Below are 72,089 nucleotides of genomic sequence, written 5' to 3' on the forward strand. Positions count from 1 at the left end.
GGAACATTGCTGGATAGTGCAGAGATAAGAAGGTAATCTTCACTTTGTTCAACAACTTCATTTAAATTGGCTTCCCTTTCCTTTGGGTCATTCTGACAATCTTTGGCACAGTGACCATACTTATCACATCCGAAGCAACGAATGTGAGAGGAATCTTTTGACTTTTTCCTTGGATCATAGGAGGAGGATCTAAAATATTTGCTTCTCTTCTCTTTCTTCCAATGACCACCTTTCCTAGATTTAGTTAAGAGAACATGATTATCTTTGAAAGAGTTCTTGAGTTTTCCTCTTACCTCAATTCGAGATTCCTCTTCGATGCAATCAGATTGAAGACGCTCAAAGTTGGGCTGATCGGCTCTTCCACCAATGGTACGAATGAATGGTTCCCATTCATCAAGTAGACCATTTAATGCAATCATAACAAGATCTTTATCTGAGATTTGGCAATCAAGAGTGCTTAGCTTGTCCTTTAGTTCATTGATCTTCATGAAGTAGGCTATGATTGAGTCGTCTTCTTTCATTTTCATGTGAAGAAGTTGCTATCTTAGAGCAAGGGCCATGCTAAGATTGTTGACTTCATACATCCCTTCCAAGTATTTGATCATTTCTCTAGGAGATAAAAACTTTGATATGAGAGTGACAAGATGATTCTTGATGGACTCAATTATGATCCTTCTAGCCTTGAGGGAATATTTCTTGAATAGTTTCAGCTCTTTAGCATCTTCTGGAGGAGACAACCTTTCTTCTTCTAAAAATTTCAGTAGATCATTCTCTTCAATGATCAATAGAACATGAACTTTCCAAGCAGCAAAATCAATGGCTCCCTCAAGTCTATCATCAGCCTTCAAACCTAACATTTTTAATCTGAAAACAAACAACAACTATATGCAGCAATTAATTTGGTAAAATCAGAAGTTAGTGACACCTTAGCTCTGATACCATGTAATTTTATACCCTAGGTACGTTAATCAAATTTATATGATTGATTATGCCCTAGATTGTAATCAGATTTGTAGTATTTTAATAAGCCAACATTCAGTAAAATCAGAAATAAAAAATAGGAGACAAACACGCATACCCTAGGAAAACCTCCAAGGAGGAAAAACCCAGCATGAAAGACCCATAGGTCAGATTATATATTCTCCTCTAAATCATAAGTACAATACTTAGCTTGAATCTGATCTTCACATATCAGATCTATCCCTTTGCATGCTTCAAAACTGCATCAAAATACACTATGTCCTCTTGGACAATTTCGCACAAGTCTGGATAAGTTCACACCCTTCCTTGAGAATTCGCACCTTAGCATCAGAGCTCATTCACTTTTACTTGAGATTGAATTGATGCATTTGACTTGTGAAATGCCCTTTATTTATATGTGCTTTTAACCTTTATTTCCAAGTCAACCTCCTTTAGGTTTTGGCGCCAATATTATTATGGCGTGAGTATTTAGAATAACATGAGAGATAGGGCTGGGCCTAGACTTGGGGTCACGTTACCCTTTAGGGCCCAGACCTAAAAGGGTTCGGATGTTTCCTTAAGATAATCCAAACCCTATATATCCCTAGTTACAAACAACACAACCAACCTATTAGAGTCATATCTCAATAAGTTGATTGGATCTTGGATGCAACCAACCACTCTAATATATGTAAAGTTTTTGAAATGAATAAAATAACTCCTAAATCTTTGAATCTCAACTGTTACACTAGGTGAAAATCTCTTTGGAAAATCACCTTCTAATTACTCAATTTATTGTAAATGTGAACCTATCATTGATAACCTTGTATAATTTCTTACTCTTCTGAAGAGTTAGCCAAGGATAATAATTGTGAACTCTCATTCTTGGATCACTGAATGAGCATTATCTCCTTAGGTGGGGGAAATTAACCTGTGCTACAAAAAAACAAACCAAGTAGGAAATCATATATAATTTAGGGTCATTTTTTACCTTTAACATTTGATCATGCGTACAATCACATAATGTTTCCCAAATCTGTGTGCTCCTTCTAGTAGATAATTGTTTTGATGAACAAGGGCATCCATGGATGGAATTCATTAGAATTAGATAACCCTACCACTCTACTCAAGAGGGTGGATTGATCTCCTACATCCATATGTCATATGCTTCCATGAACTAGGTTCAAGATCTTTTGTTGTCTTTTCTACAGCTTTTCTAGTAAATGGTTATTAATGTAGTTCGCAGGGTCTACAAAATTCTTGTAATATTCATCTCTAGAAGCTATACTACTTGCATAGTCATCATGTGGAGGAATACCAAATACTATTTCAAAGATTATATCACCTAGAGACCCATATATCTTTCTTTCAACACATTATAGTGATTGACACACATGCCAACACTAGGCTTGAGGATTAGAGAAAAATTGGTAAATTTGTTGCATGTACTAGTTTAGATTTTACCAAAGATGTTGCATGGTAGCTCCTACTACTTTAATTATTCATTCTCTTCAGTAACTCATCTAGGTCAATATGACCTAGATCTATATCCATTATTTTTTTATCAGGAGACGCTATCTTGGATGGAGGGAAGTAATAAAAAGAAATGTAATTAATTGGAGACACCCTTTACTCTAAGATCAATTCTTTTGGAAAAAGAAAAAGATTAAGTCAAGAAAATATATGATGTAAGTCAAAATTTATCAATATCATTAACATTACTCTTTAAACTCATTATAACATTATTTTCTATTGAATAAAAACCAATGTTGCATAAACCAGGAGCATATAATATTGGGTTTAGGGTTTTAGTAGGGATCGGGCCTAAGCTATCCCTAAGAGGTCTTTAGGACTTATGATTGTTGATTTTCAAAGCCCAAACTATAAAAAAAAAATTTGAATATGGGAAAACAAGTTTTCATGGGCCCGTGAAACCCATTACAACCAAAAGATCAAAAGATTTACATTAAGGCATAGCAAAACACAAAAGACAACACCAAAGAAAAAGACAACTAATGAGAAAAAATGCCAGCAAACTAGAGATTGCTAGTCAAAAACCAAAAGGACCTACAAAAGGAGCCCAAATTTAGGTTAATTTCTGAAGCATTTCAACAGCTTCCATCTCCAGATGTTCCATATTATCAGTTGCCTGCTTGATTTCCTCAATTTCTTTGCTATGGATTTGCATCTTTTTGGTGCTCGTCCATGTTCTTCTAGGTACCTGCAAGAAGTTGTGTCCACTTTTTGGCCAAAAAGTGGAAGTTTTTTCCCATTTTTTTCAATTTTATCATGTTTGACCTAAATATTTGAGGCACTAAAAAGTGAATCTTGAAAAAATTTAGTAATAGAAAATGTAGTGCTCGAAGTCTACTTTCCAAATATGTAATTTATTTTAATACCTAGATCTTAAAAATGAATTTTGAATAGGAATTACTAAAACCTATAGTTTAAAAGTCACTTTTCATGACCATACCATTCCCGTGTACGGCAAGCATAATTTGACCTAAATGAAATTATTTTTATAAATCCTTTTGGGAAAAGATCTATAACTCACTCACCTTTGATGAGAATATTTTTTTTAATTTTTTTTTGCATTTTTTTTTTTGCTAATTTTTTATTGGGCATAATCATTGTTTTGAAAAATTCTTGTGTACGACAAGCATAATTTGACCTAAACTTAACATTTTTTGGTTTTTTTTTTAAACTGTATAGAATTGTCTCTAGTTTGATGACAAAAAAGTTATTAAAAAACTAAAAAACCATGTTATTTCGAGTTTATAGACCTTTTTCATTAGTAATTATTTTAAAGATAAAAATATTGATCAATTTTTTAAAAAAATTACATATTTCGAATCTAGACAGTCTCTACTATAATGGGTTTTCGTTGTTTAAAAAACTTCTAAAAATTTGGTGTTCAAATATATTTTTGAAGTCATTATTTTATATGAAGATTGATTTGGCCTTCAAGTTGCAGGTCAAACCAGGTCCAAGCCAAAGGGTCGGCTCTCCAAGCCATTTCCCAAGCCAAAACCGAAGCTACAACCGAACCAAAGTTTGAAATTTTTAAAAATGGAATCCCGTTTCATTTTTTAAAATAATTAAAAAAGCATTTAGCAAACAGGACCCCGTTTCAAAAACAAAATGGGATCCCATTTCCCTTTTTTTTTAATTTTTTGTTTTTTAAAATAAACTATATATAAATTTTTTTAAAAAAAATTTTAATTTTTTTTTTTTTAAAGCAAACTATATATACATGAAATATAACATTTAAGTTTAAGTCACATTTCCCTTTGTCTTTATCCTTTCTTATACTTTAAGTTATATTTCATATATATATTGGCAGGATGTTTGAGAGTGGTTTCAAATCTCTAGGAGTTATAATACAGATTCTAGAATTTAGAAGATCTTATAAATTGTGATGTAATAGGACCTATAATGTCATAATACAACCTATTATGTCATAATAAGTCCCATTTTGACATAATAGGTCCTAATGTGTCATAATAGGTCCTATTATGACATAATACGACCTATTAAGTCATAATAGGTCTTATTATGTCATAAGACCCCTCCAAAGGACCTATTATGACATTATACCTCTTAATTGGAACTATTATGACTTAAGACCCCTTAGTAGGACCTATTATGTAATGTCATAAGACCCCTTAAGAGGACATGTCATGTCATAATAGGTCCTATTATGTCATAAGACCCCTTAAGAGGACGTATTATGACATTATACCCCTTAGTAGGACCTATTGAAGGGTATTATGTCATAATAGGATTGATTATGACATAATAGGACCTATGATGACATAATAGGTCATATTATGTCATCATAGGTCCTATTATGACATCATAGGTCATATTATGTCATAAAATCCCTTAAGAGGACCTATTATGACTTTATACCCCTTAGTAGGACTTGTTAAGGGGTATTATGTCACAACAAGACCTATTGTGACATAATAGGACCTATAATGTCATAATATAACCTATTATGTCATAATAGGTCTCATTGTGACATAATAGGTCCTTTTGTATCATAATAGGTCCTTTTATGTCATAATACCCCTTAAGAGGACCTATTATGACATTATACCTCTTACTAGGACCTATTATGACATAAGACCCCTTAGTAGGACCTATTATGACATAATAGGATCGATTATCATATAATAGGACCTTTTATGTCATATAGGTCCTATAATGTCATAAGACCCCTTAAGAGAGCCTGTCATGTCATATTTGGGCCTATTATGTTATAAGACCCCTTAAGAGGACCTGTTATAACATTATTTCCCTTAGTAGGACCTATTAAAGGGTATTATGTCATAAAAGGACCAATTATGACATAATATGATCTATGATGATGTAATAGGTCCTATTATGTCATCGTAGGTCCTATTATGACATCATAGGTCATATTATGTCATAAAACCCTTTAAGAGGACCTATTATGACTTTATACCCCTTACTAGGACATGTTAAGGGGTATTATGTCATAATAGGACCTATTGCGACATAATAGGACCTATAATGTCATAATATGGTCTATTATGTCATAATAGGTCCCATTGTGACATAATAGGTCATACTATGACATAATAGGTCATATTATGTGACATAATAGGTCCTATTATGACATAATATGACTTATTATGTCATATTATGACCTATTATGTCATAATATGACCTATTATGTCATAAGACCCCTTAAGAGGACCTATTATGACATAATACCCCTTAGTAGGACCTATTATGACATATGTAGAGAAAGATAAGTTGGTTGGAGGAGAGAGAGATGGTATGTTTAGAGAGAGTTGAGGGGTATTATGTCATCACGGGACCTATTGTGACATAATAGGACCTATAATGTCATAATATGACCTATTATATCATAATACGTCCTATTATGTCATAATAGGTCCTATTATGTCATAAGACCCCTTAAGAGGACCTATTATGGCATTATACCTCTTACTAGGACCTATTATGACATAAGACCCCTTATTAGGACCTATTATGACATAATATGATCGATTATCACATAATAGGACCTATTATGTCATAAGACCCCTTAAGAGGACCTATTATGACATTATACCTCTTACTAGGACCTATTATGATATAATACAAACCTTAGTAGGAAGAGGACCTATCATGTCATAATAGGTCCTATCATGTCATAAAACCCTTTAAGAGGACCTATTATGATATTATTCCCCTTACTACGACCTGTTAAAGGGTATTATGTCATAATAGGACTAATAATGACATAATAGGATGTATGATGATGTAATAGGTCCTATTACATCATCATAGGTCCTATTATGACATCATAGGTCATATTATGTCATAAAACCCCTTAAGAGGACCTATTATGACTTTATACCCCTTCCTAGGACTTGTTAGGACCTATTGTGAGATAATAGGACCTTTTATGTCACAATAGGTCCCATTGTGACATAATAGGTCCTATTATGACATAATAGGTCCTATTATGACATAATATGACCTATTATGTCATAATATGACCTATTATGTCATAATACGACCTATTATGTCATAAGACCCCTTCAGAGGACCTATTATGACATTATACCTCTTACTAGTACCTATTATGACATAAGACCCCTTAGTAGGACCTATTATGACATATGTAGAGAATGATAAGTTGTTTGAGAGAGAGAGTTAAGGGGTATTATGTCATAACAGGACCTATTGTGACATAATAAGACCTATAATGTCATAATACGACCTATTATGTCATAATAGGTCACATTGTGATATAATAGGACCTACAATGTCATAATACAACCTATTATGTCATAATACAACCTATTATGTCATAATAGGTCACATTGTGACATAATAGGACCTATTGTGACATAATAGGTCCTATTATGTCATAATAGGTCCTATTGTGACATTATATGACCTATTATGTCATAATAGTGTCTTATTATGTCATAAGACCCCTTAAAATGACCTATTATGACATAAGACCCCTTAGTAGGATCTATTATGGCACAATAAGATCGATTATCACATAATAGGTCCTATAATACTATAAGACCCCTTAAGAGGACCTATTATGACATTATACCCCTTAGTAGGACCTGTTAAAGAGTATTATGTCATAATAGGACTAATACTGACATAATAAGATCTATGATGATGTAATAGGTCCTATTATGTCATCATAGGTCCTATTATGATATCATAGGTCATATTATGTCATAAAACCCCTTAAGAATACCTATTATGACTCTATACCCCTTACTAGGACATGTTAAGGGGTATTATGTCATAATAGGACCTATTGTGACATAATAAGACCTATAATGTCATAATGCGACCTATTATGTCATAATAGGTGCCATTGTGACATAATAGGTCCTATTATGACATAATACGACCTCTTATGACATAATAGGTCGCATTATGTCATAAGACCCCTTAAGAGGATCTATTAAGACATTATACCTCTTACTAGGACCTTTTATGACATAAGACCCCTTAGTAGGACCTATTATGACATCTGTAGAGAAAGATAAGTTGATTGGAAGAGACAGAGATGGTGCGTTAAGAGGGAGGTGGAGATGTATATATAGAGAAATATAGGTAGGTAGGGGGTAAGGGGAGATGTATAGAGATAGCGAAGATAAAGAGTAAAGAGTTAAGGATGTGAGAGAGAGGTAGAGACATAGTTTTAGATTTTGGGAGAGAGGGGATAAAATGAGATAGAAAGGAAAAAAAATACAAAGAGAAATGTGACTTATATATAATTTATATATTTCATGTATATATAGCTTGTATTTTTTATTAAAAAAAATAAAAAATAAAAAAATAAAAAATAAAAATTTTGTTTTTAAAAAAAAAAATTAAAAAAGGAAACGAGATCTTGTTTTGTTTTTGAGAACGGGATCCCATTTTGTTTTTGAAATGGGATCCCATTTCTTAGATCTAGGCTCGGGATCCCGAAGCTAAACGGGATCCTGTTTCAAATTTTGGCTTGGGATCCCAACGTGAAACGGGATTCTGTTTCGTTTCTCATGCACTCTGTGAGATTTGCCATTTTTTTCTAAGTGTAAAACTTCCACACTAATTGGACACAACTTTGTGCACTTACCCTTCTCCCAAGCCCTGTCTCCTTATCTTCTGGGGTATCTTCCTTCACTTCAATAATACCTGCCAAAGCCTTATCCCCATGGTCATTCTCAATCTTACTGATAAGAGCCCTCATACTAGTCGAGGGAACCTTAAGAATCTTATGACTTGTCTCACCTATTTTTTGGAGTGTGTTCTCAACTCCATCAAGTCTTTTTTTAGTGGCCCCTACTCTGTTCTCTAGGCTAAGAAAGCTATTTCGATTAGCATTGATGATCTCCTCTGCATTACCAATAGCTTTGGTAAGCTCGCTGAGATAATCAAGGAGGGAATGGAATTCAATTGAGCCTAAAGCTTGTAAACTCTCAATTTTTCCTACTTCTTGGGCTTGCTTGGTTTTAATGCCAGTAATTTCCTTTTGCATCCAGAGGAGCACCTGTTTGAAGCTATCCATGCTATTATTGATAGAATGGTTAATATCTAGGTGATGCTCTTCCTAGGTCTTATCACCCACAGTCTCAAGATTCACTTCTAGTCCCACCTCCCTGACATCAAAGCTCTGAGCTTCATTCATAGTCATATCCTCCCCTAGCAGGCCCTTATCCTTAGAATTAGTCATGAGAGGTGACTGATTCTTGGTTCCCACATCATTAGTTTTAGGAGTCTTCATTTTCTGCTTCTAGCTCACAAGGGTTTAGACCTCCTCACTTTCAATATCCATGTCATTATCAGTCTCATTAACCTCCTCATACCAACTATCCTCATCCTCTCCTCTCTGCTTCTTTTTGGCTGACCCTTTATTCCATTTCCCATGCTCTATTTTTCTATTTTTCCTGCTCGACCCAACAATTTGGGGGTCATCCGTTGTCTCAACTTTCGTGTCATAGCCTTCGCCTTCCTCATCATCAGAGTCATTAAGATCCTCTTCCAACTTGGAGACCTCAGCTATATTCAGATGGATGGTAGTGTTCTTGATGTGATTATATAGAATCACCATCAAACCTTCATGCATTGCTGGGTTGATATTGGGATTGGATATTGCATCCTTGATCCCAACATTAAGGGCGCATAAAAGATAGTATGGAATAGAAATTTTATCTTTATACCTAAAGTGATTAAGTAAGACAAAATGGTAGTTGTAAACCCTAGTATATTAACCATCGAGAGTGGTAAATTCCATTATAGCAAGAAAAACCCTTCGCCAAATTAATTTAATTACCTTTGGTGAGAAGTAGGTATGGCTACCCTTCACCAGTCTAGCTTTCTCCTCCTCATCCTTCGTAAATTTCGTCACGGCAATCTTTTTGTCCCTTTAGAACTTGATGTCGTCCATCGGAAGACCCGTTGCCTCAACGATCATAATTTTAGTCACCTTGACCTTCCTATTGCCTATGGTTAATGTGCCTTAATTCTAGCCCTTCTTGAAGATTTTCATAATTTCAGGTCTTTTCTCTTGTATGCGCTCCATAAAATCAATCATCTTGGCAGCTTGAAGTACCACTCATACTTGCAGACGATTCCTCCATTTATCAATGGTGGTAGCCTCCGTTCTCTTGCATTTTCCACCCATAATGTTATTGATATCTATCGTCTGTAACTTCCAGTAGATACCTTTCTTTGCAATAAACTTTATGTGAGAAACCACTAGAATTTTGTGGGAATTTCTAATGCTTGTGCTCAAGAGGGAGAGAAACACCCATAAAGTATGCAAAGTGATCCTGCAATGATTACTGTACCTCCTTCTCGGGTGCATACAAAACCAACTCCTACTGCCATGACCTCTCCTTACACCTCGGGAAATGATTTCAAATCTGACGTAAGGGTAATAGGATAATGATTTCAAATTTCTTAGAGTAATAGGATAATGATGATTAAGTGTTGGACCTGACCACAAACTTTAATTATTTGGACTTAGACAACCCAAAGTCTAAAATACAAGATATATTTGTTACAAGTATGGTTGTCGTTGCACCAAAAGATTGACCTATTAATGCCCGATACAACCACTAGACTTATAGAATCCACAGGAGGTGGTTAAGCCATGTCACAAACTTGAGCACTGCGTTGCACAACACAAGGAGACCAAGGGCGCATGCCATATAAAAATCACCCCAAGTGCAAGAGAGGGGTTTGAACCTGTGACCAAGCTTTGATACCACTTGTTACAAGCGTGGTTGCCTTTGCACCAAAAGATCGACCTGTTAATGCTCGATACAACCACTAGACTTATAGAATCCACAGGTAGTGGTTAAGCCATGTCACAAACCTGAGCATTACACTGGATAGCACAAGGAGACCAAGGGCGCACACCTTGCAACAATATTTAAATATTATTACATTCCTGATCACACATAAAAATTTAGAATTTCTCAAGTGTAAAAGTCACCCATTATCCTTGATGTCTGTTATTTATTGGACCTAGGATCAAATCAACAATAGGGGTTATGGATTTGGGGCACCATTGTTAGCTTTAGGAAAACTTCAAGGGCTACACCCAATCACCGAGGTCCGCTATGATACTTTTTTCTTTTCTTGTGGGGTTTGAGGCTTCGAACTTCCAAATCATAGAAACATATGTCATTCACACTTTCAACACTAAAGACCACCCTCTGATGAATCTCTTCAATGCTAGATTCATTATCATTGGTACATAGACTATCTCACTAAATAAAATGAAATTAAACCTAAAAATAAGTGTACTACTTATAGTGTTGTGAAATTTGTCAACCAAAACATACTTACCAAATTTGGATATCTAGTCAACATAGCTAATGATCAAGAAATGCATTTTGTCAATAAAATTATAAAGGAGTTGTTATCTAGTTTCATGATCACTTGTAATTGAATTACACCATATGATCTAGAAGAAAATGGAGACAATTATGCATTGAATAAGAACATTGGAACCATCCTAAGAAAGATGTGTTAAACAAATATAATAAATTAGAACATCAAAATACTTGCGGTGCTCTGTGCCTCATCCACAACATACAAATGAACAACAAAACACACTCCTTTTGACCTATTATATTAAATCAAGGCCACTTTAATTTTAAGTTTTATAGCCCATGATCTCCACACAACAATAACATTAAGAAAATCTAGAGGAAGCAAGAAAGTTAGAAAAAACTCACATTTACGTAGAATGGAGAACATAGAAAGCATTAAAAATGACTAGAACCTCAAGTTAAAATAATTTTAATTTGATGATACGATCCTTGTGTATGATATAAAATTAAAAAAAATAAAGGAAAACAAATAGTTTAGTGGTTAGGAGCCCATCATATCAATAACATTTTTTTATTTAAGAGCATTTTGGTTAAGTACATCAGATGACAACACAGTACCATGCTACATGAAAGGATCTTAACTTAAGCATTATCATTAGAATCTAAAATAAATTTTACTTAAAAAAAAAGTCAAGGTTTTGAAAGGAGGTTGATGTTGGTAGGAAACATAAGTAGTTAGACACAATTCAAGAGATCTTACAACATCTTTTTATATCATGTTTGTGGTTTATGAAATTAGGAAGATAACATCTAGAATATGGATACTATATATGGGCCACATTCTATCCTTTAGATAGACGAATATCAAAAGATGCCTATTGAGGTATGTAGAAGGAGATAAATATGAATAGACATTACATGAATATAAGATTTTAGAAGCAAATATACCATGTATAATGAGATGTAAGGATGTATATAACATATTGAATTGATAAAAATTATACAAATATTTTAGAGTTCTATATATGATATGTTATATGATGTTTTTATGTTTTATTTAGTACATTAATCTCCTATATGGATCCAATCCTTGTCCCCTTGATATGGTCGTGTTTGGTATATAAACTGAAACATTAAGAAAGTCCTTGGGGCTCAAACTTTGATCTCTGTTCGCCATATTTCTCTCTCACAAAAACAAAATTATTTTCTTATATGATGTAACTAAATATGTTACTACCATATATAGATATATTAATTTATATAAAACTATATCATGTGATTCCCTTCACATACATAACTTTAATAGGCATATTGAGAAAGATAGCTCTAATCATATTTTATATAGATTAGTTATTATATAATCATTTTATACTTTTTCAAAGATTAAGATAGTAAATATTAAGGTGAATAACAAAAAGAATGAAAAAATAACTTAGTATTATCAGATACTAATGGATAGAAAATATTATAGTAAAAAATTATTTAAAAAAAAAAACATAAAAAATGACCCAAATTTAATTTTTTATATTAATAACAAACACAAAATGTTCAAGTTGTAAATTAAAACTAGCATATATACCTTAAATTTTAATTTAATCTATATAAAATACACCGAGAGATATCCTTCTCGAGGCACCTATTTTTAATCAATTTTATACCCTAAATTGAAATAGGCGCCTCAAGAAGGATATCTCTTGGCCTATTTTATATAGATTAAATTAAAATTTAAGGTATATATGCTAGTGGCAGTCGTACAACATGACATGGAAAACATAAAATAAAGCAATATATAATTATATTGTGTCTTTTTATTAAAATGAATTATATTATAATACTATTATATTATTACATAGAGATATATGAAATACTAAAATCTAAGATATATTAAACTTTATTTAATGATAATAGAAAACTTTATTTAATTGCGAGTATTATGGTTATGTTTAGCATTAGGGTTAAGGTTTACATCATGGTTTGGATTAGGTTTATGATTAGGGTTAGGGTTTATCGTTAGGGTTATGATAATGCTTAGGTTTTATATCATGGTTAGGGTTAGCATCAACATTAGGGTTTTGTTTTGGTTTAGGATTATGGTTAACATTAGGGTTTAGGATTACAGTTAGGATTACGGTTAGGGTTAGGGTTAAGGTTATGTAGTTTAATATTAGGGTTAAATTTATGGTCGGATTTATGGTTTAGTGTTAGGATTACAATTATGTTTAGGGTTTACATCAAAGTTAGGGTTAGAGTAAGCATAATTACAATTAGCGTTAGGGTTAGAATTAGAATTGGGGGTATGGTTAGGATTAGGATTTGGTTTATAGTTATGTTTTGGATCAGGGTTAGGGTTAGTACTATGTTCAGGATTAAGGTTTATAACATGGTTAGGGTTATAATTAGGGTTAGGGTTTAGGATTATGATTACGATAATGGTTAGGGTTAGGGTTTATGATTATAATTAGGATTATGGTTAGGGTTAAGGTTTAGTGTTAAGGAACTTAAGTTTATGGTTAGGGTTTAGTGTCAGGATTACAATTATTATGTTTAGGGTTTACATCAAAGAGGGTTAGAATTAGGGTTATGGTTCAATTGCATTAAGGTTAGGGTTAAATTAGTATTAAAGTTCAATTAGGATTAGGGTTTGGGATGGATTAAGGTTAGAAATAGATTTGAATAAAAGTTCAATTTGGGTTAGGGTTAAGTTTAGGGCAGGATTATTGTTAGGGTTAAGGTTTATGATTATACTTAGGTTAGAGTTAGGATTAGGGTTAGGGTTAGGATTATGATAAAGGTTATTCTTAATTTTATTATTTACATCATAGTTTGCATTAAGGTTAGGTTTAAGATTATGGTTAGGCTTAGGGTTAGGGTCATAGTAAGGATTATGGCTAGGGTTAGGGTTTACATCTAGCTAGGATCAGGGTTAAGGTTAGGGTTCGGATTTGGGTTAAGGTCATTATTAACATCATGGTTAGAGTTAGGTTTAGGCTTAGGGTTAGGGTGGGGATTATGGTTAGGGTTTAAGATTAAGGATATAGTTAGGGTTATGGTTTGGGTTAGGGTTTAGAGCTAGGATTAGGATTATGAATAAGATTTACTCTTAGGATTAGGTATAGGTTTAGGGTTAGGGTTAGGGTTTGAATTAGGTTTTAGGGTTAGGGCTAAGTATTTTTGTTAGGGTTAGGGTTTAGGGTTATGGTTAGGTTAGGGTTAGGGTTTAGTGTTATGGTCAGGATTATGGTTAGGGTTGGGATGGGGGTTAGGGTTAGAATTAGGGTTAGTGTTAGGGTTACACTTATAATTAGGGTTAGGGTTAAAGATTATAATTAAAATTAGGGTTAGGGTTAGGATTATAATTATAATTAGGGTTAGGCTTATGGTTATCATTCTAATTAAGGTTTGGATTAGGATTGGGGCTAGTCTTAGTGATTATAATTAGGGTTAGTATTAAAGATTATAATTAGTGATTTTAATTAAAATTAGGGTTAGGGTTAGTATTGGGGTTAGTCTTAGTGATTATAATTAGGGTTACGGTTAGAGTTAGAATTATGGTTAGGGTTAGAATAAGAGATAGGTTTAAAATTAGGGTTAGGGTTGGGGTTATAATTATAATTAGGGTTAGGGTTAAAGTTGTAATTATAATTAGGGTTAGGGTTATGGTTAGGATTATAATTAAGATTAGCTGTAGGGTTAGGGTTAGGGTTAGGATTGGGGTTAGTCTTACTGATTACAATTAGGGTTATGGTTAAATATTATAATCAGTGATTATAATCAAAATTAAGGTTAGTGTTAGGGTTAGAATTATAATTAGGAATAGGGTTAGAGTTAGGGATAAGATTAAAGATAGTATGTGATGATAGCTATAAGACTTAGGGTTTGGGTTAGGATTAATGTTAGGTTTATAATAGGATTAGGGTTAAAATAGGGTTCAATTACGTTCATATTAGGGTTCAAATCTACAAATAGAGTTGAGTTTGGGGTTAACATTCAATTAGAAGGATTGGGGTTAAGGGTTAAGGTTATAGTTAATTAGACTCAGGGTTTGATTATGGAAGGGGTTTAATTATATTTAGGGTTAGGAATAGAGGTCAATTTGGGCTAGGATTCAATTACATTAGGGCCAGGTTTAAATTAGGATCAGGGCTAGTGTCTAATTATGGTTAGATTAGGGTTCAAGTTGTAGAGGGCTTAACTATAGGTTATTAATTAAGCTTAGGGTTATTTTATTGTTAGCTTTCAATAATGGCAAGATTAGGTCATTGGTAGGGTTCAATTAGGTATAGATTACCTAGATTTTGTCAAGGTTAAGGATTGATTATGATATGGGTTTAATTATAGTTAGGATAAGTATTATATTTCACTTTAGGTTAGAATTAGGGTTAAATTATGATTAGAGTTCAATCAGGTTATGGCTTTGGGGTAAAATTCAATTAGGATTACGTTTCAAACCAATATATGTATATTATTTGGTTTGCTAATGGAGTTCCAGATTAGGTTTTTGGTTAGAGATATAGTTAGATTTAAGGTTATTATTAGGTTAGGCTTAAGGTTAGGGTTAGGGCTAATATTGCAATTAGAGATAGAATAAAAATTATGACATTTTATTCAAGATTGAGGTTAGGGTTACTATTATAGTTAGGTTTATGGTTTAGGGTTATGGTTAGAATTATTGGTAGGGTTAGGGTTTATATCATGGTTCGAGTTAGGGTTAGGGATAGGGGTATGGTTAGGGTTATGGTTTAGTGTTAGGGTTAACATTATGGTTAGAGTTTATATCAAGGTTACGATTAGGGGTGGATTGTGATTAGGGTTTAAATCATTATTAGGGTTAGCATAAGGATTTTAGTGAGTATTATTGTGAGGTTTAGGGTTTACATGATGGGTAGGATTAGGGGTAGGGTTATAATAATGATTAGGGTTTAGATTTATGGTTAGGAAAATAGTTAAGGTTAGGGTTTAATATTATGGCTAGGGTTAGGTTTTTTGTTAGGGTTAGGGTTTAGTGTTAGGGGTAGGATTATCATTATGATTTACATGATTTGGTCTTATTATTTTGGTCCAATAATGATCTTAAAATTATAGTGATTAACATATCATAAATTAGCTTTAAATTTATTTGTATCCAATAACAAGCTTTAAGGTTTACATGATTTGATCTTATTATTTTGATCCAAGCTTATATTTAACATATCATTAACTCTAACCCTATTTAGTTTTCAGTTTACTAATTTAAAAGTATTTCTTTTGGAATTTGATTTGTGGCACATCATTGAAGTTTTAATTCAACCCTACAAAAGGAAACCATGGTTCTAGCTTAATTAATGAAAGTGATGACCTTTAGATTATAAATGGTAATGAATTGTATTAGGCTTTCTTATGATTTAGCATTAGTATGCTAATTTGAGTTGGATTCATATTCAATTAGGTTTACTATTTCAATTTTTTGTCATTTATAGTTAATTTTAAAGTTCATTTTGGTTTATCTTGAGGGGTACGATTTCATTTAATAATGTATACAACATATATATTATATAAAGACCATGTTAACACAACCATGTGCTAAATGTCTTGTGGCATAAAACAAATGTAATTATTAAATGTAAGTTAAAAAGGATTATTTTTTTTAATTTTTGGAATTCAAATACAAATAATGTTAAAAATTTATTAAAATATAATAAAATAGTATAAAATTAACTAAGAGATAAATAAAATATCAATAGAAAAATGACATTTATATGAAAAATTATATAATCTATAAAGAGAGAAAATGTGAAATAAAATACTAAATTGTTTTGAAATATTTGTTTATGAAATTTTAATTTTTTAAAATTTAGAAAAATTATATTTTATTTATTATAAAAATATATAAATAATTTATTGTTTGACTAAATTAGAAATAAAAAATTATATATTATTTTTAAAATATTTGTGCATGCATGTTTTGATTTTTTGAATTTAGAAACATTATATATCTACATGTATGCATATAACTTTGATTTTTTTGAATTTAGAAACATTATATTTTATGTTTAAAATTATCAAACATAGAATTTGATGCTCTGCAAAAAGGATTAGAAAATCTGTTTGATGGCAACACACACAAGAGCACAAGAAACAAACGTTAGTGTTAGCAACAAAAGATTATCCTAAACAGGCATATCAAGAGAGATATTAAGCATGAAATAGAAAGCATATAAACATGAATAAAATAGCTAATCAAGATGCTCATAGTTGCTCCTCCCTTGTTCCTCTCCTCTCCAAGTCCCAAATGAGTGTAGCTCTCAGCTTTTAGCACTATCCATGGATGCCATATGGAGATTCAAGATAGTTGAATATGATAAGCAAATGCTATGCAAGTGTAGATAGTGATGCTATGAGAAAGCTCTATGCTAATGCCAGTATAACAACAATACTCTAATGCTTCTCTGCTTTTGCTTGAGGAGAAGGGTTCTATTTATAGAAGAAATGGGGAAATGAAGGGTTAAGATTGAATGGTTTAATCAAGGGCCAAGTTTGAAAGTTGGGGATCCATGTGCACAATTGGCACCAATAAAATGGTGACAAGTGTCAACATAGGATTGGGTTGAGAGAAGAGGTTGGAGGCATTAAAGGCCTGAGAAGACCTCATGGCTATCTAGAGGCTAAGGGTCAAGTCCAAATTAAGATTACCCACTGGATTAAGAGTTAATCCAAGGATAAACCTTTGTGCAAATGTTTAAGAGATAATCATGGTCAAAGCATTAATGGCCTGATGAGACCTTTGGGCTGGGTAGAGGTTGACTCAAAACAAATGTTTTAACCATGTGGGAGGGTTTGAGGTAACCATTAATGGTTATTGGAGACTTTGGGGATTAAGTGGTTGAAGGTTGAAAGCCTTCAATGGTTATCAAAGGCTTTGAGCCATTTAGTGGTTGAAGGTTGAAAGCCTTTAATGGTTATCAAAGACTTTGAGGGTTTGAGAAGTGACTTCCCTTTTGCTTAGGAATGTGACAAAGTTTAGAGAAGGGGTTAGGTTATTTAGAAGTGATTAGAAAATTCTAGAAGGGGTTTAGGCATGCAAGTGGATTTTGTAGGAAAATGCAAGTGGGAGAAATTTTGGTATTTTTAATTAAAATAAAATCATTTATTTCAATTAAATGGTGTAATTTGCATTTGGATAAATATTCAAATAAATATTAATTTATTTAAATGAGAAAAATGAAGATAAAGCATTAAAATGCTTGAAGACTTTGAGGGAAACCATTAAAGGCTTGAAGACTTTAAGGAAAACCATTAAAGTCTTAAGAAGACTTTAGAAGGAAGCCATCAAGTTTGAAGACTTTAAAGCCATCAAGTTTGAATACTTTAAGGGAAACCATTAAAGGTTTCAAGTGGGTGAGGATAAATGGGATTTTAAATAAATAATTTATTTAAAATAGTTGTGCAACTTGCTTTTGTAGGAAAATACAAGTGGGTGGAGGATAAAGGTGATTTAAATAAATTATTTATTTAAAATAATTGTTCAACTTGCATTTGTAGGAAAATACAAGTGGGTAGAGGATAAAGGTGATTTAAATAAATGTTAATTTATTTAAATGTGAGAGGTGGGATTTTGGGGGATTTAAATAAATATTAATTTATTTAAATGTGAGAGAAGATTTAATTAAACAAATATGATTTATTTATTTAATTAATGGTCTGAATTTGGTTAAGTGAATTAAATCAAATAAATTGAATAATTTATTTAATTAATAGGAGAAGAGGGTTAAGATGAATTAATTAAATATTAATTTAATTAATTCATTAATTGATGGTTAAATAATCAAATAAATACTAAGTATTCATTTAATTAAGTGGACAGATTTATGTGACTACAAAATTTATTTTTAATTTTTCTAAATTGAAAATTAAGATTCTTTATTTATTTTTTATCAAAGCAATGGTGTCAATCAATTTCCTATAGACACCATTCCAAGATGAAAACTGTTGTTCAAAAGCATGTTTATGTTTGTAGAAGTAAATAACTCATAGACTATAGAAAGTTGCATTTTTAATTGTAGAATAAAATTAACTTGAACTCCTTATAATTGCTAATATCTATTTCAATGTATTGTAGCTTTAAATATTTTCTATTGATAAATATTTCCAAAATAAAAAATCTTATTTGAAAATACTGATCTACTTTATTTACAATTTTTTTGCCAACATAATCAAAAATATTTTGAAGTCTTCAATAAGATGTGAATTTAATAATATCTTTTATATATTTGATAACAATAACTTAAATCCAAGACAAATTTTTTTTCTTCTAAAAATGTTGACTTCCATTAGATTTATATGAATTCAATGCATTTTAAAAAATGCATGAAATTTTACAATAGAGAGCATTTTAAAGAGTAGCAGTACGGTTTATTTAAAACCTTCCTCTATCAACTAGATGTGAAAGGACATGAACTATTTCTCCATGTAATATTATTTTATGTAAAATGACATGAACTATTTCTCCATGTAATATCATCATTAAAATTCTGCATAATGTGTGGATTAGTAGAATTTGTGTTACAGATAAAATTACTAAGTATATAGGTAACCTTGGGTGAATATCAGCTAATCTCATTGTAATAAATAAAAAAATGAATTGGCTGAGATGATTTAGTTGTATAAAGCAATAATTTTTTCTTACAGAATTATTAAGTAATAAAATAATACATATATAGAATCGTATATCTAACAAATATCCTTTGTGCTAAAATTCTTGCCTAAGAAGATATCTTGCCCCAATTTTGATAGAATTACAAGATAAGAAAAGGAAGTAATGATGGCAAGCAGTATATTTGGTTTTCCTATTCATTTGCCCTGGTGTTGCCTAGATCCATATGGAGATGAAGGAATTCAATAAACTTGACTTCATGTGAGAAGAATGTAGAGTGAAAACAAAATATTAAACTGTAGAAACAATGATAAATAGATTCATGATTTGAACAATGAAACAATAAATGAGATTAGAGAAATAAAGCTCATAAATTATGCATTTTATTCCCCTCTCCACAATCAAACAATAGATAAACCAAGTAAACAAACAAAATTAAAAAAAAATGGTGATAAAAGCATACAATGGTGTTTATCTAAAGAGAATTGCATCTAAATACTTGTATTTACCAAAAAAAAAAATCTATATCATAATCCTGACATAGTAATTCTCAGTATCTAGTTCTCTCAGATTCAAGCTATAATTTTAATTTGTTCATATATGCCCTTCTATCTCCTACTGAAACCCGCAAGTGTAAATACAAAAGTACAGGAAAATAATGACTTTGCTTTACTCTTGCCAAAAAAATAAAGAAAAACATGAAATCCCTAAATCGAAGGGAGGAGGTTAATCTTATCCAAGGGATGAGATTGATCCCTCTCGGAATAAAAAAGAAGTTAGACCTAAAAAAATCAGACTTAAATTAGAGGGATGAGATTAAAAAAATCAGACCACAATCTATGTATTCTCAATTTGAATCTTATCCATGAGATGAGATTGATCCCTCTCGGAGGTTAATCTCTATATTGATTGCCCATGGGCCTACTCTTCTTTTGTAATTTTTTATTCATTTTTTTATTGATGTATATTCTAGATTTTTTCTGTTGAATATACTTGTGAAGTAGGCAATTCAACATGTTTGGATTGGACATTTTTCTGTGTAAATAGATGTAACTGAGATCAAAGGAAGCATACTCGATTATGCATGAAAAAGGTAGAGTAAATAAAGAATAAGAAACCCCGATAGTGATGCACTTGAACCTCCTAATGAATACACTGCTCAATTCCAATAGATTTAATAAAAATAATGAAATCCTTGTCACCAATAATGTGATGACTATAATATGTATTTGGATCTTCATCCAGGTTGCAAACAAATCAATTGCAGAATAATAGAGATAGGAGCAATTATTCTAACAGAGATAGCAGCTATTATTGTAACAGAGATAGGATCAATTCACCAATTCAATTTTGGTGCAATTCACACTGCTCGAACCAAAAATAGAAAAACTATATAGAGAATTCAATATTAATATATGATAAAATGCATAATTTCTATAAAACATTGAGATAAATGCATTTTCTATCCATAACAAAGAAAGTGGAAATACAACTTGATCGGAGACTATATTATCTCCCACCAAGGCAGAAACTACATGAATTTCTTCTTATTGCAACTGCATGCAACCCAATGCCAATCGATTATGCTATCATTGAGGCAATAATAATAAAATTATAGGAATATGGATCAACAAATGAATCACAACTATTTCTAAACGTATAAAAATATTTAATAAGATTGGTTAAACCTTCTAGAAAAGAATGCTACAAAAATCTATTCGAACTTAGACAGATAAATCAAATCGCAAAGCAAAATTCTAGCTATGGAACAGTAACTGCGTGCATTGAGGGCCTGGTTGTGGAACGTGCTTTTCGCCAGGATGGGTTAATGTTGTTGTGACCTTTGGATTTAGCATGTAATGTCCACACTTCCTGCCCTACTTTAACTACAGTCCCGCATAATGCTCTCATTATTATTATAATTTATCTTGCACATTGGCACGACTCATTCTTTTCCTGACTTTTCGAATATCCTGACTCTTTGAATATCCCGACTCTTCAAATATTTTGTAACTGTCAGAATGTGAGTTCCTCCCACCTCGGAAATAATTCCAATGCTTGTTATTTCCATGCATGACTGATGGGAATAAAGAAAGTTTCTTTTTTCTTACACCGTTACTCATGGTGAGCCCTATATGGTATTTAATATGATGCCATTGTAGGTTATGCCTCTCAGCATAACTATGAAAAAAATAATAACCTAAGTTTGAGTTTTTATATTGGTAATGGAATGTTTTAAACTCCAATCATACCAATCAATTGGCAAATTAATAAAATTTAAAAGAACTACTTTAAATTAGAAGTAAAATTTCAATATTCTTTCTTAAACTCATACATCTGATTTTGATTTTTTTATTGCTTCATCCTTTTGTAATTCATGAATTTTCCACTAATTTGTTGTCATTACTATTTTTTTAACTCTTTATGATTATTATTATTATAAATGTTGGCTATTTAATTATTAAGTATTATAGTACCTCCAAAATTTTGTGTGAAGGATAGTTGTTGGGTTATGAATGAGAGAGATGTCTCTTATCCCAGCGCACTCCTGGTAGATTATGAAGTGTATGTTGTCTTGAAGGTTGTAAAATGGAGTCTAAGTTGATGAACAAAAGGATAGCATGTGCGTCCCATGGTGGGAGTTTTTAATATTTAACATAAATAAATTTTTAAATCTTAAACTTTTTTTTTATATAAATTTGTTGAATCAATCTAAGATTTGATAGTCTTGACCTACATGAATCAATCCTTAGATTGATTATGAGTAGAATAGTATTGACGTTAAGAGATCAAGCATCAAATATTATAATTATAATATAATTATATAAAATGAAGGAACACGTAATAATCAATGATTCATTCATAAATATAAAATAAAGTAAATATTAAATGGGAATATATAAGAAATGTCGTAGTCAAACCCACCCCTGAAAAAACCTTCGCTGAGACCGTCACGCCGCCTGCAAATGGAGTCCACTCATCGGTGCACTTCCTTAAGGCACCTACAAATGAAGGACCTAGTAAGGATGGTAAGTCCCCTTGCAATACCTCAGACCCCTTCTGCATTTCGCCAAATATGAAAATGTTGAATGAAATTGCCTTGGAAAAACTTAGGTTATGTAACACTGCTATATTTTTTGCTTGTGTTGATGCTCAAAAGTGCCTGCCTAGGAAATTTGTAGACGATTGGTTTCACAATCTATAGAATCTTAAGCTAGGGCTTAAAATCATATTTTGTAGACAAATACAGAGAGGTTTGTTTCTCATCTTCCTTAATTTGCATGAGTCCTAGTTAGAAGCTCTTAAACGACAGTACTGGACAGTTGGAAATACCTCCTTCTGAGCTGTAGCTTGGTCTCCTGAAGCGGCTAATGAGGAAGTCCTCAGATTATCCACTCCCAGATGGGTCATCCTCAAGGATGTCCCTCCCTTTCTGTGGCATTTTCTTTCCCAATTAATGGAACCTTTTGGCAAAATATTTTGGATCAATGAAACTGCTCGGTTGGTTCCCAACCTAGACGCAAGAATGCTTGTCTCAATCAAGCCCAGAATTGACATCCCACCTTTTTTAAACCTAAATATTAATGGGGACACATTTATCTATCCGGTTAAAATGCTTGGAGGTTTGAATGCTTGTTTCCTTAGCAAGAAAGAAGGGCATATTAGTAAAAACTACCCAATTATTAGTCGCAGGAACCAAAAGCATAACTTAGCTGGGACCTCTGTTAACCCTAATAATATTAATGAACTAAATTCTTTGTCTCCTCACTCTGCTTATGTGGTCTCTGAAGTTATTGCTCCCACTCCTACTGAACTTAACCCTCGCAAGCCCAATCTCGCACCATCGGCCCCTGAGCATCTCATCCCTGGCTCTGACCCTCTGCTCAACCTTGTGGAACCACACTTTGAGGGATTTCAGCTTGTTACCTTGAGAAAACGAAGCCATAAAACTACCCCTTTCAATTCCCTAAACCATAGTCATTCAAATACCATCCAATTGGCCTCTAACCATAAACCCCAGGACCCTCCTCAATCCCCTGTCATTTCTGTGGTTAAAAATATGGTCAAAAACCTAGAAAACCCCAATTGTGGTGGTGATGCTGGTAACATTTGTAATAACCCTACAATGATCCTTAGATCCAGAACCCCCTTACAATTGGTCTCCTCTTCACTTGCAGGTCTTATTACTGATACTAGCACCATCAACCCATCGACTGCATCTACACTCAAAGAGCTGGAGGATAATCATATTTTAGAAGTTATTTATGCAAAAAAAGGCTTAGATGAAATTAGATCTAGCACTATGCTCCTTGGCTTTCCAGGCTCCCAGTTGTCTGGGTCTGACATAAGAGGAAATTCTAATATTAGAACTGAGCCTCCTGAAAACAGTGAAGATGATGAGGACCTTATGAAAGGTTACTCCCTAAATAAAAAGAAAGGTAGGTCTGTGGGCTCCAAAAACAAGAAGAAGCCTGAAGATCAACACGGTCTCCCTACCAGTCCCCCCTTAAATCCTCCTCTTTAATGAAGTACATATCATGGAACATTCGAGGCCTTGAGTCGCCTGATAGAAATTTTTTTATTAAAAGGTTTCTGGACTGTCATAAAAACTTAGACTGTCTGATGTTACAAGAACATAAATCTATTGGGTTCTCCCTTGACACTACTCTTGAATTCATTTGGAGAGATGCAATCAAAATTTGCACCAACCACCTAAGAGGAAAGGGAGGTGTTGGTCTTCTGATTTCCCCTAAATGGTCAATGTACCTCAAGGATAAATGAACCTCCCCCTGTAATAGAGTGGCCTGGGTTACCCTAAATGTTAAAGGAACTTGATTTGGCATATGCTCCATATATGCATCTAATGACTACAAGGAAAGAATTTCCCTCTCGAATTGGCTAACATCCCTCCCAAATATCCCCTAGGTCATTGCTGGAGACTTTAATATGACTGAATCCCAGGATGACAAGGCTGGGGGACTTTCGTTTGAATGGAAATCCTCAGAAAAACTCCACTGGGATAGGTGTAAATAATATCTGTAATTGTTTGACCCCTTCGAAGGCACTAAACCTGATACACCCAACCTATAGCACACCTGGTGTAATTTTCAAACAACACTAATAGGATCTACTCCAGGCTAGATAGATTCTATGCTAATAAGGACTTCTTCTCCTTTTCCTCCAATCAATCTGGGAATGCGGTTGCAGTCTTACCAACTACCCTATCTGATCACTTCCCCATTCTAGCCAACATTAATATCTGGAACTCCATTACCCCTAGTCACCCTCACTATAAGAAGTTTTTGCTTAACACCTCCTTGCTACAAGATGAGGAAGTTCTTAATGCCATCAAGATAGTTAGACTCTTCAATCTGCAACCCCATCTCCCCCAATCCCACACTCTCAGATGGCAGAGGAATATCTCCTCCTGGCAGAACTTCTCCAAACCATTGGTCAGAAAAAAGCCAAGGACTTTAGGTTCATAGAAAAAACCCTTACCCTTCGGCTTCACTCTCTGGAGCATGAAATCCAACTACAACCCTCTTCTCCTACCTTGGCCAAATAGGTCTCCGAGGCTAGAAATATCCTCAAAAAACACCAACAGGTTAAAATTAAAGGTTCTTTCATTAGAGCCCATAACCACTGGCTCCAATTTGGTGATAAAGGCCTCAAAATATTCTTTAATCTTCTCAAGCAAAAATAGATCAAAGAAAGAATAGATAGAATAATGGTAGATAATAAGGATCTCTTGGATCTCAATGATATCAAGGAAGCCTTTGAAATATTTTACAAGAGTCTGTTTACCTCAGAGGATAATGAGGCCTCGGTAGATGCTCGTGCCAAGTGTAGGACCATTATTCCTAATATAATCTTTGAGGACAAAGCTAGCCTCCTTAAAACTAAGCTAATCATGCAATAAATTAAGGATGCCATTAAGGCTCTCAAGGATAACAAGGCCCCAGGCCTTGATGAACTTCCTACTGAATTCTACAAAACAAACATTGACTGGATCTCCAATGACCTCTATGACATCTACAATGAGGCCCTTGACACTGGCACCCTGGGGGAATTCATAAATAGGGGCATCATTAAGCTTATTCCAAAAGAGGGGGATAAAGCCCTCATTAAGAATTGGAGGCCAATCACCCTCCTCAACGTCTCCTACAAAATCTTAGCCAAAGCCTTAGCCTCTCGCCTTGAGAAGATCCTCCCCAAATTCATCTGGTCTACCCAAGCAGGATTCATTAAAGGCAGATACATCTTGGAGAATCTTGTAACGAATTGGGAATCCATGGAATGGGCCAGAACCTCAAACCAAGATGCCACCATGTTCCTTGTCGACTTTGAGAAAGCTTATGACAGGGTGGAATGGGACTTCATCCTCATGATGCTCTCTGCTTTTGGCTTCCCTAGTGAGTTCTGTGATTATGTTCAAATCCTCCTCAAGGACGCATCTGCCCTGGTTGAAGTCAATGGGATCCTCTCCCAACCTATTCCTCTATCTAGGTCAATTAGGAAGGGCTGCCCCCTTGCCCCTGCTCTGTTTGTCATTGCATCAGATGCCCTATATTATCTCCTTAGAGATGACACCCTATCCCCCCGTTTCCATGGCATTACTATGCCGAACGACTCTGATCTGATCAACATCTGGTTTGCCGATGACACCTCATTGTTCCTACAACTCTCAAGGCACAATATTGATTCCCTTAATCAAAAACTTGACTTCTTTGGTAGAGCCTCTGGAGCCCGAATGTCTAGCACAAAATCCATTCTACTTGGGTGGAAAGAAAAACCTCCAGACTGGCTTTACTAGTTTGGATATGCTTGGGGAGGACCAAATAAATTAGTCTATTACCTTGGTATCCCCTTTTCTGTTTCTCCCTCTCTTAAAGACATGTGGGGTTGGGTCAAGGGGAAAATAGACAGTAAGCTCAACAAATGGGACAATAGAGTCCTCTCCCTTGCTGGCAGGATCCAAGTCTACCAAAAAATCCTATCTTCCTACAACATCTACTACTCCTCAGTGTGGATGTTCAACAACTACCAAATCTTTGAAATCCAAAAAGCTATCAGACAATTCCTATGGTCTGATGGAAAGGGTAAAAGGAAAGCTCACGTGGTCAAATGGACCTGGTGCCACTTAGACAAAAGCTTGGTGGGCTAGGCCTCAAGGATCTTAGGATGCAAGGTATCTCCCTCACAGCCAAATGGATTTTTCACTCACTGGAAGGTCAAGAACCTTGGAAAATCCTCATCAGAAACAACATACAAAATGGTGTTCCCAAAACTGCCAAAACCTGGAAAGCCCTCTCATTCAGTGATCTAATTATAGGCAGTTTCCCTGTGTCTGTCCAAGGCACCTGGGTGTTTAAATCCATCTGGAAAGCCTAGGAGCATGTGCGTGGTCTTATGAACAACTCAAGCTTCAACTATGACGATACCCTCCACGGTGAAAGGTTAATATGATGGAACCTTCTTCATAACTCCAAACCCCTAGCTTTGACCCAAGGTTGTTCTGCTAAGCATTGGAATAGTAAAGGAATCAAGTATATTATGGACATTTTAGAACATGATGACCTTATCAGCTAGGAGACTCTTAGCACTACATATGATCTCCCTGCTTCACATAAGAAGACCTACAACATGATAAAAAATGCTTGCACTCCCCTTAATCTCCCCAAGAACACCCAAGTTGACGCCCATAGGTACCTTACATTCCTTTGGAAAAATGGCTCTAACCTCCTCAAGATCAAAGCCAAGTCTATCTATACCCTACTCAATAGTGACACCTCAGTGATCGAGCATATCAACACTTTGTGGTATACTAACCATACCCCCCAAATTTGGTAGAAAACCTTTGAGAAGCTCTCGCAGTCCCCCATCCCCCCTAAGATCAAATGCTTTAGATGGCTACTTATATTGGACACATTACCTGTAAGGAATAAATCGGCTGCATATGATCTTTGTTCTATCTGCAGAAAGCCTGAGACCGCGTGCCACATCTTCCTTGACTACCCCTTTGCTAGAGAAATTTGGCTGATGTTTGGAATATCTATTATAGAATATGTTTACACTCTTGATATAGTTACTGGTTTTATTCAAGGACTGAGGAAGGATACTAACCTTGTTTGGCAAATTCTATCTTCTTACATTCTTTGGTTTATTTGGAAACTTAAGAATGAGGAGAAGTTCCAAGGTATTACAAGGAAATGTACTGGTTTTTAAAAAAACTCACACATTACAAAATTGTTGTGTAGGTCTATTTTCTGATGAACATCAAGAGAAAAAATCTCCTGTGATTTATCAAAGATGGCAGAGCTACCATGTTTGTCTATGAGATGCAAGATGGGTACGAGTGGGCCAGGATTGCATAGAATCAGACCTCCTTTGACAAGGTAGTAAAAAAGCTAATAAAGGATCTCCAGGATAGTAGGCCCCCTCCCTTCAACAGGATAGAGATGTGCTCCTAGATCCTAGCCAGAAAGAAGGTGGTTTGGATGGAAGGAGTTCAAGGCTGGACCACTTGGCTAGAGGACCAGGATGAGGTTCTCCAGTAGTGCTCGACTCTACTGCGTCCATTTTTCATTTTTGATATGATTAGTAGATAAATGTATATAGCTCTCTCCCTAGTTTACCAGTTTGGCGGTTGAGGCCCGACCCTTTGCCCTCTATTTTGTATAAACTCTTTGTCTCCTACTTGAACTCTCGATTTCTAATATAAAAAAAATAAATATAAGAAATGACCAACAAATAAAAGTTAATTTAAAGGTTTGATGAAGATAGATCGAATAAAAATGCTAGTAAGAATGGAACAAATAAATAATAAGGTAGATCAAAGCTTCAATGATATTTATAATGAAATATGAAAACTAAAAATTAAATCTCAAAGAGAGATAAATCTTATGGTCAAGCCTTTAGGTTATGTAGTAGATATGAGCTTGTCAATGAATGTAAGGAAACAAAATACTTATTTATATAAATCTTAGGGTAAATTTCTTAAATAAGCTTTGGTAAAGAAATATTTGAGGAATAATAGCTTGAACCAATAAAAATATTCCATGAAATACATGAAATTTAAATAAAAATGAAGGATGCATAATTAATAACAGTTCAAGTTCTTAATTTATTTAGCCTGACAGAAAACTATTTAATTCTATCCTAAGAAAATATTACACAATTTGATACATTGTGAAACTAACCTAATTATTTATTATCTTGGTTTAACAAGCTCTAAATATGTCAAAATGATTCATTCATATTTAAAATAAACAAGTGCCACATAGTGGCGAGTACTTGCCTTTTTAATTTGTAGTTTAAATAGTAATTTATTAATTGTAATTAATATATTCTTAAATTTAATTTATTTTGTTTTATATTATTATTTTTTGTTAATTTGTAGTTGAAATAGTAATTTATTAATTGTAACTAATATATTTTTAATTTAAATTTTTTTATATTATTTATACAATTTGTGATGGCATTGATACCTAATTTTTTCTATCTATATTATAAACTTTTTATTAGCCAATCATTTGCAACGAATTTTTTTTTTTGTAAATTATAATGTTAACAAATGTGCATCTATACTATAAAATAAATTAAAAAAATTTAAAGAAAGAAAAATAATTGCTTTTCATTGGTCTAAATAATTTTTTTTAATAACCATATAACCACAACAAATGAATTTTCATTACAATAGTATTGCCTAACCATACATTAAAATGATGAGAAACATATTTGATAAATACATTGAAATGATGAGAAACATATTTCTATGTCCTATGTCACCTATATAGATGTAAATGGGTCTACACAATTATGGAATTGATCATGTATCCATGTACCAAATATTTCAAAAAATTTGAGTTATTTAGTTTAGTTTAGTTTCTATATGATATAGATAATTAATCTATTATTTTAAATCCTATAAAGATGTCAATTCAAAAAATTTAGACAACCATCAAAGACAATAATTAACAAGTGCCACCAAATGACTAGTACTTGTCTTTTTAGTGTTGTAATTTAATTATTGAATAGTTATAACCATAATTTTAATTAAATGTTAATTTTAATTTTAATGATAATAATAATATTTAATAATAATTAAAATTATAATTATAATTTAATTATTATAGAAAATTAAGATTATAATAATCTTAATTAATAACTATTTAGTTAAAATTATGAAATGATTATAAATTAAAAAACAATTAATTAAAACTAGATTTATAATATAATTGACTAAAATACTTATGATCCTAAATTAAAATAATTTTAATTATTTAGGAAAGTTTTTTGTTTTAGTGTTTTGACTTCTAACTGTTATGGATATACATTTTGTATAGTTATTCCCCTTGTTTTGGATCAACTACTAATGTGTTATTATTTTTTTAAGAGCTATTCTATTTTCATTTTAAATTACTAAAATATATAAGAATTGTTTTGAGTTATTTAATTAAGGTAAATATTATTTAATAATAATTTTAAACATCAAAATTATTTATATCAATTTTTATAATTGAATAGTTTTTAAACATACAAATATTAATATGTATTTAATAAGTATAAAAACATATTTAATTATTTAACTGTGATAATCATAATTATTATCTAATCTAATAATTAATAATAATTAACTTTGATGCTCTTCAAGCAACCTGGCCTGCATTACCAGGAATATTGAATTTTTGCTTAAGGCAACTGGCATTCAAAACAGCTTCACGTTGGATTGGAGGGCAAAATTTCTTCAAGACAAAGAGTTAGCGGGTGCTAATGGATTTGGGATTTTGGAGAATGGAGATTTGGTGGATCGTAATGACTAGGGGTTTGGGCTTGCTGAGGAGTGGTTCCCAAATGACTACCAACTCCCTAGGGAGAAGGCAGAAATAGAGGCTCCCTCGAACTGTGGCATTGAATGCCCTATTGTCCTGGATGCGGCTCATGCTCTTGTGGATGTTGACTCTGAAGACTCCCTTTGACTTTGGTTGTCACCTCTCTTTCTGGTTTCTGTGTTTTGGTTATTGTCTTTTTTTGTTTAAAGGCCTTTGTTATCTACTTCGAGAGGTTGGCATCTGATGTTTTGTACTTATCCAGCCTCCATTCCTGGTATTTTTGTATAAGGAATAGAGCTAGGGTAGGGGGTTTTCTTCCTGGTTCTTTCCCCCTACCGCTCTCACTGAATCAGGCCTTGTATTCTCTTATTTTGATTAATACAAGGGTGTTGCCCCTCTGTAGCTATTTACTTATTAAAAAAAAAAGTTAAAATTATAATTATAGTTTAATTATTATAGAAAATTAAGAATAAACCTAATTATTTCGATTAAAATAATCTTAACTAGTAATTATTTAGTTAAAAAATTAAAATATTATTGTAAATCAAAAAAAAATTATTTAAGTTAAATTTATAATTTAAATGATTAAAATACTTATAATGATAAATTATAATATTTTTAAATTTAAAAGGCTAAATTATATCTTATATAAATAAAATTTATTATGTTATTTACTTTTCCCACTTTTTTGTATTAGTAAAAGTTGCACATTTTCATTTATTTGTATTTTAAAACCTAATAATTTATCTATAAACATTTCCTTAATAATGGATTTGGAAAATGATTGCATACTCCATTCAGTAAGGGCACTGGTAGGAAAGAATGGAGGAAGAAAACCCCTGGTCTTGCCCAGATCCCTTAGAGGATTGGAATCTATTGATACACTTAACAAGAATGAGAACAAGATACAATAGTCATTGGGAAAATCCCATTTGGTTGAGCTATATGATAAAGAGATATCATTCTAAAATTTTGAAGTTCTAAAAGAACTGCTCATTCCTAAAAAATGATTTTTGCATCACCCTTTATTGCTTGGATCAAGTCTCTCGGAAGCAGGTTACAAAATGATCTCCTTATCTGCAAAAGATCTTATGGCCAAGATCAGTGTCAGTAAATACACTACAAAGCTTAAATGAGAGAACAATGTCAAGAGACTCCCTGAATGAATAATAAAGCTCCAGAACCCTCAAGGGGAAGGCCCTGCTAGGCTAATCATGACTAGACCTACATCAAACCTTCAGACTTATCCTACATCAATCACTCCAAGAGATGCTAGCCCAAAAAAACCCCACAACAGGTAATGCCAAACCTTCATAATTAATCTACAACATCCTTAGAGACTATAAGTGATGTTAAGAGTTTTTGAAGCCCAAATCATAGTATAGGAATATCATAGCACTATATTGGGAGATATAGCCAATCAAAAAGGACAATAACACCAAATATTATCAAAGTTAGATCGTATTTCTCCTTCTTACTACAAGGAGAAATCAAGATGGCTACCACCTTTCAAAAATAGACAAACATCCTGCACAAGAGAGAAGGAAGAAGGAGAAAAATCCTTAACCAAATTGCAGAAAGAAGCACGCATAATCAACATAGAAGCCTACAGATGAAGTCGAAGACAACCACCAAAATGAATCATCCATAATCATTCAAAAGAGAGAAAAGGCCAAACACTTCTTAAATGAATGCCAGACAGATATCTCTATGGATCCAGATAAGAATATATATTTACTTTTATATACCCAAATATATGTATATGTACACACACACACATATATATAAATAGATAGAAAATAAGATAACAACTCATTAAAAGCTTGGAATGAACTGACAAATGTTTCTAGTCACAAAGGGCTATCAGATCACACAAGATAAAAAATACTACCAAAAGTTAAGACGATAAGATTAATATACTTAATCCATAAACACTTTAAAAAATCTAAGTCCAAGTTGCGAAGGGATGACCCAACTTAAGGGATAGAAACAAAACTAAAGTTAGAGTAAAAATCATACTTAATAACCATATGACTAAAGATAGATTTGTTTGATCTAGGTCAAAAAAAAAAACTATAAACACTTAAGAGTCATAAAGAGGCGGGAAGCCTGAAACCATAACGAACCCATCTAACTAGCCCGACATCTCCTTACCCACTCCTGTGGAACCTTTTCTCCAGAGCTGGCTGGCAAATTAGCAAGGGAGGAAGCAGGGGATGGGGGGATTTCCACATCATCCAGAACCATTTCAATATTCTCCACTTCTAGATAGTTAGCCAACCACCTGTTGCACATTGGTTTCCTAACTTGTAGAAGCCACATGAGGAAGATGAGATTCCTTCACCTAATTGGGTTGTAGGCTTCAAATGATATCGATCCTCAATTGACAAAAATGTGTATCTAGGCACCCGATTATTCATCTTGATGAGAATATCATAGTCATGAGGCTTCGGAGCAGAGAGCTCCTCGTTAATATTAACCACTATGCGGTCCAATTCTCCATGCAGTTCCTTCTTGAAGACCTTTTTACAAAGTTTCATTACCACATTCTTGTCATTCTCAAAATGCATAGCCACTACCAAGAACATTGCGGCAATATCTAAATTGGCTTTGGTGCGGTCTTCATTCATAATATAATCGTTCCCGAGGATTTTCATGACCGCCCCGATGACCAGGGGGTTCGGAAAGACCAGGATGCCTTTGAATCTTTCCTCCTTAATTTCTCCTAAAATATCCATTTTCCACTTGAGCCCTATTAATCTTAGCGGGGTATCCATAGAAACTACTAGAATATCAGATAAGCCAGAGCCCAAGCAAGTAAAAACTTAAATAGAGCTAGTATTAAAAGTGTTGGCATTCTACACTCTAGTGAGAAATGATGGTGTTGTAATTGATGGCAACCTACTAGTAACCTTGTGGCATTCATCTGGAAAACCACCGGCAGGCACCGACACCGGTAGACACTTCACCGATAGCGGCAACAATGAATACCAACACCCCAGCCGATAGGAATAAATGTTTGTTTATTGTATTTAATTGTAAATATCTTTTTGTAAAACCGACTTGGCATATTGTAATAGAATCATATATGTATGAGATCTTGTAAATAATTTTGATATAGGAGATGAGATAGGAATGAGCGAATAATAAGAAAGATATATGTGAATGCATAGGACATATTTTGTATAAGGTTTATGGTTATAGTATGAGCTTAAACTGGTACTGAACCTGGCATAGTTGATGCTGATTTGAAGCAGTATATTGTATTGGATTCTCATAATCTATTTTGTAAGTCAGTGAGACTTCTATTTTGTAGATTGAGCAGTGAGCTCTAGGCAATTGGCCTTCCTGCATGTGCGGGCTCCTCATTGTAAGTAATATTTATTCATTGGCCAGTGAGTGAATATTTTGGGTCACAAATCCCATCAAGGTTTTTCCCACACCAGGTTTCCTCGTTAAACATCTTGTGTTATGGTGTGTTTTCTATGTTGTCTTTATTGTTCATGTTTAGTGCATTAATTCTTATTTACCAGTACTCTGTTTTGGAATGCAAAATACTTAATAAGGTTAAATATTCTATAAACTGGTTAGATATTGATTCACCCCCCCCCCCCCTCTCATTATCTTTGGGACTATCATTAATGCTAACAATTGGTATCAGAGCCTGGTCCTCTATTTTCAAAAGCCTAATAGCTTGAGGAAGATTCTGACATTGGTACATAAGGAGAACTTAAGAAAGCAATTGGAAGGAGCTCTTGTAGACTATGATTCAGAGAAGTTGAAGAATATCAAACTTGAAGATGATCTAAGGACTGCATAGGAATTCATTCAAGGACTTAAGGAGAATCTTACTATTGCTATAAATAAAAGAAAAGAACTTCATGAGAAGATGCAGAATGACAATGATGAAAAGGAAACTCTTAATGAGCTTGTAAACAAGATGAGACAAGAAAACATGACTATGAGAAATGAAATGCAAGATATGACTATGAGATTTTGTAAAGACATTGTAGACATAAAGAAAGATGAAGATGACTTGACTAGGAGACTCAATGATGCTAGAAATGAAAATCTAAGACTTAGTCATGAAAATAATATGTTAAAGGCAAATTTGATTCACATGCAACATGATAAAACTGAACTTATGAGATAAATGGGAATTCTAGAAAATGAGTTAGCTGCTACAAATTAACACAAAGAGAATTTCAAGAAAAGTTTAGAAGAACTTGATGATATGCTGAAAAGTTAGAAACCTAATGGAGATACTAATGGACTTGGATTTGAAGTTGGTGAAAGTTTTGGTACTGCAAACAATCATGATCACAGTAAACCAGTAAGACAATCTAATGCTTACAGATTTAATGGGAAATGCTTTAACTATAACAAGTTTGGTCATAGAGAAAATTAGTGTAGATCTGGAAACAATCAGAACACTAATGAACCCACCGATCAATGTTCCAAATGCAACAAAGTTGGTCATAATTCAGAAAACTACACAATGAATGTGAGATGTTATGTTTGTGAAAGATTTGGGCACTTATCTAATCAATGCAGGACACAAACTGGCATAGGATATGGAAAGGCTATTTAGAAGAATAATGTGACTTGTTATGCTTGTAATAAGATTGGACATAGTGCAAAATTTTGTAGAAGCAAGACTTCACCAACAAACAATAAAGGACCCAGTTTGAAAGGCAAAGAAAAGGTTGATGAGGTAAAGCAAGAATTTTCAAAACAATGGATTAGAAAGATGGATCAGAATGTTGATGAGACTATATCTTCACTGGTAGAATAGAGTATTACTCCACCAGCAGGAAATTCTTCATCCAACTGAGAAGTAACCCTTTGGGGGTATTGCAGCAAGTTGAATATCATGCAGATTACCCTTGATAGATGGTGATAAGATAGATTTCTTCTTTACCGAAAGATGTGTTAAGTTTTCACTTAACCGACAAGCATTTATTGCGGTTGTTGAATGAAATTTCATTATAAATCATCAATTTTCCTTCATTTTTGAATCATCAAGCATTCAAACTAGTAGAGAGCATGAAAATCCAAGCAAAAGAATTCAAGGCAAAGAAGTGAAGCAATTTCTTTCAAGCACTCAAACATTATCAGGCAGCTTAAGGTATTTTTCAAATGGCTTCCTCTTCTGCTCCTAAATTTATTGCAAACCCTAATGTTGTGGAAATTGTAAAACGCCCTGGGCGCGTTTTCAAAATTATTCCCAAGATAGCTAAGCAAGATGATTCCATTGGTGCATTCTCAAAAATTCCTAAAGGTGTAGCTTATGTTGAAGACCCTAGAATTTATATTCACTGCAATATTGAAGAAGTAGGTTCTATGGAAGTGTTAAAGATGTTTAAAACTGTAATTTGTGATGAAAATGGAAATGTCAAACCCGAGCACAAGAATATTGAGACTTTAGGTTTTGTAGAAATCTTGAACATCCCTGAATTTCTGAAGGAAGAAGTGAGAATTGTCCTAAGTAGGGCACATGGAGAATTTCTTTGGTTAGATTCAGTCTGCAAATTCACCCGGCAAGCAATTAGGGCAGTGACAGGTTTACCCTCTACTAGCAGTAGACCAGACAAGACAAATAAGGTACCTAACAACACAATCATGACCTTAATAGGAGTAACATCTGATAGTAGATCTCTGAGAGTAAATGACATCAAAGATATCAATGTGAGATTCATAAGTATACTTTTTGGTTACAAGACTACACATGCAAATCGACTTAACTCAGTTTCTATTCTTTGCATTAAAAGTCCTTATGATATGGTAAATAACAATGCAAAAATAGATTTGTGTGAATCGCTGAAGGATGAACTAGTTGATAATTTGAAAAAGATAAAAGGAGACAAGAAAGGGACATTTTGCTTTGGTAATCTTTTGGTATTCCTTATGTTGTATTTTTTAAAACAAATTCCTGATATTGGACAGAAAGATTTTGGATATGACATATCGGTAGGCAAAAAATTGCAAGAAGCTTTCACCGGCATGGATACTACTAGGGAAAACAATATAATTGAATATTTCAAATCTTTCCAAGCCAAAATGAAAACTTGAGAGAGACTACCACAAAGTATAGTAGACAAATATGATAAGGAAATCTATTTTGTGATTAAGAAAGATGAAATATGGATGGAAGCAGTTCTTCCTAGAACTATATGGGTAACTGAAATGGGGTATGAGGTTGATGTGAATATTATTGAGACTTATGCTAAAGTCCTATTAGAAGCACCTAGAGAACCAATGGAAGAAGTTTTTGGCAGTGTAGAAACATTTGAGAGTGGTGTACAAACAATGAAACAAAGGAAGAGAAGAGAAAAGTATATAAGAGATGCATCAAAATAGGTAAAGGAAATAAAAGAAAATGTTATGAACCTTACTGGAATAAAGGAAAGTGAACTGGAACGATTGCAACTGGAGGCACATATCTCACCGGTTGGCACATCATCTGACAGTGAGATACTTGTTGAATTTAAGAGAGTTGATAGGAAGAGAAAACCTTCATCGGTATCCTCTCCTCCACCCAATAAAACAAGAACTCTAAGAGAGAAGCAACAAGAAGTAAGACAACTGGCAAAGAAGTTAACACCCAAGAAGAAACAGAAACAAGTTATACCACCTTTGGATAATTTACTAAATGAAATCACTGAGGATGATAACTTGGGAAATGTGAGCAAGTTGTATAACACATTCATTGATTTAGAAAAGGAAAGCGTTGAAAATAGTATTATTCTACATTTGGAAATTTCCAAGAAAGTGTTAATTGAAGTTACCAAATGATCTATACAGAAGGTTAGATACAAAGAGGATTGCAGTAACGGAGTTGGACAAGAAACTTACGGTTGAAAAACTTCTAGCTGTACATCCAGTTAACTCTAAAGAGGAGATTGATGAATTAATTTGTGAAGCTAACATATCAGTTTCTGCTAGTGGTCACTGGCAAGTGAGCTTAATGGTTGGTAGAGTTAATGAAATTGTAGAGGAAATAGCTGACAAATGGGATATCTTTTTTGTAGAAAAGGAAACATAGGAAGAATTAAACTGACCTAAGAAAATATTCAAAGTATATCAGAAGGACAAGAACAAAGGGAAAGGTAAAGTTGGTGGAATACCAAACATCAAAAAAACTGACAACTTACCACCACCCTTGGATACAACATCGGTACATATTGAAGATACACCAACTACTGAAAAATGTGGACATAACACATGATGACACTAACCCTGAATCAGAAATTCTATTCACCATGATTGTTGATACTCAGTAAGTGGATATTATTATGGACAAGGACAACACAGAGGTACAGGATGATATTGCTGGTAGTGGAAACATTGCTGAGAAACTGACATAAAATGTTGAGGTTGAAATACATACAGAGCATACAGAGCAACCTTTGGACAGTGGAATGAATACTGGTAGTTTAGATGCTGGCACTGAGAAACCGATAGAGATAGAGATACTGACAGCTGATAACATAGAGAAACCAATAGAGAAACCAACAGAGGCACAAGTACACATTAAGATAGTAAAACCGGTAATCACTGAGAAACCCAAACCACTACAGGTTGAAACACAAACTTAGATTGATCCTCTGGAGGTTGATACAAGCAAATTGGTAACAAATACTTGAAGCACTGAAATAATAAAGGCAGTTGGTCAGACATCTGAATTTAGACCTACTAATGTCACAGAGGTACTTCTGGACTCTATCAAGAAGATAACTGATTGTAATGCATTGGCCTACAAGGCAATTGATGATACAATACCTATACTTAAGATGATTGCACCAAAATGTAATGTAGATAATGTAAAGGATTCCTTAGGTCAGTTAGACACATTGTCTAAATTTATTGTTGGAAATGTAATAACAGTTGATAAGGTAAATGAGGATACATTCAAAGAGAAAATGGAAAAAGAAAAGGAAAAATTATTTGAGGAGACAATAAAGAAGTGCACTGAACATATTAGCACACTTTTACCGGCACTGAATACAACAATTTTGGAGTATAAGGAACTGTACAGAGAAACATGCAAGCCACATTTGTTGACCCAAGACATTGAAAAAGAAATAGGCAGAGTACAAAAGGAAATTTATGATATAGCTGATAACATTATTGGTTCATCCGAACCTATATCAGTTATTGAGCAAGAAATAGTAGGAATTGAGGAAAAGTTGGAGAAATTTGAGAAGGAAAAAGAAAGGATCAAGGCAAATACCAGAGAGCTGAAGTATAAACTTAGTCCTAAACAGGATAACCTTATCTCTCTGAGAAATGAGATCTCTAAGGCATTAATTCAAGGAGAAAGATCAGCGAAGGAGCATATGTATCATCTCACCAGCATGATCCAACGAACTGAGGCAACCATGAATGATAGCAACAGATTCATGTAGAGTTTAAATTTGGTTTTGGCTGATATATTTCAGATTGTAACCAACGGGTTACAAACTTTAAGGTGAAATTTTGCACTCGTTTGACAATTTTTGACAACCTTTGTCATTGATGTCAAAGGGGGAGTAGTGGACAGAGAAAAATGGCTATTCAGAGGAGATCATTTACTCAGGGGAGCACATATTTTTGGTATATTTTTGGTCTTCACTTTTTGGAAACAGTTTTTGGATTTCTCTCATGAGTGTTGCAATCAACGCCAAAGGGAGAGATTGTTGGCATTCTACACTCTAGTGAGAAATGATGGTGTTGTCATTGATGGCAACCTACTGGTAACCTTGTGGCATTCATCTGGCAAACCACTGGCAGGCACCGACACCAGCACACACTTCACCAACAATGACAACAATGCATACTGGTACCCCAGCTGACAGGAATAAACTTTTGTTTATTGTATTTAATTGTAAATATCTTTTTGTAAAACCGACATGGCATATTGTAATAGACTCATATATGCATGAGATCTTGTAAATCATTTTGATATAGGAGATGAGATAGTAATGAGCGAATAATAAGGAAGATATATGTGAATGCATAGGACAAATTTAATATAAGGTTTATGGTTATAGTATGAGATTAAACCGGTATTGAACCTGGCATAGTTGATGCTGATTTGAAGTAGTACATTGTATTGGATTCACATAATCAATTTTGTAAGTCAGTGAGACTTCTATTTTGTAGATTGAGTCTAGTGAGCTCTAGGCGGTTGGCCTTCTCGCATATGTAGGCCCCTCATTGTAAGTAATATTTATTCATTGGCTAGTGAGTGAATATTGTGGGTCACAAATCCCACTGAGGTTTTTCCCACACTAGGTTTCCTCGTTAAACATTTTGTGTTATTGTGTGTTTTCTATATTATCTTTATCGTTCCTGTTTAATGCATTAATTCTTATTTATCGGTACACTATTTTGGAATGCAAAATACTTAATAAGCTTAAATATTCTATAAACTAGTTAGATACTGATTCACCCCCCCCTCTCAATATGTTTGGGACTATCATTGATCCTAACAAAAAGGGATCATGTAATATAGCTCATCTTGCCTAAGAGGGATGATAGACACTAATGGATGATAGAGATCGAAGGGCCAAGATGAAATTGAAACAATCTCCAAGCTCAAGGTAATTAATACCACCGCCTCTATAGCAATTACTCGCTATCACGGTAAGGAAAGTCACATCAACACCACAAGTATGTCACCAATTTGGTACTAATCAAGGGGTGTTGCTATCAAAAGATGTTTTGAAAAGGTATCGACTGCCTCTAAAATATGACAAAAAGCCATAGATAAATAGGTCTAAATCATAGCTATAAAATACATATAGAATATAGAATAAATTAATATATTATTCTAACTCTTAAAGCACCATAATCTCTTATTCCTATTGGTGTACGATATATATATATATATATATATATATATATATTTATTTATTTATAATTATTTATATATATGCGTGTCTATATAAATATGCATATGTATACCAATAGATGTAAAATCTTATAAGGCTCTAAGAGGAGATGTAAAGAAGATATATGAAAATAAGCTTTCCTCGAAAAAGACCAGAGAACCATAAATATATACTGAGAGCTTAGAGACAGGCTCACTAAACTACTCTAACTTAGAGTGATGATAGGAACACTTCCTTCCATCTTCGATCTAGGATTAGCTCCCTAAGGTAGCAAAGACTCACCTCCTTTAGAAGAAGGGGAAGGCCGCATTTTAGAAAAAAAAGAAAAAGAAAGAAGATCCTGAGGGGGACCCCAAGCCAAGCTAAACAAGACTAGAAGCCTGGGATAACCAACCAATTAGCTAAAACAGAGGAGGAGGACTCCCTCCTAACTAATGAACTGCCCATCAGCTCCTGTATTAGCTAATTCATCCACCCTAGAGTTTCCTTCTCTATAGATATGGTTGAAGGTCATTTTCTTGAAATCATTAAGGAGACCTAGAGCTCTAGACAAGAGTGCATTCAGCTTCCAATAAGGCAGAGAACCTTTTCTAAGGCCATTGATAATAATGGCTGAGTCTCTTTCAATGGCCAGCTTGCGAATACCCCTATTTTGACAAAGGAGACCTTCAATTAGGGCTAAGATTTCAGCTTTATTATTGGATTCAAACCCTATAGGATTTTCTAGCCTAGCCAGTTCCCTCCCACCCTCATCATGTAGACAACCTCCAATACCTGTAGGACCTAGGTTGCCTCGAGAAGCTCCATCAAAGTTTGGCTTGACCCAACCCATTTTTGGGGCTCTTCACTTCTAGGCCTTTCTCAATTCCTATTTGTTAGAGTTGATATATCCAACAAAGGGAGGGATCCTCAAACCAAACCACCACCCCCTCATCTTCTCATCCCAGTAGGTCATCTTTGAGAGATTACTAGGAAATTTAGAAGTTCTACTATTTAGAGTCTCCACAATTGAGGCTTTTATTTTAATCACTAGAAGGGTCCACCCCATCTTCTCCTCCTTAAAGAGTCTCCTATTGTGTTCCTTCCAGAGTTCCTAGATAACCAAAAAAGGGGTTAGGTTCCATAGCCCACCATATAGGGAGTTCTTGAAAAGGATTGGCCATGCCTGAAACATCCCAAGGATGGTATTGGGAAACGCTGAGTACCACCCTAATTTGTTGTACAACCATAGCCAACACTTAAAGGCATAATTACAATTGAGAAGGATGTGGTCTTTATCTTCTTCGGCCTCTTCACATAAAGGACATTTGCTAGGGCCTTCATAGACCATCTTTTGAAATCTATTTGCTGTTAAAATCTTATTCTAGAGAGAAAACCATGAGAACAATTCTAGCTTTGGTAAACACATCTTGTCCCAACATAAGGCTAAAGGTACAGAAGTGGAAGAGAAGAGCTATTGAGTCAGGAGGAGATTATAACCATCTTTTGAGGTATATTCTCCCGATTTCGATCCATCCAATACAAGAGTATCTGACCCTAAGTTGAAAGTGACCATCCTCTTATTAAGGATGTATCGAAGCAACAATTTCTCCCTTGCAGGGATGTCCACCTAATCAAGGGATCTCCAAGACCGTCCCTTGGCTAAGTCTCTGTCAGAAGGCGTGATGTAATACTTAACATACGTACCCCCAAAAAATTCTAGCACTACTCTTGATGATTCCAAGTTAACTATTTGTTGAAGGAATGGGAAACCTTCCCAAGAGTCGGACCAGAAAATGGCTTTATCCCCCTTGCCCATATTCTTATGATAATTTGTCTAAGATTATTTTCCTACAATCCAACATAAAGTTCCAAATATGCGAGCCTCTCGGGGGGGAGGAGTCCCTGAAGAGGCTCATATGGTCTCTACCTCGGAGATATTTATGGTAAAGGATTTGGACCCACTTAAGATGAGGAGATCTAAAAATTCTCCATACTAATTTGGCTCCTAACGCCCTACTTTGAACCTTAATATTTTTAATCCCAATACCCCCTACCAACTTGGGCCTATAGATCTTATCCCATGCCATAAGGGAGATTCGTTTCTTCTCTTCCGCCCCTTGCCACAAGAAATATCTTAGATATCTGTTTAGCATTTCCTTTTTGGACTAGGGCAGGTTAAAACATGATAGCTGATAGATGGGCATAGCAGCCAAAACTGATTTGACCAGAGTAGCTCTACCCACAGAGGATAGCCACTTACCCTTCCAAGTTGCTACCCTGCTTCTAATCATATCTACTACTCCATCCCACAGATTTGATGACCCAAAGCTCTTATCCAGAGGCAAACCTAGATACTTACAGAGGAGACTTCCTAGATTGAAATTCAAAATTCAACATATGTCTTTTTTTAAGCTTAGCTTAGTGTTGAAAAACATGACTTCAAATTTAGTTGGATTGATTTCCTGACTTGAGGCCTTAGAGTAAGAGTCCAATATTTTCTTAAAAGATTGAGCCTCACCTAAATCACTAAGCCCATATAACATAGTGTCATCCATAAATTGTTGATGCATTATAGGGTCAAGGTTGCTAGTAATTCTAATTCCCTCAATTTGATTGATCTCCCTAGCTCTAGAAATCGATGTCCCTAAGGATTCTTCGATAATGATGAAGAGAAAAGGGGATAAAGGATCTCCCTACCTTAAACCCCTTAAGGAGATAAAAAAACCTTCAGGGGTACCGTTGACCAACATCTAGAATTTAGGTGTAGAGATGCATTCAAAAATCAAGTTAATCCACGCAAAGGGGAATCCAAAAGCTTCTAAGCACCTACATAAAAATCTCCAATTCACCTTGTCATATGCTTTCCTAATGTTTAACTTTAAGAGCACACTAGGAGTTCCATTCTTCTGGATAGAGTGGATAGCCTCCTGAGCTATAATAACCCCATCGTAAATAGATCTTCCTGGAACAAATCCTATATGTTCCTCACTGATCAGTAGGGGAAGGAGTTTCTGAAGCCTATTTGCTAGAGTTTTAGAAAAAAGCTTATAGATAGTATTGCACAAGGCTATTGGTCGAAACTCATCAAAATGCTCCAGTTTATCTGGTTTTGGGATAAGGGCCAAGAAAGTGTTATTGATTTCCTTGAGGATATTACCTAAGTTCCTCATATCTTCAAGAGTTGTTGTCACTTCTTCACCTAAGAAGGGCTCGGAAAGCCATCCGGCCCAGGGGATTTGTCTGGTCTCATCTGCATAAGAGTTGCTTCTACTTCTGCTAAAGAAAATTTAGTAGTCACAGAATCAGTTTGGTCCTTACTGAGAAGCTTTGGTATACACTTAATAAACTTGTCCTAGACAGAGCCATGAGAGCTCCAGTCGAAGTTGAGAATAAGAGAAAAGAAATCTACAGCTTCTTTCACAATGGATTTAGGGTTATCCACCTCAGAGCCATCACTCCACTTAATCTTGGAGACATGGTTAATGACTCTTCTCATCCTCACACTATTGTGGAATAATTTGATGTTCTTGTCACCCTCCTCCAGTCAAGTCTCTCTAGATTTTTGTTTCCAAAAGACTTCTTCTTAAGCAAGAATAGATTCATGATCTGCAAGGAGTTTCTTTTCTCTCAGAAACAAGGCCTCATCCATCCCATGTCTCATCACTTCCTCATTAACATCTGCCAACTCAGCTTCCTTGTGGGCCTTATTGTAAAATATATTGCCAAAGTGCTCCTTATTCCAATGGATGAGATTTTTCTTAATAATCTTAAGTTTGCTAACAACCTTGTAGATATCAGACCCTAAAAGTTTGACTGCATTCCACCATTCCTTTAGAAGCTTAAGGATATTTTCATCCTTTAGACATATATTCTCGAATTTGAAAGGGTATCTTTTAGGGCCAACCTCACCCTGAATGCCAAGTTGAATAGGGAAGTGATCTAATCCTGAGAAAGGAAGAATAGAGGCTTCCAATGTATAGGGAAAGTTAATTAGACTACCCAATACAAAGAATCTATCAAGTTTCTTTGTAATGTTGCTGAAACCTAACCTTCGGTTATTCCAAGTAAAGGCTTCCTTTACCATATTGATCTATATCATGCCACAATGATGGATCCAATCTGCAAAGTCAAGAGAAGCACGATAATTTATACCTAAACCTCCTTGCTTCTAATGATGATGCAAAGTTGCATTAAAGTCCCCTCCTAAAATGCATAACTGATTAAGGGTGCCCGTGAGATTCTCAATTTCCTCTCATACTCTCTTTTTATCCTCATTAAGGATTGGCCTATACACATTAATAATGACAAAAAATAGATCATTTTTCAAGCTAGTAACCCTCTCACTCATCCAGTTGTTATGTGACTCCATAAGTGAGAAGATGATATTGCATGGGTCCCAAATTATAGCAAGTCCTCTCGAGGCCCCATTGGTTGGAGCCTAATCACTTTCTCAAGGAGGCTAAATACTCATTCCCTAATTTGGTCTCCTGTAACAAAGCTAATTCTGGACTGTAAGAGGATAGGCATCACTTGACTATCCTTTGTTTGTTAGGGGCATTTAAGCCCCTAAAATTCCATGAAACTACTTTCATGATTCCTTGGGAAGGAACTTCCCCTTCCGTGCATGAAATATGTTCATGAGTTTAACCTGACTTTCCGCATTACCATCATTAGCTCTTAGCTCTAATAAGGATTTCCTACCTCTCTTTTTGTAGAGCTTGGCACAATCTATAGTAAATTTTTCATTTGCCCAAAGTTCGATTCCCAAGGATATTTTTCCTTGTTGTCTAAATCTAAAAAAAATTCCTCCATATATGAGACCACAAGGGGGGAAGAAAAGCCCAAAATCTCTTTTCTAAGCACATTTTTCTGAAGATCAAGCTCATCCTTGTCTATTATTTCATTCAATAGTTTCTCCATAATTTGCTCAGTAACTAAGTCACATAAATAGTTTATAATGCAATTTTTCCTCTTCCTCTTTGCGGGCTTGATCCTCCTCTTGATCAGCCCATTTTGATCTAATGGGGCCTTCCCTTAGATGGGGAGAGCCATTAGAATTGCTCTGACCATCCACACTAGTAACCTGATCAGAGGAAAGAGGAAGGGCTTCCTTCTCCCCACCCTTCCCATCCTTAGAAGGTGGAGAAAGTTCTCCTTTCTTGACATGGGATATCTTTGGATCAGCAGTCATGCCTAGCTTATCCAATGACATTTCCTTAAGGGTGTGAAGAGAAGAGGGGGTCAACCGATCATCCCAGCTTTGGTCTGCTATAATTTCCCCCTCTTCTACCTCCTCAGGTTGCCTAGTCGACAAAGAGACTTCCTTGATCACAAACCTTCCTTGCTCCATATTGAAATTGATGTCTACCTTAGGAATTGTTCTAGGTTTTGGTGGAGAAGAGGGGAATTCTAAGATCAGATTGGGAGCTAGGTCTAAATTCAAAAACCCTTTATAAAATTCAGGGTAGATAAGTAAAGATGACACCCTTGTTCTAATTTCAATGGGCCTTAAAGATTTAACACTAATATCCATGTTAATTATCATTACATAGTTTGAATATTTCCTATTTTTATCACCAATCTCTACAAATTTACCCAAGTGATTACCTATTTTCCTAATAATTTCTATGTCCATTAATTCTACTGGTAGGTAAGGAATCATAACTAGTCTATCTACCTTACAAGATTTCAGTTTGTTTGGGTTAAAATCTGATTGCCATTCTAGAAAAATAAAATCAAAACCTTTGAAAGTTGGAGATTTACTTGTTAAGAATTCCTCCTTATTCATCAAATTTCCACAATCAATATACAAATAACCCTCATTCAAGATAGCTATACTTACTATCCATTTAAAGGAGGACTTGAACCAGTCTGCAATAGCCTCTGATGGAATTCCAAGTCCCCACCATCTAGTGAAAACCCCAAAAGCCTTGCAAGAATGTTGAATCCTCTTAACCAAATTGTCATTAATCTCCAAAATATTTGCCAAATCTGAATTAGGGCTCATATTTGTGACCGGCTCAACCCTTGAGGGTTTGGAAGGCATCAAAAATTGCTTTCCCTCACCCTCAAAAGCCCTAGGTTTGGTTTGAATACCAACCAACATTCTGTAAACCTTATTTCCTCTGCTTCTAACATTATCGAAAAGAGATCTGACCTGAGGAGCTGGTTTTATGAAACCTTCATCAAGATTCTACAAATGGTTAAACCTATTGGAGATGAACGTCGTAGTGCCTCCTTGGCAGAGGTTGTTTATTTTACTCTACTCGCCAATTCTAGCCATCGGAGGGTTTTTCATAGCTGCCATGCGAATCCTCCTAAGTTTCACCACTTGGCATTTTGAATTAGCCTGAGGCAGGGGAGCCCTATTACCCAGCTTGCAGACCATGGGTGCACATTTGGTTCATTCAAAGAACCACCTCTGTTGATCAAGATCTAGAGATTTTCGCAAAGGGAATCGTGATGACAAATTTGCTCGGCTCATTTGCTTCATTTTTTTGCATGTATCAATATTTATTATTATAAATATTAGTACTATATTATTAATTTATTTATTTTTATATTATATATATGTTTATTTATCTACTCATTTTTTGAATAGACTTAGAATTTGTTAAATATTTGTCTAGTGGATGTGAAATAAATTTGATAAGAAAATTTAAACATTCTAAATATTATTTTAAGATACCTAAAAAATCTCCTAAAAAATATTCATTCAAAAAGTGGATCCCGAAAACTGCCAATAAGATGTAAAATTTCCAAGCCAATTAGATTGGAGATAAATAATTTCTATAATTTAGAAACTTAAAAATCATGCATCTTAACTTTATAAAAATTTAAAAACATATATCAAAGCAAAAAAATTAAATTTTTAAGCCAATTAGATTGGAGATAAATAATTTCTATAATTTAGAAACTTAAAAATCATGCATCTTAACTTTATAAAATAAAAAAACATATATTGGTAGAGAAACATTTTAATGTAAAGACGAGTACTAGTAATGTATTGTTTGTGAAATGGTGATATAGTGTTGATCACTAGACAATTCTTAAGCTTTTTAATTTGTGGAAACATAATTTATTCATAGATTAATTAAATGTTATAATAAACTAAGACTTATTGTTTAATATCATGCCAAATATATAATTAAAATGTTTCATTCTTCATATTAACATATTATTACTAATTATAAAAGTGAAAAATATTCTCAAATTTAAAATTAATATATAACATATTGTAACTCCAATTCCCTTTTAATCAAAACAACTTCTAAAGATTATATAAATTACCTAAACCCTTATTATAGATCTAACCTAAAACATAAAATATATGAAATTTAAAAAATAAGACATAAGGTTTAGCCTACTGCATATTGATAACCCTTTTTAACCATCTCTTCTACTTCAAATTGTTATACCCTACATTGTTCTCCTTTTATTTATATTTTTTTTTAACATAACAATATTAAAATTAATAATAACAATAAAATAATAGTCATTAAATTATGGACAACAACAAACGACCAAAGTTACATTGAATACCGACGAGAGAAACAAACAACCTTTTATGTACAGTTCCATAAGTAAACAGCAGAAAAAATTACAATCAAAATTACATACAAGAAAAACACAGTCTGTAATGGTATGAAGACTACTATTTTTGGGGTGTTTTAAGTAAATATTAAATATAAGTTTGGTTGTAAATTTTTAGCTGTTTATTTATGGAATTGTACATAAAAGGTTGTTTATTTTTCTTGTCGGTATTCAATATAACTGGACTCAGTTAATCTTCATACAAAACAACATTTCATATAGTTTCTAAAATCTGTAAAATATAATGAATTTTCCTGAAATTTTGAGTAGGTAAATCAGCATGATCTGCATCCCATTGTTGTAAAGTCATAAAAAAATCAGACCAAAAAACACTATGATTTGCACATCTGAAAAAATTTTAACAGTACCATTTTGTATAAAGATTGACCACTGCCATTTTCATTTTCTTGTTTAATTATATTCAATGCTAAAAAGTCATTCAATAATCCTGTTCACAGTCAATGTCTCTTTGTACTGTACTGCATAAGCATTCATAGTCAGTTGTGAGTATTCTCTACCCAACATAGAGGAAGAGCATCAGTAGTTGAGCACCCTAACTTGGCGCTTCTCAAAATCTTATGTGAAAATTTCAAATCTCCCATTTTTTTACAGTAGCTTACTTGGCAAGTCCCCTGCTTATAACTAAGCTTTCAGCACCACATCATCAAGAATGGTGCCACATCAGCATGCTTTTTGCCAAGGTGTCCAAAACAGCCCAAAATAAAAGTGAGACCAATAAACGTGGAAAAGAGACCCCAATAATTGTGCAGCTGATATGACATCACCTGATTGATTACTTTTTACAATATTAATACATGAATAATAATTTCGAACTTCAACATAATATATATTAATCTTCCTCTGCTATGTTATGTCAGGACTAAAATTCAGTACGGACTTGCAGGCACTGAATTAACAAAACAATGTTGTATTAATTCATAATTTCGTGGTGTCATCTTTTCAACTTCGCAGTTCTATTGGAGTTGAAGGATTGATGATAGTTATGAATGCGTTCACCAACTAAATATTCACAAATGTTTGCTTCACTTTGTACGTTTCTTAAAATACCTCTAAATGATGTTCTTACTATCCACTTGAAAATTTTACATTGATAAAGGTAATTTACGGGAACTTCTCCATTGCTAAACAATGGGTCAACAAGGTTCAGATCTGCATGAGACACACCTTGATGTCATACAAAACCTTAGGAAAGGAAGTGATTTGCAGTTTGTGGTCATTGGCTACTCCATTCCTCATTGTTGCTATTTGAACCTTGAACCCCACACATTGTTATTTTTTATAAAAAGAATCTTTGAGCCCCTATTTGAGTTGGTTTGTTTGGTTTATGCTTATGATGTTAGAATTTTATGAGCTGGATCTTTCAAAAGGTTTAATAAAGAATATTAATATATGATTTAGTCAAAAGAGATATGCTGATTTTTTTTCTGGTAAAAATTGTGAAGCATTGCTTATCATTGGCAATCTTTTTAAAATAATTTTTTAAATTTTTCTTTGATCTATCATCCTGCTTAAACCCTTTTCTCAAAAATCTATTAGCTCACTGTATACTCCCAGAAATCATCAGAAAACATCTGAAAGCAAAATACCTATCACATCTAAGAGAAGAAGGCATGATTGATATTATGCAACCTTGAGAGATAATTGATCCAAACCAAAATCTGATAATTGAGATTAACTTGTAATAAAATCAGATAGATTGTCTATATTATATTACTATGATTCTCTCTCATACTAGTAAATTTTAAGTGTATTCTAAAATATTAGCAATTAATCATTTTTAATATTCCTCTTGTTTGGTTCCATCTAAACCTTATTATTTAGAATTTCAGAAGTTTATTTAGAATTTTTTTTCTCTTCAGATGGTAATGTACATTTCAACAATCTAGCTTGAAAGTATTGTTGTTCCATCATTATTTTGTTTATTTAGGTTTATTCTTAATGTACCAACAAGGATTGGTACTTTGTGCTAAATGAAATATAAAGGCATTAGAAGATACGAGTTTCTAAAAAATCTAAGTTCAATATTGAATTTCATCTAATGAGCTCATTATTATGATCTTTGTACTAATTAGTAGTCTATTTAGTATTCTTGAGAAACTCCCTTAGGTTTTAAAGACTGGTAACTCTAGAATCAAAACATAGCTATATTTTTTCAAAAATGTCACCAAAAATATATTAACTTGACATAAGACCAAGTCAAAATATACTTATACAAATTTTTTTTAAGATATATCAAATAATTATAGATAAATTTTTTTTAAGATATATCAAATAATTATAGATTTTGTTCTATGGTTAATATGTACCATTTCACAATTACATAACCCACAAAACGATATTTTTTTAACTTATACCTCATTTCCTACTAAACAGTCTAGTTAACTCCCTATTAGCATTTTAATCCTTTCTAAGAACTTGACATCATAGGTTCAAGATCGTATGGTTAGCAATTCTTGAACCCATACTTGCTATTTTTTCTTTCTGTATTGTTTATGAATGTCTTCCATTAAGACATTGTTTGAGATAGTCTCAACTAGAAGATTTGTATGCTTCAATTTAAATTAAGATCATGCTTACATTTCTAATCATACTTTCTAATTCTTCTTTTATATTATTTTTCAGTGTCTTGCTTGGCTCATCTAGGAGTTTGTATTCCTTCAACTTGGATTGTTTATTTTTCAGTGTCTTGCTTGGCTCATCTAGGAGTTTGTATTCGCCCACAATCATTATCAGAACATATTATCAATTTGTAAGCCCCAATTATGTTTTTTGCTCATTAATGATTTCAGTAGCACTAGTTTTTTACCAGTAAAAATAATTCACTCTCAGTACGTGTGTCTTAGCATACATCAGTAGGTTAAAGAAGACTCGGAAAGGAGGATACATTCAAATTCCATTCGGCCATTTTGCTAGGTATATTATTTAGACTTCTAGTTTTCATTGGTTACAATTTACATAGTGCCTGACATCTACATCATCATCTTCTCTTGGAAATCGTTTGCTTGCGTTAGTGAATGTATGGAAGAGTTTACATAGCTGGTGTAAACATGATAGACATGAAATAAAAAATTGAATATTAATTAGTTTTGTTGAAAAGATTATAAATATAATTATACTTGTAATACAAATTGATAGATCAAAGCTGGGCAGTTTGGTTTAAGTGTCAATTTAGGGTGTAAATTTGTGAAAGGTGTTGTAGCTAGATGTCTAAGGGATGAAGATAGTACGTTGAGAAAAACTCACAAGAATTGTCAAGATTTTAATCTGATTTAATTCTCCTATTCTATTTCTGCGGTAGGACCAATGACAGGAACAACAACAGCTTGTACAGTAACATCAGTAACAATTTACAGTTTGAATTGTTTTAGTCAAAGAATCACAGCATGACAGAACATCAATAAATGATTTAATAAATAGTGTCACAATTCATAACTGGATTGCACATAAATACCACGCTGTTCTCATGATCAACACAAAAATAACATGATTGATCAATAATTGAAATAAAAGGAACATGAAATAGAACACTACATAATAGAATGAAACATTCGCTTAAAAGTATTCACCAACAGTACCTATCTCCTTAGTTTCTTGGATGATAGAACAAGAGTGCCTTTTACGCTGGTTTGATCATGAGAATGTTGTTTTATTTATCAATTAGCAGTCTCATGGTTTTGTTGTGTAAGATTTGTATTTACGTAAGGTGCAAACGTGAACATTGAAATGTATCTATGTGCAATAAAGGAAACAAAATTTGGTATTTAAAATTCCCACGATTGTCTAATGTCATATGGAACACACATCTCTCACATATATATTTGGTATTGTAGAATACAACAATAATTTAATTTTTTTTTGTAGTACACACACATGTATTTGTATAGGTACCGAACACATGTATATACACATATATGTCAGTGAAAATAAACATATTTTAAAACTTGTATATATATACAAAGAGAATGTATATATATAAGTGAAATATACACGCACAAACATACATATATATAACACCATAGATATTTATATGTATAAGATTTGTAATTCTGCAAGGTGCAACTGTGAACATACAAATCTATTTATGTGCAACGAATGAAATAAAATTGTTAAAATATATTTAGGTGGATAAACAAAAGCTAAAAATAGTTAATGTGGAAGTGCCTATTATATTTGCACGCACACACACAAGATTTAATCTGGAAGTGGCTATGAACTATGCTTCCAGTAGCAAATGAGAGCTATGTGTAAAGAGCCATTGACACAATATGAAAACCATATAATATTAAAATCTGTAGATAAATTTAGATACACACATTTATATGTATAAGATTTAAATTTGAACAAATATTGTTATCCTATTGCAAATAAGTCTGAGTCACATGAAATAGGTTTTTTAAACCTTCTATTTGATCCTCAATACCTATTATAGTCATACACTACCCATAAAATTTCAGATTTGTTATTGTTGGCCATTTGGTGGAATTGATTATGTGTTGCATTGATGTTTTGTCGTTGATGTCAACAAGTTAGTTGTTTGGATGCTTTACCGACACCCTTTTGGTCCCGGTAGGTTGAGTAGTTTCTGGTTGTTTTGTATCCGACATGATCCTGTAGGCTTCAGTATGATTTGGTTATGGAATTGGCTTATTCATGATACTCGTGTTCATATTCAGCCAGTTTGTTTTGGTCTGATGATCGGATTAGAATCTTGTTTACTTAGAAGCTGGGATTTTGGTTCTCGTGAGGGTCTTGGTGCAGCTTCTGGTGGAGTTTCAAGATGTTGTTGGTGATCATGATTGAGACTTGGCCAGTGGAGATCATTGCTTTAGCGTGTGGACTTATATTGGGTCACGGTTGATCTAGGTTATGGACCAGTTTAATGTAACGTGTGCATTGGACCTCTTGATGTGTTTTCGGGATGTCTTATATGTTGGATATTATTTGTTTAGTCTAAGGCCGACATGTTTTGTAATTATGTAATTGGTTTATTTTTTGGTAGCCGACCTGATTGTTTATGGTCGAGGGTTTGTATATATAGTTGTAAGATCTCATTGTAGATCATCATGGTATGGGAAATGGATATGTAATGTGCGAATAATGTAATATCATTCAGGCAGAGGATTTGGTCGATCATTGGAGATTGAATTGTGTTTATGTAAAATCATTTATTCCTCCGGTATTGAGCTTAACCGGACTGTACTCAAGGATAGGACATGCTATCTTTGCAGTTCAAACACTTCTTTGGATTGTAGTCTGGATTTCTATGTAGTCAGTGAGACTCTTTTTGTGATGAGAAGTGCGCTCTAGGCCATTGGCCTTTCTGCAATTGCAGGCCCCTCAATTGTAATTCACATACTTACTACAAAAGTATTATCTGACTGTGGGTAGGCTTCCCATCGTGGTTTTTCCCTTTACTGAGTTTTCCACATATAAATCTTGGTGTCATGTGGATGGTATTTATTCTGTGATTATTGTTTATGGTTTAACTACTATTCTGGTATTAATATTTTGGGTTCTGGTATGAAATTTTTAATTGCTTAAGGTTCTGGTAATCTATGACAACTGATTCACCCCCCCCCCCCCCTCCTCTTAGTTGTCTTCTGGTTGTTTGAACTGTCCAACAATTATAATACTTGAAACAAATAAGTCATGTAAAACAAGTTTTTCTCAAAACTCTTTGGATTAGGATGAATGCGAAAATAAATATCAAGTTTGTTATAACACTTGAAAGAAATCAGTCATTTGAAACAACTTCCTCTCAAAACTCTTTGGATAATGAATGTCGAAATAGAAATAAAAAAAGTTTCCAAGCAAGCTACATTTTTGTCTCATCTATGTATGTCAAAGAAGGGACGTGAAACCTATCAAATAGGATCTACAATGAAAAGGCGAATCAAGATAAATATAAAATTGAAAGTGCTTATATAATTATATATAATTTAAAATTTAAAATAAATTGGTTAGAAATTTTAAATGTAGTGTATAAATGGTTATGTGAAAACATATTTTTAAGGCATGTGGGAGAATACCTGCATCATGAAGATGGAGGGTTTGGGATATGAATTCTAATAAACACATGCAGCCATGGTGCAATTGCCTAAAAAGGGAAAGACAGTTTAAAAGAGATGAAGATCAATTAAAATATGTTTAGCTATGTAAACTAAAACCAAAAATATTTAATGTGGAAGCAGCTAAATGAAATAAATATATTCGATATAATACATATTGAGGCATATTACACTTTGTTGGAAGGATGACTAGTTGCAAGTAATGACCATCAAAGAAGACTGCACACACACACACACACAAAAAAAAAAAAATGCAGATAATGAAATGTATTTATCTGTAATAAAGGAAATTAGGTTGTTAACATATGTTTATGTGGACAAATTCGAGAGTAAAAAATTTAATTTGGAAGTGGTTATAGCCTATTCTTCAACAAGCAAATGAGAGATAAAGAGGCCTTGGCAACATATGAAAACCATATTAAATTAAGATCTAAAAATATGAATAGAAAAAGGACATAAAGCGGTTAATAATGAAACATTATTTTGCTTAAAGTATGAGAACCATGCAAATAGTAACCAATAATTACCTGTGTTAAAATGAGGGATAAGAGTAGCGTGTTGTTTCACAAGTTCAATCAATGTAAGAATAGATGGAAGCAACAAACATATTTGGTTATGTCTGCAAGGTGCAAATGTAGGAAATGAAATGTATTTATGTGCAACAAATGAAGTGAAATTTCTAAAATATATCTAGGTGTAAAAAAAAAACATAAAATCAATTAACCTAGAACTGGTTATTACATATGTTTGGACGATGACGTGGGAGAAGTATTGAAGAAATCCTTATTAAAACATCAAAACCATATAAATGTTGTTGGTAAATTGGAGGAATTGATTATGTGTTGCATTGATGTTTTGTCATTGATGGCAACATCGGTTGTTTTGGTTGTCTACCAATTTCCGGTAGGTTCCGGTAGAGTGGTTGGATTATGATATTGATCTGGTATGCTCCCGTATTATTTGGTTTGTGGAATTGGTTTGGATATGTCATTGATGCTATTCAAATGTGTATCACGATTAGTTGGTTTGGGATTTGATGACTCAGGAGCTATCATTTGTTCTAGTAAGCCTTTTGGTCACCGGTAAGGGTTCTACCAGTAGAGCTTTGTTGAAGATATTTTGATGCATGTGATAAGTGGTGTTGGCACAACTTCTAGATGGCTTTCAGGATGTCGGTGGTTATCTTTTTTGTGTTCTTGTTGATTGGTGGTGTTGGATTTGGGTCTAGACCTAATGTTATCTTATTCAGCTAGGTTATGGACCAGTTTATGTAACGTGTTGGTGGATGATCCCGATGTGTTTCTAGTTGGATCTATTGATTGGATTATGTTATTTCGGTCTTAGGCCAACTTGGTTGATCATTGGATTGTGGGTTAATCTTATGAATTTATTGTATTATCTTTTAGGTGGCTAACCTAATTGTTTAGGTCCCAGGTTGGTATAAATATGATGTAAGATCTCTTTGTATATCATGGGCATATGGGAATATTCATGGGTTTATGGCATATGTGATTATCTATGTGTGAATAAGGTTGTAATCATATGAAGAGGTTTTGGCCAATCATAGGTGGTCAAATTTGGTTTGTGTAAGAGGTTTAAGACCTTCGGTACTGAGCTTAACCAGAATTGTATTCAGGCATAGAAGATTCTAATCTTTCAATTCATTCTCATTTTTGGATTATAGTGGATTTATTTTGTAGTCAATGAGGCTCCTTTTGTGATGAGCAGTGTGCTCTAGACTATTGGCCTTCCTACATGTGCAGGCCCCTCTTTATGTAATCACATACTTACTGCAGAAGTATTATCTGACTATGGGTAGGCTTCCCACTATGGTTTTCCCCTTTACCAAGCATTCCACATACAAATATTGGTGTTATCTTTTGTGGATGGTTGGTAAATGTTCTATGAATTATATTTATTCTTAACAGTTATATATTTTATTTCATTATTTGGTTTATGTATTCCAATAATAAGGTTTTAGTGCTTAAAGTTCTATAATCAGTTAACAACTGATTCACCCCCCCCTCTTAGTTGTTCACTGATTATCTGAGTTATCTAACAATTGGTATCAGAGCCTAGTCCTCTCTGTAGAGGCTTAACCTCTTGAGGAAGATACTATGGCATTTAATAGTACAAGTTCATCAAGTTCATCTGCAACTATTTTCCAGAGAGAAATTCCTAGTCTTGATGGAACACATTATAGAATATGGAAGATTCAGATGGAGACTCATATGAGATGTCTTGGTAAGGAGATTTGGGAAATCACTGAGAAAGGATATATACCTCATAATTTGGCATCTGGAAATCCTCCTCCAGCAGGCTTGGATAAGGACATTGAAAATGATTGTAGAGCTAGAGAAGCCCTTTTGTGTGCACTTTCTGATCAACAAATTATGGGACTAACTGACAAATCAACTACAAAGGCTATATGGGATAAATTGGAGACTCTAAATGAAGGTGACCCTACTATTAAAATTTCTAAACTTGATGGTTACCAGGTGAGATATGAGAACCTGAAGATGGAAGAAGATGAAAGGATTACTGCTTTTATGGAGAGAGAATGAAATTTTTCAAGGAATTTAGTGTTGTGGTGGATCTTTGAGCGAAGATGAAATAGTTTCTAAAATATTAAGATCTTTGCCACTGGCTTATAAGATGAAGGCTAGTGCACATAATGAGTTGAGAACAATGGCAAAAACCTATGTTAATAGGGATGCCTTGGTTGGGAAGTTATCTGCTTTTGAGCTTGAGGAGTTTGGTTCTTCTGGAGTTGCAAAATGTGAACCTGCTTTTCATGCATCTACATCATCTACTGGCAAGAGTGATTGGAAAGCCTTATATGCTAAGGAACTGGAGGAAATGAAGAAAGAAGATGAAGAGTTTGAGAAACTTGAAGCCCTATTTGCTAGAATAGTACCTAAAGGTCCGACAGGAAGTAAGTATGGAGGAAAATCACCTTTCAAATGTTTCCCATGTAATAAGATAGGTCATTTTGCATCTAGATGTCTTAAAAGGAATTCAAGATTTGAGGAAAGAGCTAGAAGATATTTTAGGCACAACCATGATTATTAGAACAAGCATAAGTACAAGAGGAACAAAGACAAATGATGTTACTATGCAGATGAGGAAGGTGTGACTGATTCTGATGATGAACCGATACAATATTCAACTAGTGGACTCGACAATGGAAAGGAATGGGTATTCTTAGCTATCAAGGAAGATGATCCGGTACCTAAAGAAAAGGCCCTTGCTACTAAAGTTGAAGAAAAGGATGAATGGGCGATAGACAGTGGATGTTCACATCATATGACTGGATATAAAATGATGTTTCTATCTTTACAAGAATTTGATGGCGGTCTGGTTAGATTTGGAGATGACAAAGCATGCATGATCAAGGGAAGAGGAACTATATCATTGGATGGTAAGCATGATACTGATATGTTTATTATGTTGAAGGTTTAAGGCATAATATTTTGAGTGTAGGATAGTTGGTGGATAAGGGATTTTGGTTACAGTTCAAGGATGGGAAATGCAAGATTATCAACAGATCTGGATTGGAGATTGCAACCGGTACTAAGACTAAAGGTAACATCTTTCATTTGAACTTCGGTGAGAAGACATGTCTGATTGCACAAATTTATAAGGGTTGGCTATGGCATAAGAGGTTGTGTCACGTGAATTTTGATTGTATTGTAAAGATCAATTCTACTAAGGCAGTTAGAGATATAGCTAATATTGTGAAGCCCTATAATCTGGTATGTAAGGAATGTCAAATGGAAAAGCAAGTCAAAACTTGTTTTAAGAGTATATAAGACAAATATAATGATGTGCTTGATTTTATTCATATTGATTTGTGTGGTCCTGCTATAATCAAGAGTTTTCAGGGTGATAGATATTTTATGCTAATCATTAATGACTATTCTAGAATGATGTGGGTTACTTTTCTAAGGGAGAAATCTAAAGCATTCAAAAAGTTTAAAATTGTTAAAGCTAAAGTTGAGACAGAGACTTGATATTGAAGATTAAATGCTTAAGGTCTGATCAGGGTGGATAATTTACATTCGGTGAATTTAACAGTTATTGTGAAAAGAATGGGATAAGGAGACAACTATTTGCACCTCATACACCTTAGCAGAATGGAGTTGTGGAAAGGAAGAACAAAACTATCTTGGATGCGGCTAGAACTATGATGATGGAAGCTAAGTTGCCTCATATCTACTAGAGAGAAGTTGTGAGCACGACAGTATACACATTCAATAGAGTTTATATCAAAGGAGACATCGGTAAGACACCTTATGAGTTATGGTTTGTTTATACACCTATAGTTAAGTATTTTAGAATCTTTGGTAGTAAATGCTATATCAAAAGAGATGATTCCATTGGAAAGTTTGATCCTAGATGTGGTGAAGGGATATTTCTTGGTTATTCTAATGAAAGCAAAGCATATAGATGTTATAACAAAATATTGTAGAGAATTGTGGAGAGCACTAATATCAAGTTGGATGAGATAAACAGAAGTCAAAATCAGAACTTATGAGAGAGAACCGGCAGTGGAAATGATCATAACTAAACCAGTAGCACCTACACTGGGACAAAATGTTGAACCGATTACTCCAGCAATATCATAAAATTAGATAGTAAATAAAGATCATAGTAGAGGAACATAAAATCAAAAGACTCCTAAGTATGTTAGGTTAAATCATTCAGAAGATCAGATCATTGAAGGCAAGAATAAAGGAGTGATGACAAGAAGAAAGTTGACAACTGATGAGGTATGTTTAATTTCTCAAATTGAACTGGCATCAGTAATTGAAGCATGTAAAGACGAATATTGGATAAAAGCTATGGAAGAGGAATTAGATCAGATAGAAAAGAATAACACATGGACTTTACTTCCCTAGCCTAAAAATAAGAATGTTATTAGGACTAAATGGGTTCTTAGGAATAAATTGAATGAAGATAGACAATTTGTGAGGAATAAGGCTAGATTGGTTTGTAAAGGATATTCTCAGAAGGAAGAAATTTATTATGATGAGACTTTTGCTCTGATAGCTAGGATTGAAGCTGTGATATTATTTCTTGCTTATTCTGCCCATAAGAACTACAAGGTTTATCATATGGATGTTAAGTGTGCATTTTTGAATGGAGATCTTTAAGAGGAAGTTTAGATTGAGCAACCTAATGGATTTTCACTTTCAGATGAGAAAAACATGGTTTGCAAGTTAAGGAAAGCTTTATTTGGATTGAAACAAGCCCCTAGAGCTTGGTATGCAAGATTGGATAAATATCTTTTGAAGCTTGGTTTCACTAAAGGTAATGCTGATAGTAATTTATATTATAAGATCACTGATGATGACATATTGATTGTTGAAGTCTTTGTTGATGATATCATTTTTGGAGGTGAGGATAAGTTATGTATGGAATTATCTGATAATATAAAGACTGAATTTGAGATGTCTATGATTGGGGAGATGGAATTTTTCTTAGGTTTATAGATAAATCAGACTGATAAAGGTATTTTCATCTGTCAAACTAAGTATGCTAGGGAGTTGTTGAATAAATTTGGTATGGAAAATTCTAAACCGGTTGGTACACCTATGGTTACAAGTGAGAAATTGACTAAGATAGATGCCTCAACACTGGTAAATCCTACAAGGTACAAGTCTATGATTGGAGGTTTGTTATATCTGACTTAGACTAGACCAAATATAATGAATGCAATTTGTATTGTATCAAGATATCAGAGTGATCCTAGAGAGAATCATGAGAGTACGGTGAAAAGGATTTTCAGGTATTTGCAAGGAACAACTGAATATGGTTTGAGGTATCCTAAAAATGATGATTTTACACTATGTGCATATACAAATGCAGATTGGGATGGAGATGTTGATGACCAGAAGAGAACATCTGATGGAGCTTTCTTTCTTAGAAATAAACTTGTTTCATGGATCAACAAGAAGAAGTCATGTACTTCTTTATCTATTGTTGAAGCCAAGTATGTTGTTGCTGCTACTAACTGTACACAAGTTCTATGGATGAAGCAAATGTTGAAGGATATAAGGGTAGATTGTAAGGAACTGGTAGTTATTCGCTGTGATAACTCTTCTACTATTGATATATCAAAGAATTCAGTATTTCATTCTAAGACAAAGCACATATCTATCAAGTATAACTTTTTGAAGGAGAAGGTGGAAGCAAATGAAGTTAGACTGGTTTATGTGAACACTAAAGAGCAGATTGCATATATCTTCACCAAACCTTTTCCTAAGGAATCATTTGAGTACTTTGGAGATAGATTGGGGGTTTATGCCCCTCCGGTAGAGACCTGAGTGATGTTGATTGGCAGCAATCTGGTATGCATTTACAAAGCTACTATTCATTTTGGATTGATGTGTTGGCGCTACTACTTAGGGGGAGTAGTCAGTTGTGTGGTTCAGTGGATTTATAATTTTTCTTTGATATTTATGTTATATTTTTGGCATTGATGTCAAAGGGGGAGAGATATATGTGAAAAACAGAGTCTAATAGGGATATCATTCATAGGGGGAGTTTGTTAACTTCATTGCAATATCATCTTATGGGAGATTGTTGGTTGTCTTCCTTTGGAGGAGACTTGTTTGGCATTTCTTGGCACTTGGATGTCTTTTCACATCTAGTGTTGCCATCAATGCCAAAGGGGAAGATTGTTGGCAAATTGGAAGAATTTATTATGTGTTGTATTTATTTTATGTTATTGATGGCAAGACTATCTGTTTTGGTTGTTTACTAGTTTCTGGTAGGTTCTAGTAGAGCAGTTGGATTATGATATTGATCTGGTATGCTCTGGTATGTTTCAGTTTGTGGAATTGGTTTGGATATGTCATTCATTCTATTCAAATGTGTATCACAATCAGTTGGTTTGGGATTTGATGATTGGGGAGCTATCATTTGTTCTAGTAAGCCTTTTGGTCATCGGTAAGGGTTCTATCGGCAGAGCTTTGTTGAAGACCTTTTGATGCATGTGATAAGTGGTGTTGGCATGTCTTCTAGATGGATTTTGGGATGTTGGTGGTTATATTTTTTGTGTTCCCGTTGATCGGTGGTGTTGGATTTGGGTCTGGACCTAATGCTATCTTATTCGGCTATGTTATTGAAGGGTTTATGTAACGTGCTCGTGGATGATCCCGATGCATTTCTAGTTGGATCTATTGATTAGATTATGTTGTTGTTGGCAATATGGATGAATTTATTATGTGTTGCATTGATGTCAATATTAGCTATTATGGTTGGTTACTAACAGACAGGTTTTGGTTACCTGTAGAAGATCTAGTGTTATCGGCAGAAAAGACTATTTGTTTGACACTTCCAGCATGTTTGGATCAATGGAGTATGTTTGGTTTTATGTGTTACATTCTTCTGGAGCATGTTTTGGTCAGTTGGTATTCACTTGGTAATCGGATGCTATCACACACTCTTGTAAACCCTTACCGACATGAATTTAAGGTTTAACCGGTAGAGCTTTCACTGAGAAATCTTGATAGGATGCATAAGTGGTGTTGGTGTGGCTTCTAGATGGAATTTAGGATGTTGAAGATGTTCTTTGATCGTGCCTCAACTGATTGAAGACATTGCTTTGGCGTGGTGGACCCAGAGTAGGTTTGGTGCCTATCTAGGTTATGGACCGGTATCATGTTAACGTGTTATCTACATGTTATTGGGATGATTTATGGATTGGTTATTGTTGTTTTGGTCTTAAGATGACATGGCATATCATTGTAATATGGATACATGTAATGATCTTATTGTAATATCTTTTAGGTGGCCAAGCTAATTGGTTTAGGCCTTAGGGTTGGTATAAATTGATGTAAGATCTCATTTTAGATCATGTGTATGGATATGAAAAGATGCATCATGGTCTTGGAATGCAATATCATATGTAAAGTATATTTGTTCGATCATAGGTGATAAAATTGAGATTAAGGAATAGGTCAAAGGCCTCCGGTATTGAGCTTAACTGGGACTATAATTAGGCATGGTAGATGCTATCTCTAGGAGTTTATTATTCTGGATTGTTGTCCATTTATCTTCAGGTGGTTATAACCTCTCTGTAGTTAGTGAGACTCTTTTGTAATGAGTAGTATGCTCTAAGCGGTGTGCCTTCTTGCATGTGCAAGCCCCTCATTGTATCACATAATTTCTGTAGAAGTATCATCTGACTGTGGGTAGTCTTCCCATCATGGTTTTTTCCTTTCTGGGTTTTCTACGTACAAATCATGGTGTTATGTGGTATGGTTACATTTTTTTGATTATCTGTTTCATTCTTAAGTTTTATTTCTTATCAGTATCTGGTTTTGCTATTCCAGTAGTTAATATTTATGTGATTCAGTTAAAGGTTATTAAGTGAATTAATTGATATAATCTATCAACAACTGATTCACACCACCCCCTCTCAGTTATTCACCGGTTATCCTAACATTTGGTATCAAAGATTTGGTCCTCTTTTGCAGAAGCTTAACCACTTGAGGTAGATCCTATGCCAACTAACACTTCTAATCCACCGACAACTATTTTCAAAAGAGAAATCCCTAAGCTTGATCGAAGAAATTATGGGATATGGAAAATCTGAATGGAGACTCATCTTAGATGTCTTGGCAAGGATATTTGGGAGATCACTAAGAAAGGATACACACCTTATGATGCAGCAATTGGCAATCCTACTCCCATAGACTTGGACAAGAATATTGAGAATGATTGCAGAGCTAGAGAAGCCCTCTTGTGTGCACTTACTGATCAGCAAATCATGAGATTGACTAATAAATCATCAGCAAAGGTTATGTGGGATAAATTGAAAACTTTGAATGAAGGTGATCCTACTGTCAAAATTGCTAAACTTGATGGTTACCAGGTAAGATATGAAAACTTGAAGATGGAAGATAATGAAAGAATTATTGTGTTTATGGAAAGAGTAAATGAGATTGTTATGGGAATTCAATGTTGTGGAGGATCTCTGAGTGAAGATGAAATAGCTTCCAAAGTCTTGAGAGCCCTTCCACTGGCTTACAAGATGAAGGCAACTACAATTAATGAGCTGAGAGTAATGGTAAACACTTCAGTTAACAGAGACACTCTGATTTGGAAATTATCTTCTTTTGAGCTTGAAGAATTTGGATCTTCTGGAGCTGCAAAGTCCAAACTTGCTTTTCATGCATCATTGTCATATTTCGGCAAAAGTGATTGGAAAGCCCTATATGCAAAAGAATTGGAAGATATGAGGAAAGAAGATGAAGAATTTGAGCAACTTGAAGCCTTATTTGCTAGAAGAGTACCTAAAGCATCGACAGGAAGTAAGTATGAAGGAAGAGAACCTTTTAAATGTTTTGCATGTAATAAGATTGGTCATTTTGCATCTAGATGTCCTAAAAGGAATGAAATATTTGAAGAGAGAGTTAAGAAAACATTTAAGACTAATCAGAACAGATATAGATTCAAGAAAAGTAAACAATGCTACACAGCGGATGAGGAAGGAGTAAGTGATGACTCTGAGGATGAACCGACAACACACTCTGCTAGTGGATCAAGCAATGGTAAGGAATGGGTGTTCTATATTTTAAAGGAAGATGAATCGAAACTAGATATCATGAATGAAGAAAAGGCCCTGACAGCAAAAGTTGAAGATAAGGATGAATGGGTAATTGATAGTGGATGCTCACATCATATGACTAGAGATAAAATAAATTTTTTGTCCCTGCAAGAATACAATGGCAGTCAAGTCATATTTGGAGATGACAAAGCATGTATGATCAAAGGTAGAGGTATTATTTCTCTAGATGGAAAGCATAATACTGATAATGTCTATTATGTAGAAGGTTTAAAGCATAATATTTTGAGTGTTGGTCAATTGGTGGACAAGGGTTTCTAACTCAATCTAAAGATAGAAAATACAAAATCATTAACAAAACTAGTTTGGAGATTGCAACCGGTACTCAAACTGGAGGTAATATCTTTCACTTGAATACTGTTAATAAGACATGTTTGATTGCTCATATTGATGAGAGTTGGTTATTGCATAAAAGGTTGTGTCATGTTAATTTTGATTGTATTGTTAAGATCAGTTCAACTAAGGCAGTTAGAGATATACCTAAGATTATGAAGCCTCATAATCCGGTATGTAAGGAATGTCAATTGGGAAAGAAAGTTAGAACTTTTGTTAAGAGCATACATGATAAATCTAATGATGTGCTTGATTTGATTCACACTGACTTATGTGGTCTAGCAAGGACTAGAAGCTTTCAAGGTGATAGGTATTTCATGCTGATTATTGATGACTATTCTAGAATGATGTGGGTGACTTTTCTAAGGGAGAAGTCTGAAGCCTTTGAGAAATTCAAGATCTTTAAAGCAAAGGTTGAAACAGAAACTGGATTGAAAATCAAATGTCTAAGATCAGATCAAGGTGGTGATTTCACTTCTCATGAATTTAACAGTTATTGTGAGACAAATGGAATTGGGAGACAGTTATCTGCACCTCGGACCCCTCGGCAGAATGGAGTAGTGGAAAGAAAGAACAAAACCATTTTGGATGCAACAAGATCTATGATGATGGAAGCCAAATTGCCTCACATCTACTGGAGAGAAGCAGTGAGCACAACAATCTACACATTCAATAGAGTTCACATCAAAGGTGAAATCGGTAAGACCCCTTATGAATTATGGTTTGGACACACACCTACTGTTAAATATTTCAAAAATTGTGGAAGTAAATGCTATATCAAAAGGATGATTCAATTGGGAATTTTGATCCTAGATGTGATGAAGGAATATTTCTTGGTTATTCAATTCAAAGAAAATCATATAGATGTTATAACAAAAGATTGCAGAAAATTATGGAGAGTGCTAATGTGAAAGTGGATGAGCAATACAGAAATCAATCTATATCATATGATAGGGAATCATCAGTGGAAATGATCATAACTAAATCGGCAATGCCTCAACCGGTATAGGAAAATGAGACAGTTACACCAGTACAATCAGAAAATTCAACTGTGATTGATGATCAGAGAAGTGAACCTGAAGTTCAAAAGACACCAAGGTATGTAAGATTAAATCATTCTAAAGATCAAATCATTAGAGATAGGAACAAGGGAGTTATGACAAGAAGAAGACTGACAAAAGAAGAGGTGTGTCTTATTTCTCAAATTGAACCGGCATCTGTTATTGAAGCTTGTAAAGATAAACATTAGTTAAAGGCTATGGAAGATGAATTAGATCAAATAGAGAAGAATGAGACTTGGACTTTAGTTCCTCAGCCTAAAAATAAGAATGTTATTGGAACTAAATGGGTTTTTAGGAATAAACTAAATGAGGATGGTCAAGTTGTAAGAAAAAAGGCTAGATTGGTTTGTAAAGGATATTCTCAAATGGACGGAATTTATTATGGTGAGACATTTGCGCCTGTAGCTAGAATTGAAGCTCTTAGACTATTTCTTGCCTATGCAACTTATAAGAACTATAAGGTTTATCAAATAGATGTTAAATGTGCATTTTTGAATGGTGAACTTGAGGAAGAAGTATACATTGAACAACCTGATAGATTTTCACTAACAGATGATAAAGATATGGTTTGCAGATTGAAGAAAGATTTATATCGATTGAAACAAGCTTGTAGAGCTTGGTATGCAAGGTTGGATAAATATATTTTGAACCTTGGTTTTACTAAAGGCAGTGCTGATAGTAATTTGTATTATAATATCACTGATGATGATATATTGATTATTGAAGTATTTTTTGATGATATCATTTTTGGAGGAGAAGATAAGTTGTGCATGGAATTCTCTAATAATATGAAGAATGAATTTGAAATGTCCATGATTGTGAGATGAGTTTTTTCTTAGGTTTGCAGATTACTCAAACTGACAAAGGCATTTTTATCTGTCAAACTAAGTGTCTAAGGGAATTGTTGAAGAAGTTTGATATGGATAATTCCAAATCGGTAAGTACTCCTATAGTGACAAGTGAGAAATTATCTATCAAAGATACATCTACACCAGTAAATTCAACAAGGTACATGTCTATGATTGGTGGTTTGTTATATCTAACTCATACTAGACTGGATATTATGAATGCAGTAAGTATTGTTTCAAGATATCAAAGTAATCCTTAAAAAAATCATGAATGTGTAGTAAAGAGGATATTCCGGTATTTGCAAGGAACAACAAAATATGGCTTATGGTATTCTATAGATGATGATTTCACTTTATGTGCATATACTGATTCAGATTGGGCAAGAGATACCGATGATAGGGAGAGCACTTTTGGTGGAACTTTCTTTCTTGGAAATAAATTGGTTTCATGGATCAACCAAAAATAGTCATGCATTTCTTTATCTACTGCAGAAGTTGAGTATGTTGCAGTAGCAACTAATTGCACTCAAGTCTTGTGGATGAAGAAAATGTTGAAGGATATCATGGTAAATTATAGTGAACCGGTAGTTATCTACTATGATAATTTTGTAGCTATTGACATGTCTAAGAATCCAGTATTTCACTCTAAGACTAAGCATATATCAATAAAGTATAACTTTCTAAAGGACAAGGGAGAAGAAAAGGAAGTCAAATTGGTTTATGTGAACACTATAGAACAAATTGCAAATATATTAACTAAACCTCTATTTAAGGAATCATTTGAGTATTCGAGAGACAGGTTAGGAGTTTCTCCCCCTCCGATAGAGACTTGATTGATGCAGTTTGTCATCAGTCTGGCACGTATTCTCAGAGATATTATTCATTCTGGCATTGATGAGTGGTGCTACTACTTAGGAGGAGTACTTAGCTTTGAGATTCAGAGGTTTACATTCTTTCTTTGATATTTTTGTCAGATTTCTAGCATTGATGTCAAAGGGAGGGAGATATAGTGATGTGAAAAATAAATTCAGAACTTTATAGAGATATCATTCATAGGGGGAGAGTTATTGATATTCAAGAAATTGTTGGTTGTCTTCCATAGGGGGAGACTTGTTTGGCATTTATTGGTACTTAGATGTTTTTCACATCTAGTGTTGCCATCATCGACAAAGGGGGAGATTGTTGGCAATATGGATGAATTGGTTATGTGTTGCATTGATGTTTTGTCATTGATGTCAACACTACCTATTATGGTTGGTTACCGGCAGATAGGTTTTGGTTACTGGTAGAAGATCTTGTGTTACTGACATAAAGGACTATCTATTGGACACTTCCGACATGTTTGGATCAATGGAGTATGTTTGGTTTTATGTGTTACACTCTTTTGGAGCATGTTTTGGTTAGTTGGTATTGACTTGGTAATTGGATGCTATCACACACTCTTGTAAACCCTTACCGACATGAGTTTAAGGTTTAACCAACAAATCTTTCACTGAGAAATATTGACAAGATGCATAAGTGGTGTTGGTGCGGCTTCTAGATGGAATTCAGGATGTTGAAGATGTTCTATTATTGTGCCTCAACTGATTGAAGACATTGCTTTGATGTGGTGGACCTAGATTAGGTCTGGTGCCTATCTAGGTGATGGACTAGTATCATGTTAATGTGTTATCTACACGTTACCGAGATGATTTATGGATTGGTTATTGTTGTTTTGGTCTTAAGCCGACATGGGATATCATTGTAATATGGATGTATGTAATGATCTTATTGTAATATCTTTTAGGTGGACAACCTAATTGGTTTAGGCCTAAGGGTTGGTATAAATTGATGTAAGATCTCATTGTAGATCATGTGTATGGGAATGAAAAGATGCATCGTGGTCTTGGAATGCAATATCATATGCGAAGGATATTTGGTCGATCATAGGTGATCGAATTGGGATTAAGGAAGAGGTCAAAGGCCTCTGATATTGAGCTTAACTAGGACTATAATCAGGCATGGTAGATGATATCTCTAGCAATTCATTATTCTAGATTGTTGTCCATTTATCTTGAGGTGATTATAACCTCTCTGTAGTCAGTGAGACTCTTTTGTAATGAGCAGTACGCTCTAGGTAGTGTTTCTTCCTGCATGTGCATGCCCCTCATTGTATCACATACTTTCTACAGAAGTATTAGCTGACTGTGGGTAGGCTTCCCATTGTGGTTTTTCCCTTTCTTGTTTTTACACGTACAAATCATGGTGTTATGTGGTATGGTTGCATTGTGTTGATTATTTGTTTCATTCTTAAGTTTTATTGCTTATCGGTATCTGGTTCTGCTATTCAGGTACTTAATGTTTATGTGATCCTGTTAAAGGTTATTAAGTGGATTAATTGATATAATCTGTCAACAATTGATTGACTCCCCCCACCTCTCAGTTGTTCATCGGTTATCCTAATAGTTGTTTCGATCTTAGGACGACTTGGTTGATCATTGGATTGTGGGTTTATGTTATGAATTTATTGTATTATCTTTTAGGTGGCTGACCAAATTGTTTAGATCTTGGGTTATTATAATACGATGTAAGATCTCTTTGTAGATCATGGGCATATGGGCACATTCATGGGTTTATGGGATATGTGATTATATATGTGCGAATAAGGTTGTAATCATATACAGAGGTTTTGGTCAATCATAGGTGATCAAATTGGGTTTGTGTAAGAGGTTTAAGACCTCTGGTACTAAGCTTAACTAGAACTATATTCAGGCATAGGAGTTGCTATTCTTGCGGTTCGTTCTTCTTTCTGGATTGTATTCTAGATTTATTTTGTAGTTAGTGAGGTTCCTTTTGTGATGATCAGTGCGCTCTAGGCTATTGGCCTTTCTGCATGTGTAGTACCCTCTTTATGTAATCACATACTTGCTGGAATTATCTGACTGTGGGTAGGCTTCCCACCATGGTTTATCCCTTTTGCTAGGTTTTCCACATACAAATCTTGGTGTTATCTTATCTAGATGGTTGGTAAATATTCTGTGGATTATATTTATGCTTAACTATTATATCTGCTATTCTAGTATCTGGTTTATGTATTCCGATAATGTTAGCAACCCCTCAATTTCTCATTAAAATTTCAAGCTTGCGGTTTTCCCTATGGTGTGCCTTTTACTTTCTTTTTGGTCTTTGTATTTCCTCGCTTTAAACCTATGTCATTGAACCTTTAAGCAGTTAAAAAGGTTCAAGGTTCAAAGCACATTTTAGGTAATGTCTTTAGCAGTCTTTATCTTCACTAAAGAAAGTGTGTTGTTGTTATGTGTTTTGAACTCTGAACCTGTGAACCTTTTTGGTTCAAGGTTCAAAAGGTCCTTTTGTGTGAGTCGTGGCTATGTAATTTTATTTAACGAGCAAGTGTAAATGTGTTTAAGTCGGTATTGAACTTGAACCTTGAACCTTTTGTATTCTCGGTTCAATAGTTCAAAGTTCAGTCTTTTCACTTATTAGTTATCATTATTGTTGGTTCCCAGTATTGTTTTGAGCTGCTAGTTCACTATCGTTTTCACTAAATGAACTTGAACCATTGAACTCCTTGTGAGATGGTTCAAGGTTCTAAAATTTCACTCTAAGTTGATTCTAAGGATTTTTTATAACACTGGAGGCAGCACGGTAAGAAGGAATATTCCTAGAATCTAAAAGTTTAAAATTCTAAATTTGGAAAGTAATTATGAGGACATTAACTATTTGTGTGGAAGTGATGGGCAATTAAGAAAGTGTCGAGTTTTCAATCATATCACTATTATTTCACACATTTGAATGAATCATTATGAAGCGTGTGTAGATTTCCCTCGATTTTCCTTCCCATTTGCTTAAAAAGACATGTAAATTCATAAGCAAACTTGTAAAGGCTATAGCTGTTATAATTGAACGAACTGGAGACACCGAAGGTAAATTCATCTCTACTGAGGAGGGTTTCACGGATTCATGGTGGTAACAAGTGAGTTCGGACAATTTTCCTACATTGTATTTCTTTAGTTCAGAAGATTTGTCAGTGTAAGAATAAATTCATTGGTTTGTTGGAGTTGAATTCCGTCCTTCTTTAGAATTTTTTGATTAAAGTATAAGTAGGCATTATGAGGCCAATACTGCCAAAATTGGGTCGGACATCATGTCTAGTGAGCATATTGCTAGAATTAGATGATACTTCTTTAGCTCATGCAGACCTGGAGGATTTCCTAGAAAGAGCCAAAAACCCTAAAGTTGGTTCAATGATGGAGAAAATTGTAAGAAGTGGTCTCGTTGAAGCCGTTGCATTTCCGCTTGCTGCCACATGCCTAGATTTGGTAATAGCCTGCATGAATAGGTATGATGTTGCAAATAGATGTGTAAGAACCAAGAGTGGCGAGTTGTGAGTTGATATTAACAGAGAAACAATAATGGCAACGATGGGAATCCCGCATAAGGAGTCATATGAGGACTGGTCAATTGGGACCTCATACGCTTTCTTCTCTGAGAAGAAAATTAAATATAGAAGCGTAATTGCAAGAAACTGCCACCTCAAAGTTCAAAAAGGAGGGTCATGGCTACTGAAGCCCCTTACTAGAGAGCACTTCATCACAAAAGTGTGAAACATTGTTATACTATTGAATAGGCTAAAAGGGAATTCACACTCCTTTTATTGGGAGGGCTAGATGTATTTTTATATTCAAGTGCTTCTATCAGGTGACAAATATCTTGACTAGGCGCAAGTAATTGTAGAGAGACTCCATGAAGGTTTAAGTAATTTTGTGGGTATGTCTAGCTTTTATATGTCTTCTCATCTATTCTACATATTAACCTATACTAGAGATTGGCACAACTTGCTCAATGACAATGGGTGGATGGTATGAAAGTCTATGATTACTATCCTTTATTACAACAATAGAAATGTGTGGAACATATTGTCAAATGGAATGGTGTCTTCGCAGGAAAACTTGGTTTTGAGCTATAGGGTGATGTAAATAAAAGAATGTTAGTTGAAGCTATGGAACTGATAAGTATATATGGCAGCTTCTTCATTCCATTTCCTAGGGTTACCTATCTTCGTGTAGGTGGTTTTGAAGGTGAACCATTCAAGTTACCTAGGTACGCCTTTGATAGCCTCGTACTCATTGAAGTGAGCAGACAACTAGCTCATGTTGATAAAAGGTTAGGGCCAAAAGGTGAATCTGGAGTCACCTTTCCCATTGAACTTGGATACTATAGTTGTAAGTCCATGTCTGATGCTTTGAATTTGGAGTTGGAATTTAAGAAGATGATTTTGCTTCCCTATGTTGCTAGACAGAGGTTTGATAGCAGGGGCTATGATGTTGAAAACCTAAATGTAGATGAACACTTCTATCATGAACCCCATTTGGAAGATTACTGGGAAAATTGTAGTGACGAGTATGAAGTAAGAAAGAGGATATGGTCAAGATTTACTCTATACAAAGTAATAATCATGACACTTGCCATCAATATGTTAGGGGTACAGGAGGAAACAAGGGAGGATGTTCTAGATCCTGAATTTAATAAGGAAGTTCAAGGGCAGCCAATCCCAGAAATTGACGGGGATAAAAAGGAAGATGAAAACATTCAGGCTAGGACTTTCAATGTTATAAGGAGAACTGAGAAATGGTTAAGGGATCAGAAATTTAGAAAAGGATCACTCGTGTCTTCCCATGAACTAAGAGTTGGTTTGCATGCAGCAACTCAACTTCCTATTTCAACTATTAACAAGATTGTTGATGTTGCAAGTGGTTCAAAGCCAGTTGTGGAAGAAATTCAACCCAAAAGATCAAAAAGGTCCTTGCTGAGTTCCTCACTAGTTTGAGTGACTTGGGCAAGAAGTAAGAAGAAGAGTAAAGAACCAGCATTGATTCTAATCATCGTAGACCTAGATCCAAGTGAGGAAGTTGAAATAATAATGGAGCAACAGGAATTGAATGAACCCCCAACACAAGATATGGACACAAGTAAAGAACTAGAGGGTGAGCTGAATCCAATGAGCACCCTAACTATTATCAATTCACCTATTACTCAAACAACCCCTCTATCCAAACAACCTTCAAGCACTCTATGATGGCTAGAGGCTTCCATTGGGAAGAAACGCAGTGTGGTCCTAATCACAATTCGTACGGAACATATGGTTAGCAAGTGTCTTGGAAAAGTGTCCAAGCCAAAGAAACTTAAAACACAGACAATGCTTGAGGTAGATGAAGCAACAAGTCATTGGACAGCTGAGATAGCTAAACCTATCCTAGGTAGAGACTTGTACAAAGCCATTGAAGATGACTTCACTCTGGAGAAAGTTGATTTGGGGGTTTCTTCACGAGTGATTGATGTCAAATAGTTGGAATCCTCCACAAAAAGGATAATTTCTAGATCATGGAAGGATGAAAAAGATAAAAAAGA

The sequence above is a fragment of the Cryptomeria japonica genome, chromosome 5, assembly GCF_030272615.1.
Source record: "Cryptomeria japonica chromosome 5, Sugi_1.0, whole genome shotgun sequence".
NCBI lineage: Eukaryota > Viridiplantae > Streptophyta > Pinopsida > Cupressales > Cupressaceae > Cryptomeria > Cryptomeria japonica.